This window comes from Bubalus bubalis, chromosome 3 (genome assembly GCF_019923935.1).
Source record: "Bubalus bubalis isolate 160015118507 breed Murrah chromosome 3, NDDB_SH_1, whole genome shotgun sequence".
In the NCBI taxonomy this organism is placed as follows: domain Eukaryota; kingdom Metazoa; phylum Chordata; class Mammalia; order Artiodactyla; family Bovidae; genus Bubalus; species Bubalus bubalis.
In genome coordinates this window covers 85,827,603-85,898,553 of record NC_059159.1, presented here as the reverse complement: position 1 = coordinate 85,898,553, position 70,951 = coordinate 85,827,603, and the positions used below count along the sequence as shown (strand labels likewise).

The 70,951-nt window shown below is 43.5% G+C and overlaps 7 protein-coding genes across 7 annotated transcripts in view; all 7 read right to left on the bottom strand.

Annotated features, from left to right (window-relative positions):
* The window catches only part of LOC112583884 (interferon beta-3), a 702-nt gene extending 101 nt beyond the window's left edge, over positions 1–601 (bottom strand). The window contains exon 1 of the mRNA XM_025281455.3: positions 1–601. This exon is cut by the window's left edge and continues 101 nt beyond it. Within this exon, the coding sequence (XP_025137240.2) occupies positions 41–601 (561 nt within the window). The 3' untranslated portion in view covers positions 1–40.
* A 3,083-nt stretch (positions 602–3,684) lies between these two features.
* On the bottom strand, positions 3,685–4,386 carry LOC123465588 (interferon beta-3-like). Its single transcript, XM_045165024.1, has one exon. It carries the CDS (start codon positions 4,384–4,386, stop codon positions 3,826–3,828), a length of 561 nt encoding a protein of 186 aa, XP_045020959.1. The 3' UTR covers positions 3,685–3,825.
* Positions 4,387–7,472: 3,086 nt separating this feature from the next.
* LOC112583883 (interferon beta-3) lies at positions 7,473–8,174 on the bottom strand. The gene has a single exon (XM_025281454.2). It carries the CDS (start codon positions 8,172–8,174, stop codon positions 7,614–7,616), a length of 561 nt encoding a protein of 186 aa, XP_025137239.1. The 3' UTR covers positions 7,473–7,613.
* A 3,193-nt stretch (positions 8,175–11,367) lies between these two features.
* On the bottom strand, positions 11,368–11,958 carry LOC102408434 (interferon beta-3). The gene has a single exon (XM_006039939.4). The coding sequence runs from the start codon at positions 11,956–11,958 to the stop codon at positions 11,398–11,400; it is 561 nt and encodes a 186-aa protein (XP_006040001.2). The 3' UTR covers positions 11,368–11,397.
* Positions 11,959–19,383: 7,425 nt separating this feature from the next.
* Positions 19,384–54,313, bottom strand: LOC112583885 (interferon beta-3-like). Its single transcript, XM_025281456.3, has 3 exons — positions 54,308–54,313; positions 50,271–50,473; positions 19,384–19,972 (listed from the first exon to the last, which is right to left on the bottom strand). The coding sequence occupies exons 1-3, from the start codon at positions 54,311–54,313 to the stop codon at positions 19,384–19,386; spliced, it is 798 nt and encodes a 265-aa protein (XP_025137241.3).
* Positions 54,314–55,948: 1,635 nt separating this feature from the next.
* LOC102411949 (interferon omega-1-like) lies at positions 55,949–56,852 on the bottom strand. Its single transcript, XM_044938402.2, has one exon. It carries the CDS (start codon positions 56,609–56,611, stop codon positions 55,949–55,951), a length of 663 nt encoding a protein of 220 aa, XP_044794337.2. The 5' UTR covers positions 56,612–56,852.
* Positions 56,853–61,913: 5,061 nt separating this feature from the next.
* On the bottom strand, positions 61,914–62,644 carry LOC112583548 (interferon alpha-H-like). The gene has a single exon (XM_025279289.3). The coding sequence runs from the start codon at positions 62,542–62,544 to the stop codon at positions 61,975–61,977; it is 570 nt and encodes a 189-aa protein (XP_025135074.3). The 5' UTR covers positions 62,545–62,644; the 3' UTR covers positions 61,914–61,974.
* Between the last annotated feature and the right edge of the window lie 8,307 nt (positions 62,645–70,951).

Genomic DNA, 70,951 nt, shown 5'->3' with positions numbered 1-70,951 from the left:
AGTCACATTGTCCCTTCCCAGAGCCACAGGTGGGAGATGTTCAGTCACGGAGGTAAGCTGTTAGTCTCGTCAGGGAAGAAAAGTTCGTGAGTATTTGCACTTGCACGACTGTCCAGGCACACCTGTTGTACTCCTTGGACTCCAGGTACTGCACGAGGTTGAAGTAGTACTTCTTCAGGTGAAGAACGGTTGTGTCCCCCATGGTGAAGTTTTGCTCCTGCATTATTTCCTTCTGGATTGGCTGCAGACGATTCATCTGCCCATAGAGTTCCACAAGGAGGTCCTCAATGATGGTCTCAGACCAGCCAGTGCTGGAGAAGTCTCTGGTGAGAATATTGACGATCTGCTGGAGCATCTCATAGATGACCAATATGGCATCTTCCTTCCGGAACTGCTGTGCTTGGTTCATCTCCTCAGGGACCTGGAAGTCCATCCTGGCCTCGAGGCAATGTTGAGGCGTTGAAGGTAACTGCCCCAGGAGTTTCTGACACACCGCAGCGCTCCGCCTTTGCTGGAATCGGAGCAAGCTGTAGCTCCCGGAAAGAGCTGTGGTGGAGAAACACAGCAGGAGAACCATCGGGAGGAGGCACCGGTAGGTCATGATGAAAACAGGCACGGGGCTGCCCGTTCTGCTAGTAGATGCTGACGCTGAGTCTTCAAGGGTTTGCAGAGTGAATGGCCTTCCTCCTTGAGTGTGGGCTACTTATATAGGATGGCCCTCGGAGGGGAATTTCCCACTTTCAGTTCTCCCTTTCGGTTTTCCTTTGTCATTTAAATTATTCGTTGCCTCTATAACTTTGGCAGAAAGTGAAGAGGAACTAAAGAGCCTCTTTATGCAAGAGGAGACTGGAGAAGTTGGCTTCAAGCTCAACATTCAGAGAACAAAGGTCATGGCATCATCCCTCCATGGCAAATATATGCGGAAACAGTTGCAGCAGTGTCCGACTTTATTTTGGGGGGCTCCAAAATCACTGCAGATGGTGATTGCAGCCATAAAATTAACAGACGCTTACTCCTTGGAAGGAAAGTTATGACCAACCTATCCCGCGGTGGCTAGGAGACGGTTGCTGTGGGATGATGGGAGAGCGTTCGGCACAACGTGGAGCACAGTGGCCGCGATGAGACGACCGGCTTTACCAGGATTGGGGGGTGGAGTGGGGGCCGGGATGGACGGTGGAATCCCGCGGTGGATCCGACACTCTTCGCTGTGGGACTATGGGAGGGAGTTCGGAACAAAACGAAACACAGTGGCCGCAATGACAGTATCGCCTACCGCGGGCGATTCCCGCGGTGTCGATGAGGCTATTTGCTGTTGAGGTCAAATATACACCTGGCGGTGGGGATGAGACCTTGGGTGATCTGAGCAGTTTGAAGAAAAGTGAACCACCGCGGTGGCGATGGGACTATTGGCGATGGGAAGGCAGGACAGCGATGTTGTGCACAAAGGGGAAACCGGCGGCGGCAGTGAGCCTCTAGGCGATGGGACCACGGGCGGACGTTGGGCATAAAGGGGAACCTGGTGGTGGCTTTGAGAAGAGTGGACGAAAGCGTTGCGGACAACGTGAAAGCCAGCATCGGCGACGAGACGCTGTCTCATCGTATAGACGTATCGGCACAGACGACGTCTACCGGGACTATGCGAGGGCGTTGCTCAGGTAGGGGAGCCTGGAGCTGGCCAGGAGACTATTCCCGATGGCACGATGGGACGGCGTTCTGCACAAAGTGAAACAGGGCGGTGGGATGAGCCCTTGGGCGATGTCCTTGGAGTTGAAGTGCAACACCGCTTTGCCGATGAGCCTGTCTATCGGCGCTGGGACCATGGGAGGTCGTTGGGCAAAAAGGGGAAGTCGGCGGCGGCTAGAAGTCTTGGTTTCCAGAGGATAGACTGCGTTGCGCACAAAACGAACGCCAGCACCCGCGTTGAGATAGACAGCTTGGAGACTACCAGCTTTGGGGCGATGCCTACGGGCGGTGAGACCTTGTCGGAACGTCGCAGACGGAAGAGAACCCGGCGGTGGCTAGCAGAGTATTGCCTATGGCACGATGGGAAGGCGTTGCGAACGGAGTGCATTTCAGCCCTGCAGTAGGGATGAGACCGGACAAACGGGGACCCTGAGATGGCGGTTTGAACTACCGATGTTTGCGCTGAGAAGTCGGAGGGCTTGCGGCGAGTGTAAAACAGCGGAGGCGATGAGAATATTGGCGATAGGACGCTGGGGCAGAGTCCTGCACCACGTGAAATGCGGCGGGGGTGGCGGGGGGGTGGGGGGGGGGGTGGGGGTGGGGGGGGTGGGGGGGTGGTGGGGGGTGGGGGGGGGGGGGGGTGGAGGGGTGTGGGGGTGGGGGGGTGTGGGGGTGGGGGGGGTGAGGCTGTTGCAGATAAGACGATTGGAAAGTGTTGCGGACAGACTGAAAGCCGACGAGGAGAGGAGAGGCTGTGGGGCAGCGGGGGCGGCGCGGCGCTCACTGTGGATGCGGCGGTGGCTGAGATTATTCTCAGTCGGACGATGGGCGCGCTTGGTGCTCAAAGTGAAGCACAGCGGAAGCTGGGAGACTATCGTCTATGGGGTGATGGGAGGGCGTTTCTCATACAGGGGAGCCCTGCTTGGCTTTGAGACGCTGAGTCCGCGTTGCGGACAAAGTGAAACGTGACGGTGGCGAAAAACTACTGGTGGTGGTGGGACGGTTGGACAGCTTTGCGACAAAGTTAAACCCGACGGAGGGATGAGACTACCCGACGATGGATGCGTGTGGTCCACACAGGGGAACCTGGACGTGGCGATAATAGAATATTTTCATAATAAAATATACGTATTTTAAATGAAATGTTTTCACGTTTCCAATTTTATAGTAAATTTATAGAAGGTGTTTTAAATCTTAAGCATAGAATATTAAAATATATTTTGTATATAACAGTAGCAATTTATTAAACTTTACTTCAGCTATATTTTCTGTGTACCAAAACAAGTATTTAATATCGTTTTACTTTCTATCTTTAAGGGATGTAAACTTAATATTTTCAAGATGACTTTTCACTTATTTTTACTTGCGTGAATTAGCATCTTTGACAGTTTCTAATGACCCCCAAGACAGTCTTAAGTAATTTTTGACTCATGTTCCTGAGACCTCTTTGTGAGGACTACGTTGTTGGAAGGAAGGGTTGGAGTGTACAAGCAACTGAGGACATTTAGAAGGTCCGAATTTTTCATTTGCTTTAGTAAGAATTTTATAAGTTAAGTGGAATTTGCCCAGATTTTGTTGGCACAAAGAAGGCTTACTTTGTAAGGCTCTCACATGTAGGGTGGTGTACATTTTCCCCGAATTGAAAAAAAGAAAAGGCAAACCCCCCCACATCATATAGAGGGGCCCTACAGCATGAGCTGTCTGGTACATTTAAAGAAGTGACCCAGAGAAGCGCAGGTAGACTGTATGGGTACATGGAGGGCATGCATAGAACTTGGACATTCCCCACGGCTTCCTTGTATTTTAAATTCCTCAAAGGCAGGGCCAGAAACTCGAGTACTCTGCAGGCTTGTTTTGCAAGGAATGTCTCCAAGGTGCTCTGCAATTTTTACTGTGTGTTGTCACCTAAATCAAGTTGAGATTGAAACTGCCACGTTGACTTTTGTTTCATAAATAATTTATTTCTCACATAAAAGTTGAAATAAATGAATAACGCATAAATCCATTTAAAAATAGCTTAGCCTTTAATGTCCATTGAAATCCAGTGCACTGCACTGTCAGTTACTTTAAGAGCCTCTGCTGGCTGAAGAGTCTCAGCTCAAAGTCACATTGTCCCTTCCCAGAGCCACAGGTGGGAGATGTTCAGTCACGGAGGTAAGCTGTTAGTCTCGTCAGGGAAGAAAAGTTCGTGAGTATTTGCACTTGCACGACTGTCCAGGCACACCTGTTGTACTCCTTGGACTCCAGGTACTGCACGAGGTTGAAGTAGTACTTCTTCAGGTGAAGAACGGTTGTGTCCCCCATGGTGAAGTTTTGCTCCTGCATTATTTCCTTCTGGATTGGCTGCAGACGATTCATCTGCCCATAGAGTTCCACAAGGAGGTCCTCAATGATGGTCTCAGACCAGCCAGTGCTGGAGAAGTCTCTGGTGAGAATATTGACGATCTGCTGGAGCATCTCATAGATGACCAATATGGCATCTTCCTTCCGGAACTGCTGTGCTTGGTTCATCTCCTCAGGGACCTGGAAGTCCATCCTGGCCTCGAGGCAATGTTGAGGCGTTGAAGGTAACTGCCCCAGGAGTTTCTGACACACCGCAGCGCTCCGCCTTTGCTGGAATCGGAGCAAGCTGTAGCTCCCGGAAAGAGCTGTGGTGGAGAAACACAGCAGGAGAACCATCGGGAGGAGGCACCGGTAGGTCATGATGAAAACAGGCACGGGGCTGCCCGTTCTGCTAGTAGATGCTGACGCTGAGTCTTCAAGGGTTTGCAGAGTGAATGGCCTTCCTCCTTGAGTGTGGGCTACTTATATAGGATGGCCCTCGGAGGGGAATTTCCCACTTTCAGTTCTCCCTTTCGGTTTTCCTTTGTCATTTAAATTATTCGTTGCCTCTATAACTTTGGCAGAAAGTGAAGAGGAACTAAAGAGCCTCTTTATGCAAGAGGAGACTGGAGAAGTTGGCTTCAAGCTCAACATTCAGAGAACAAAGGTCATGGCATCATCCCTCCATGGCAAATATATGCGGAAACAGTTGCAGCAGTGTCCGACTTTATTTTGGGGGGCTCCAAAATCACTGCAGATGGTGATTGCAGCCATAAAATTAACAGACGCTTACTCCTTGGAAGGAAAGTTATGACCAACCTATCCCGCGGTGGCTAGGAGACGGTTGCTGTGGGATGATGGGAGAGCGTTCGGCACAACGTGGAGCACAGTGGCCGCGATGAGACGACCGGCTTTACCAGGATTGGGGGGTGGAGTGGGGGCCGGGATGGACGGTGGAATCCCGCGGTGGATCCGACACTCTTCGCTGTGGGACTATGGGAGGGAGTTCGGAACAAAACGAAACACAGTGGCCGCAATGACAGTATCGCCTACCGCGGGCGATTCCCGCGGTGTCGATGAGGCTATTTGCTGTTGAGGTCAAATATACACCTGGCGGTGGGGATGAGACCTTGGGTGATCTGAGCAGTTTGAAGAAAAGTGAACCACCGCGGTGGCGATGGGACTATTGGCGATGGGAAGGCAGGACAGCGATGTTGTGCACAAAGGGGAAACCGGCGGCGGCAGTGAGCCTCTAGGCGATGGGACCACGGGCGGACGTTGGGCATAAAGGGGAACCTGGTGGTGGCTTTGAGAAGAGTGGACGAAAGCGTTGCGGACAACGTGAAAGCCAGCATCGGCGACGAGACGCTGTCTCATCGTATAGACGTATCGGCACAGACGACGTCTACCGGGACTATGCGAGGGCGTTGCTCAGGTAGGGGAGCCTGGAGCTGGCCAGGAGACTATTCCCGATGGCACGATGGGACGGCGTTCTGCACAAAGTGAAACAGGGCGGTGGGATGAGCCCTTGGGCGATGTCCTTGGAGTTGAAGTGCAACACCGCTTTGCCGATGAGCCTGTCTATCGGCGCTGGGACCATGGGAGGTCGTTGGGCAAAAAGGGGAAGTCGGCGGCGGCTAGAAGTCTTGGTTTCCAGAGGATAGACTGCGTTGCGCACAAAACGAACGCCAGCACCCGCGTTGAGATAGACAGCTTGGAGACTACCAGCTTTGGGGCGATGCCTACGGGCGGTGAGACCTTGTCGGAACGTCGCAGACGGAAGAGAACCCGGCGGTGGCTAGCAGAGTATTGCCTATGGCACGATGGGAAGGCGTTGCGAACGGAGTGCATTTCAGCCCTGCAGTAGGGATGAGACCGGACAAACGGGGACCCTGAGATGGCGGTTGAACTACCGATGTTTGCGCTGAGAAGTCGGAGGGCTTGCGGCGAGTGTAAAACAGCGGAGGCGATGAGAATATTGGCGATAGGACGCTGGGGCAGAGTCCTGCACCACGTGAAATGCGGCGGGGGTGGCGGGGGGGGTGGGGGGGGGTGGGGGTGGGGGGGGGGGGGGGGTGGTTGGGGGTGGGGGGGGGGGGGGGGTGGGGGGGTGTGGGGGTGGGGGGGTGTGGGGGTGGGGGGGGTGAGGCTGTTGCAGATAAGACGATTGGAAAGTGTTGCGGACAGACTGAAAGCCGACGAGGAGAGGAGAGGCTGTGGGGCAGCGGGGGCGGCGCGGCGCTCACTGTGGATGCGGCGGTGGCTGAGATTATTCTCAGTCGGACGATGGGCGCGCTTGGTGCTCAAAGTGAAGCACAGCGGAAGCTGGGAGACTATCGTCTATGGGGTGATGGGAGGGCGTTTCTCATACAGGGGAGCCCTGCTTGGCTTTGAGACGCTGAGTCCGCGTTGCGGACAAAGTGAAACGTGACGGTGGCGAAAAACTACTGGTGGTGGTGGGACGGTTGGACAGCTTTGCGACAAAGTTAAACCCGACGGAGGGATGAGACTACCCGACGATGGATGCGTGTGGTCCACACAGGGGAACCTGGACGTGGCGATAATAGAATATTTTCATAATAAAATATACGTATTTTAAATGAAATGTTTTCACGTTTCCAATTTTATAGTAAATTTATAGAAGGTGTTTTAAATCTTAAGCATAGAATATTAAAATATATTTTGTATATAACAGTAGCAATTTATTAAACTTTACTTCAGCTATATTTTCTGTGTACCAAAACAAGTATTTAATATCGTTTTACTTTCTATCTTTAAGGGATGTAAACTTAATATTTTCAAGATGACTTTTCACTTATTTTTACTTGCGTGAATTAGCATCTTTGACAGTTTCTAATGACCCCCAAGACAGTCTTAAGTAATTTTTGACTCATGTTCCTGAGACCTCTTTGTGAGGACTACGTTGTTGGAAGGAAGGGTTGGAGTGTACAAGCAACTGAGGACATTTAGAAGGTCCGAATTTTTCATTTGCTTTAGTAAGAATTTTATAAGTTAAGTGGAATTTGCCCAGATTTTGTTGGCATAAAAAGAAGGCTTACTTTGTAAGACTCTCACATGTAGGGTGGTGTACATTTTCCCCGAATTGAAAAAAAGAAAAGGCAACCCCCCCCCCACATCATATAGAGGGGCCCTACAGCATGAGCTGTCTGGTACATTTAAAGAAGTGACCCAGAGAAGCGCAGGTAGACTGTATGGGTACATGGAGGGCATGCATAGAACTTGGACATTCCCCACGGCTTCCTTGTATTTTAAATTCCTCAAAGGCAGGGCCAGAAACTCGAGTACTCTGCAGGCTTGTTTTGCAAGGAATGTCTCCAAGGTGCTCTGCAATTTTTACTGTGTGTTGTCACCTAAATCAAGTTGAGATTGAAACTGCCACGTTGACTTTTGTTTCATAAATAATTTATTTCTCACATAAAAGTTGAAATAAATGAATAACGCATAAATCCATTTAAAAATAGCTTAGCCTTTAATGTCCATTGAAATCCAGTGCACTGCACTGTCAGTTACTTTAAGAGCCTCTGCTGGCTGAAGAGTCTCAGCTCAAAGTCACATTGTCCCTTCCCAGAGCCACAGGTGGGAGATGTTCAGTCACGGAGGTAAGCTGTTAGTCTCGTCAGGAAAGAAAAGTTCGTGAGTATTTGCACTTGCACGACTGTCCAGGCACACCTGTTGTACTCCTTGGACTCCAGGTACTGCACGAGGTTGAAGTAGTACTTCTTCAGGTGAAGAACGGTTGTGTCCCCCATGGTGAAGTTTTGCTCCTGCATTATTTCCTTCTGGATTGGCTGCAGACGATTCATCTGCCCATAGAGTTCCACAAGGAGGTCCTCAATGATGGTCTCAGACCAGCCAGTGCTGGAGAAGTCTCTGGTGAGAATATTGACGATCTGCTGGAGCATCTCATAGATGACCAATATGGCATCTTCCTTCCGGAACTGCTGTGCTTGGTTCATCTCCTCAGGGACCTGGAAGTCCATCCTGGCCTCGAGGCAATGTTGAGGCGTTGAAGGTAACTGCCCCAGGAGTTTCTGACACACCGCAGCGCTCCGCCTTTGCTGGAATCGGAGCAAGCTGTAGCTCCCGGAAAGAGCTGTGGTGGAGAAACACAGCAGGAGAACCATCGGGAGGAGGCACCGGTAGGTCATGATGAAAACAGGCACGGGGCTGCCCGTTCTGCTAGTAGATGCTGACGCTGAGTCTTCAAGGGTTTGCAGAGTGAATGGCCTTCCTCCTTGAGTGTGGGCTACTTATATAGGATGGCCCTCGGAGGGGAATTTCCCACTTTCAGTTCTCCCTTTCGGTTTTCCTTTGTCATTTAAATTATTCGTTGCCTCTATAACTTTGGCAGAAAGTGAAGAGGAACTAAAGAGCCTCTTTATGCAAGAGGAGACTGGAGAAGTTGGCTTCAAGCTCAACATTCAGAGAACAAAGGTCATGGCATCATCCCTCCATGGCAAATATATGCGGAAACAGTTGCAGCAGTGTCCGACTTTATTTTGGGGGGCTCCAAAATCACTGCAGATGGTGATTGCAGCCATAAAATTAACAGACGCTTACTCCTTGGAAGGAAAGTTATGACCAACCTATCCCGCGGTGGCTAGGAGACGGTTGCTGTGGGATGATGGGAGAGCGTTCGGCACAACGTGGAGCACAGTGGCCGCGATGAGACGACCGGCTTTACCAGGATTGGGGGGTGGAGTGGGGGCCGGGATGGACGGTGGAATCCCGCGGTGGATCCGACACTCTTCGCTGTGGGACTATGGGAGGGAGTTCGGAACAAAACGAAACACAGTGGCCGCAATGACAGTATCGCCTACCGCGGGCGATTCCCGCGGTGTCGATGAGGCTATTTGCTGTTGAGGTCAAATATACACCTGGCGGTGGGGATGAGACCTTGGGTGATCTGAGCAGTTTGAAGAAAAGTGAACCACCGCGGTGGCGATGGGACTATTGGCGATGGGAAGGCAGGACAGCGATGTTGTGCACAAAGGGGAAACCGGCGGCGGCAGTGAGCCTCTAGGCGATGGGACCACGGGCGGACGTTGGGCATAAAGGGGAACCTGGTGGTGGCTTTGAGAAGAGTGGACGAAAGCGTTGCGGACAACGTGAAAGCCAGCATCGGCGACGAGACGCTGTCTCATCGTATAGACGTATCGGCACAGACGACGTCTACCGGGACTATGCGAGGGCGTTGCTCAGGTAGGGGAGCCTGGAGCTGGCCAGGAGACTATTCCCGATGGCACGATGGGACGGCGTTCTGCACAAAGTGAAACAGGGCGGTGGGATGAGCCCTTGGGCGATGTCCTTGGAGTTGAAGTGCAACACCGCTTTGCCGATGAGCCTGTCTATCGGCGCTGGGACCATGGGAGGTCGTTGGGCAAAAAGGGGAAGTCGGCGGCGGCTAGAAGTCTTGGTTTCCAGAGGATAGACTGCGTTGCGCACAAAACGAACGCCAGCACCCGCGTTGAGATAGACAGCTTGGAGACTACCAGCTTTGGGGCGATGCCTACGGGCGGTGAGACCTTGTCGGAACGTCGCAGACGGAAGAGAACCCGGCGGTGGCTAGCAGAGTATTGCCTATGGCACGATGGGAAGGCGTTGCGAACGGAGTGCATTTCAGCCCTGCAGTAGGGATGAGACCGGACAAACGGGGACCCTGAGATGGCGGTTGAACTACCGATGTTTGCGCTGAGAAGTCGGAGGGCTTGCGGCGAGTGTAAAACAGCGGAGGCGATGAGAATATTGGCGATAGGACGCTGGGGCAGAGTCCTGCACCACGTGAAATGCGGCGGGGGTGGCGGGGGGGTGGGGGGGGGGTGGGGGTGGGGGGGGTGGGAGGGTGGTTGGAGGTGGGGGGGTGGGGGCGTGGAGGGGTGTGGGGGTGGGGGGGTGTGGGGGTGGGGGGGGTGAGGCTGTTGCAGATAAGACGATTGGAAAGTGTTGCGGACAGACTGAAAGCCGACGAGGAGAGGAGAGGCTGTGGGGCAGCGGGGGCGGCGCGGCGCTCACTGTGGATGCGGCGGTGGCTGAGATTATTCTCAGTCGGACGATGGGCGCGCTTGGTGCTCAAAGTGAAGCACAGCGGAAGCTGGGAGACTATCGTCTATGGGGTGATGGGAGGGCGTTTCTCATACAGGGGAGCCCTGCTTGGCTTTGAGACGCTGAGTCCGCGTTGCGGACAAAGTGAAACGTGACGGTGGCGAAAAACTACTGGTGGTGGTGGGACGGTTGGACAGCTTTGCGACAAAGTTAAACCCGACGGAGGGATGAGACTACCCGACGATGGATGCGTGTGGTCCACACAGGGGAACCTGGACGTGGCGATAATAGAATATTTTCATAATAAATATACGTATTTTAAATGAAATGTTTTCACGTTTCCAATTTTATAGTAAATTTATAGAAGGTGTTTTAAATCTTAAGCATAGAATATTAAAATATATTTTGTATATAACAGTAGCAATTTATTAAACTTTACTTCAGCTATATTTTCTGTGTACCAAAACAAGTATTTAATATCATTTTACTTTCTATCTTTAAGGGATGTAAACTTAATATTTTCAAGATGACTTTTCACTTATTTTTACTTGCGTGAATTAGCATCTTTGACAGTTTCTAATGACCCCCAAGACAGTCTTAAGTAATTTTTGACTCATGTTCCTGAGACCTCTTTGTGAGGACTACGTTGTTGGAAGGAAGGGTTGGAGTGTACAAGCAACTGAGGACATTTAGAAGGTCCGAATTTTTCATTTGCTTTAGTAAGAATTTTATAAGTTAAGTGGAATTTGCCCAGATTTTGTTGGCATAAAAAGAAGGCTTACTTTGTAAGACTCTCACATGTAGGGTGGTGTACATTTTCCCCGAATTGAAAAAAAGAAAAGGCAAACCCCCCCACATCATATAGAGGGGCCCTACAGCATGAGCTGTCTGGTACATTTAAAGAAGTGACCCAGAGAAGCGCAGGTAGACTGTATGGGTACATGGAGGGCATGCATAGAACTTGGACATTCCCCACGGCTTCCTTGTATTTTAAATTCCTCAAAGGCAGGGCCAGAAACTCGAGTACTCTGCAGGCTTGTTTTGCAAGGAATGTCTCCAAGGTGCTCTGCAATTTTTACTGTGTGTTGTCACCTAAATCAAGTTGAGATTGAAACTGCCACGTTGACTTTTGTTTCATAAATAATTTATTTCTCACATAAAAGTTGAAATAAATGAATAACGCATAAATCTATTTAAAAATAGCTTAGCCTTTAATGTCCATTGAAATCCAGTGCACTGCACTGTCAGTTACTTTAAGAGCCTCTGCTGGCTGAAGAGTCTCAGCTCAAAGCCACATTGTCCCTTCCCAGAGCCACAGGTGGGAGATGTTCAGTCACGGAGGTAAGCTGTTAGTCTCGTCAGGAAAGAAAAGTTCGTGAGTATTTGCACTTGCACGACTGTCCAGGCACACCTGTTGTACTCCTTGGACTCCAGGTACTGCACGAGGTTGAAGTAGTACTTCTTCAGGTGAAGAACGGTTGTGTCCCCCATGGTGAAGTTTTGCTCCTGCATTATTTCCTTCTGGATTGGCTGCAGACGATTCATCTGCCCATAGAGTTCCACAAGGAGGTCCTCAATGATGGTCTCAGACCAGCCAGTGCTGGAGAAGTCTCTGGTGAGAATATTGACGATCTGCTGGAGCATCTCATAGATGACCAATATGGCATCTTCCTTCCGGAACTGCTGTGCTTGGTTCATCTCCTCAGGGACCTGGAAGTCCATCCTGGCCTCGAGGCAATGTTGAGGCGTTGAAGGTAACTGCCCCAGGAGTTTCTGACACACCGCAGCGCTCCGCCTTTGCTGGAATCGGAGCAAGCTGTAGCTCCCGGAAAGAGCTGTGGTGGAGAAACACAGCAGGAGAACCATCGGGAGGAGGCACCGGTAGGTCATGATGAAAACAGGCACGGGGCTGCCCGTTCTGCTAGTAGATGCTGACGCTGAGTCTTCAAGGGTTTGCAGAGTGAATGGCCTTCCTCCTTGAGTGTGGGCTACTTATATAGGATGGCCCTCGGAGGGGAATTTCCCACTTTCAGTTCTCCCTTTCGGTTTTCCTTTGTCATTTAAATTATTCGTTGCCTCTATAACTTTGGCAGAAAGTGAAGAGGAACTAAAGAGCCTCTTTATGCAAGAGGAGACTGGAAAAGTTGGCTTCAAGCTCAACATTCAGAGAACAAAGGTCATGGCATCATCCCTCCATGGCAAATATATGCGGAAACAGTTGCAGCAGTGTCCGACTTTATTTTGGGGGGCTCCAAAATCACTGCAGATGGTGATTGCAGCCATAAAATTAACAGACGCTTACTCCTTGGAAGGAAAGTTATGACCAACCTAGATAGCATATTCAAAAGCAGAGACATTCCTTTGCCAACAAAGGTCCCCGTAGTCAAGAATAGAGTTTTTCCAGTTGTTATGTATGGATGTGATTTGGATCCTAAAGAAAGCTGAGCGCCGAAGAATTGATGTCTTTGAACTGTGGTACTGAAGAAGAGCTTTGAGAGTCCCTTGGACTGCAAGAAGATCAAACCAGTCTAAAGGAGATGAACCCTGAATATGTATTGAAAGCACTGGTGCTGAAGCTGCAGCTCTAATACTTTGGCCACCTGCTGAGAAGAAACTGACCCTTTGAAAATGACCCTGATGCTGTGCACGATTGACAGCAGGAGGAGGAGGGGGCGACAGAGGATGAGATGGTTGCTTGGCATCACTAACTTAATGGACATGAGTTTGAGCAAACTTGTTAGATAGTGAAGGACAGGGAAGCCTGGCATGTTACAGTTCATGGGGTCATACACAGTCAGATATAACTAAGCACCTGAACAAAAATATATACACATATATAAATAACCACACCCTTGTACAATATATATTAAATAAGTACACACATTTGTTGCTACTTTAACATAAAAGGGTAAACAGGAAATGTTTACTTGAATTGCTATCTTATCCTGTATTATTTGTTTTCCTGCTCCATAAATGTTACGTCATCAGCAGGATAGCTAGAAGACTAATTAAGTGACTGGTAGTGTTATTAATAGACTAAGCATAGTAATGTGTCAAACATTTTATATAGTGTTTCATCAATTGCAATTAATTTTATCTCTTAACTCTTTGTGGATACAACAATTTGGTTTTGTTTTTGTTTTTTTTTGTCCTCCCACACAGCATGTGTGAGATAGTTTTTGAAGATCATTTTTAGGAAGACTGTCTTCAACTTTCCATTTCCAATATTTAGAAGATCAGGATGAGGCTCTTGGGCCTGGACCCAAATGGAAGACTCACTCATCACGTTTTCTTCAGTCATCCTCAAGTAGTTGCAAGGAATTGCCTGATTCTTCTTTTCTTGTCTCCCTCAGGTAGTAAGGAAACAGCCTGTAATGTGTCTACCCTGTGGATATTTTCCTGTAGGCAATGCCTTTGGGGATCAGCCTGAATATTTCTTTCAAACAGTCGATGATACTGTGAAATATGACTGGCATTCTTATCATTCTCCCCAAAACTGAAATTGGAGAAAAAGCATTTGAGTCAGATTGTATTTTAACGAAGTGTCTGCAAGCAAGAACAATACTTGTTCCCCTTGACTCCTACCAGAACTTCATTTGAACAAATAGTGAAAATGTGAAACGTGGTCTCATGCCATGTCAAGTACAAACTATCAGGTGCCATTGGCACTTGCCATCTACCTGCAAGGATTCAGTCACGTGTTCTTGCAGCTGCTGATTTTTAACACCCCTGGAAAGGAATCTAAGGTGGAAAGCAGAAGTGAGGCATGCTGTGTGCAGCGAGAACTGGCAGAACAAGTCTTCAGAAGGTTAGCTATCTTCAGGAGCCCATTTTAAGAACTCAGTTGTTCTATCTCCTCATTATCTAGAAAGCAGGAACATCCTTCATGGTGATGACTGCTTCTTGTGACTCCAAGAAGCCTCCACGACACTGGCAGAAAACTTCCACAAAAAACAGGCACATGAGTACATGTATTGCCCCTTCACCAAAATCACATATATCCCTCTGTGTGTCTTTGGAACAGCTTCTCAGAGCTATCTGATGCGCTGTCTCCTGGGCTGCAGTCCTCATTTTGCCCCCGAGACACTTAACTTTCAACTATCATGTTGTGCATTTTTGAAAGTCAGCACCCTGAACTTATCTCTTCATCCATTCATCACCCAGTTGTTTCCCAACTTGCTTGCAATGAGATTCCCATGAGGACAAATCCAGGCCATGGAACGTGAGAGGAAGTGCTCTCACCCTGTATAGTCCTGGCGCTTGGAAACATCCCCTGTGAGCCACCAGACTTCATCCCTTTACTGCCGAGTGTACTAGATCCAAGTACCACAGACAACCTTGGAGTCACATATTGATGATGGAAAAAGCCACAAAACAGAAGGGTACTCATGTCCCTGAATCACCCTTTGAATGCGAGCAAACCAGAAGACTCACCTGATACGGAAGGCCTGTATTGTGCTCTTCAGAGAAGGAAAGATAAGTTTCTATTATGATGAAAATCCGCACAATTTATTCTTTATCTCTATAGCACCTAGACTTAACTGAAAAAGATCTCTAAGAACAGAGGATCCTGGAAACCTGTCCATGAGAAAGTAACACTGACCTCTGAGTATAGAAAATACCAGCCCCTCAGACATCAAGAGACCTTTTAAACGATGATCAAAAGATCTTTATACAAGAAAAGACATTCTGTTCTGCTGTCCACACCTGTTCCTGAAAAGTCACGATTTTCATTTCAGTTTTCAGTGCCTGAGGAAGTATGAGTTGCAATTGCTTTGGAACAGGAAGCAAACAATAATGGAATTCATTAGCGAGTGTTACAAATATAGACATCTTTATTGTTGCCATTTCTTTGAGGATTCTTACATGAGGGAAAGGCACTTTTAATTTCCACTCTGACAGCCCCTCGGATAAAGTGGCTGTATTCCAGCTCCCTGAGGTAGAAATGGATGCCATGAAAATACTCTCGGGCAGGAAGTCCCAATGAGAACAGCAGATTGTCTCCTTCCATCTGCTCCAGTTGTTTCAGGCTCTGATCCTGGCTACAGAGTAGCACGGCTGTCCTCCGTGGTGAAGAGTTGGAAGCTCTGCTGGAGCCTCAGATAGTGGTTGCAGGGGCCCCGAGTCATCTGCACTGGAGTGATCATCTTTCTTTTCCAAGGAAATCTGAAGTCGGCTTTGTCCTTTATGCGCGACTGAGAGCGGATCCTTTGCAACTATTTCAAGTGTTTGAAGATTTTCTTGTTTTTTTTTTTTTTTTTTTTTTTTTTTTTTTCTGGCAGGGGCTACCAGGCAGGTTCCAAGGAAGAGAGCAGGCAGGGATGTAGCAGAGCATCACACCTTCCACCAGTAAGTGGATGTGGGCCATAGAGAATGTCAGTGATTTGCAGACTGCCGGGTGGTGGCGCGCGAGCACCGCGAAACCATGAACAAAGAGCGCTGAGATGGAATCGCAGACCGCGTGCTTCTCCAGGCGACCGCGGAGCGCGAACGCTGTGGTTCGATTGTTTTTGCTTTCGAATCGCAGTCTTGGGAGAGTTTGCAGTTTACTCTCGTGGGGCTGCTGGAGAGACAGAGCGCAAAGTTTCCACAGAGCTTTTTATAGGAGCACTGATTCAAGGGTGAGCATACCATTTAGCCCTCTGACGGAAAAGGGCTGGTTTCCTCTGTCCTGAGTAGGCAGCCAGAATTTTGCATATTCGGAAAGATCGCCTGAGTAGTGGGCTTTCTTTCCACACGTCAACCCGAACTGGTCATGTTTGAGGAAAAGAACCCCCAAGGCGGGGGTTCTGAGCGAGATGAGGCTGATTTTACAGATAGGGGCTCACTTCCGTCGCGATGCAGCCAAAGCTCAGAGAAATGCACCGGGCAGCGGTGATGTGATTATTGGCGATGCGAAGATGGACAGCGTTGTGCCCGAAGTGAAACTAGAGGGTGAGCAAGAGACTACTGGTTGCCGGCTCATATGGGCCGTTGCTGACAAAGTGAAAAACGGTTCCGGGATGAGACAATTACCCGTGCAGCGTTGATGGGGGTTGGAGGGTGGGGGAGCGTGGCGAACACGCTGGAATCCCGCGGTGGCTAGGAGACGGTTGCTGTGGGATGATGGGAGAGCGTTCGGCATAAAGTGGAACACAGTAGCCGCGATATGACTATTGGCTTTACCACTATTGGGGGTCGTAGTAGGGGCTGGGATGGATGGTCTAATCCCGGGGTGGATCCGAGACTATTCGCTGTGGGACTATGGGAGGGGGAGTTCGGAACAAAATGAAACAGTGGCCGCAATGACAGTATCGCCTATGGGGCGATTCCCCGCGGTGGCGATGAGACTATTTGCTATGGAACAATGGCAAGAGTTGAGGTCAATTTAAACCCGGCGGTGGGGATGAGATCTTGGGTGATCTGAGTATAGGGCAACTTTGAAGAAAAGTGAAGCACCATGGTGGAGATGGATTTTGGGCAATGGGAAGGCAGGACAGCATTGTTGTGCACAAAGGGGAAACTGGCGGGGCCTGTGAGCCTCTAGGCGATGGGACCACGGGCGGACGTTGGGCATAAAGGGGAAACTGGTGGTGGCTTTGAGAAGAGTGGACGAAAGCGTTGCGGACAAAGTGAAAGCCAGCATCGGCGATGAGACATTTGTCTACGGAGACTATGCGAGAGCGTTGCTCAGGTTGGGTAGCCTAGAGCTGGCCAGGAGACTATTCCCAATGGCACGATGGGAAGGCTTTCTGCACAAAGTGAAACAGGGCGGTGGGATGAGCCCTTGGGCGATGTCCTTGGAGTTGAAGTGCAACACCGCTTTGCCGATGAGCCTGTCTATCGGCGCTGGGACCATGGGAGGTCGTTGGGCAAAAAGGGGAAGTCGGCGGTGGCAAGGAGTCTTGGTTTTCAGAGGATAGATAGCGTTGCGGACAAAACGAAAGCCAGCATCGGCGTTGAGATAGACAGGTTGGAGACAATTGGCTTTGGGACGATGGCTACAGGCGATGAGACCTTGTCAGAACATTGCAGACAGAAGAGAACTCGGCGGTGGCTAGCAGAGTATTGCCTATAGCACGATGGGAAGGCGTTGCGAACAGAGTGCATTTCAGCCCTGCAGTGGGGATGAGATTGGACAAAGGAGGACCCTGAGATGGCGATGAAACTATCGTTGTTTGCGCTGAGAGGTCGGAGGGCTTGCGGCAAGTGTAAAACAGCGGAGGCGATGAGAATATTGGCGAGAGGACGCTGGGACAGAGTCCTGCACCACGTGAAATCCGGCGGGGGTGGGGTTGGGTGAGGCTGTTGCAGATAAGACAGTTGGAATGTGTTACCGACAGAGTGAAAGCCGTCGTCGCGATGAGACAAGAGGCTGTCGGGCACTGGGGGCGCCGTTGCGCTCACTTTAGATGCTGCGGTGGCTAAGATTATTCGCTGTCGTAAAATGGGCGGGCTTGGTGCTCAACGTAAAGCACAGCGGAAGCGATGAGACTATTGGCTAGGGGGTGTGATAGGAGGGCGTTTCTCATACAGGGGAACCCAGCTTGGCTTTGGGATGATGAGTCCGCGTTTCGGACAAAGTGAAAAGTGACGGTGGCGAAAAACTACTGGTGGTGGGACGATTGGACAGCTTTGCGACAAAGTTAAACCCGGCGGAGAGATGAGACTACCGGACGACGGATGCGTGTGGTCCACACAGCGGAACCTGGAAGTGGCGACGAGACTATTCGCTGTGGCAAGACGGAAAGGCGTTGGGCACAAAATGAAACACGGTGGCAGCGCTGAGGTTTTTGGCTTTGAGTTGATGGGACGGCTTTGCGGACAAAGTGAAAGCGGGCGTAGGTGATGAGACAATGGGCTTGGGGCGGTGGCACCGCGGTGTGGACCAAGTTAAACCCGTCGGTGGAGGTGAGACTGTGAGAGACTGGACGATGGGAGGACCTTGAGCACAAAGCGGAGCCAGGTGGAGTCAGTGAGACGATAGGCTTGGAGCCATTTTGGACAACGTGAGAAACAGCCAAGGCGATGAGACTGGCTATGGGACCCTGGGAGTGCGTTGCAGACAGAGAACTCAGCGGTGGCCAGGGGACAAATAACCATGGGACGGTTTGGGGGACTTTCTGGGGGTGAGACAGAACGCGGCCACCACCTGGGTCGGGGAGCAAAGAACTGTGCGCCCCTGGAATGCTCTGGAATTTTCAGGGTCTTTCAAGGATTCGGCCTTGAAGTGGGGGGAGTAAGTGTTGAATAGCTGAAAACTAGGAATATTTTAGAAAGCACAGCACTTGATTTTTTTGAATTAATTTTATATTGAATTATATACTTATTTTAAATGAAATATCTCACGTTTCCAATTTTATAATAAATTTATAGAAAATTTTAAATATTAAGCATAGAATATTAAAATATATTTTGTATATAACAGTAGCATTTTATTAAACTTTACTTCAGCTATATTTTCTGTGTACCAAAACAAGTATTTAATATCGTTTTACTTTCTATCTTTAATGGATGTAAACTTAATATTTTCAAGATGACTTTTCACTTATTTTTACTTGCGTGAATTAGCATGTTTGACAGTTTCTAATGACCCCCAAGACAGTCTTAAGTAATTTTTGACTCATGTTCCTGAGACCTCTTTGTGAGGACTGCGTTGTTGGAAAGAAGGGTTGGAGTGTACAAGCAACTGAGGACATTTAGAAGGTCCGAATTTTTCATTTACTTTAGTAAGAATTTTATAAGTTAAGTGGAATTTGCCCAAATTTTGTTGGCATAAAGAAGGCTTACTTTGTAAGACTCTCAAATATATGGTGGTGTACATTGTCCGTTAATTGAAAAGAAAAAAGAAAAAAACACCACATCATATAGAGGGGCCCTCCGGCATGAGCTATCTGGTACATTTAAAGAAGTGAACAAGACAAGCGCAGGTAGACTATATGGATACATGGAGAGCAGGCATATAACTTGGACATTCCACACGGCTTCCTTGTATTTTAAATTCCTCAAAGGCAGGGCCAGAAACTCGACTACTCTGCAGGCTTGTTTTGCAATGAATGTCTCCAAGGTGCTCTGCAATTTTTAATGTGTGTTGTCACCTAAATCAAGTTGAGATTGAAACTGCCATGTTGACTTTTGTTTAATAAATAATTTATTTCCCATATAAAAGTTTTAAGAAATAGATAATGCATAAATCAATTTAAAAATAGCTTAGTCTTTAACTGTCCATTGAAATCCAGTGCACTGCACTGTCAGTTACTTCAAGAGCCTCTGCTGGCTGAAGAGTCTCAGCTCAAAGTCACGTTGTCCCTTCCCAGAGCCACAGGTGGAAGATGTTCAGTCACGGAGGTAAGTTCTTAGGCTCTTCAGGAAAGAAAAGTTCCTGAGCAATTGCATTTGCACGACTGTCCAGGCACACCTGTTGTACTCCTTGGACTTCAGGTAGTACATGAGGTTGAGGTAGTATTTCTTCAGGCGAAGAACAGTTGTGTCTCCCATAGTGAAGTTTTTCTTCTGCATTATTTCCTTCTGGATTGGCTGCAGACGATTCATCTGCCCATAGAGTTCCACAAGGAGGTCCTCAATGATGGTCTCAGACCAGCCAGTGCTGGAGAAGTCTCTGATGAGAATATTGACGATCTGCTGGAGCATCTCATAGATGACCAATATGGCATCTTCCTTCCGGAACTGCTGTGCTTGGTTCATTTCCTCAGGGACCTGGAAGTCCATCCTGGCCTCGAGGCAATGTTGAGGCGTTGCAGGTAACTGCCCCAGGAGTTTCTGAGACACCACAGTGCTCCACCTTTGCTGGAATCGGAGCAAGCTGTAGCTCCCGGAAAGAGCTGTGGTGGAGAAACACAGCAGGAGAACCATCGGGAGGAGGCACCGGTAGGTCAGGATGAAATCAGGCACAGGGCTACCTGTTCTGCTAGTAGATGCTGACGCTGAGTCTTCAAGGGTTTGCAGAGTGAATGGCCTTCCTCCTTGAGTGTGGGCTACTTATACAGGATGGCTCTCCTTCTTGAGAGGAATTTCCCACTTTAAGTTCTCCTTTTTAGTTTTCCCGTGTCATTTAAAGGATTAGTTACCTCTAAAACTCTTTTTCTTTTAAGCTCCTTACTTTTCATACATTCTGAAAGAATTTCTAATGTTTCTGTAGATTTTCAGTGAATTGCTAAATGCTAAAAAAAATAGCCTAATCAATTTGAATTATAGCAGAGTTCTTTCATTGGGAAAAGATCTTTGTCTTTGTTTTTTCATATTATTAGGTTCTGTGAAAGGATCTTTATTTCTAAGAGTTTATGATTTTAGAAAAAAATTTATTTTTTTGTATTTAAAATAGAATGGTATAAGCTAAGTTGATCTGAAATATTTTGTAGGCCTCAACGATAAGCAGCAAGATATTGCATAACTTTATCAACCAAAATTTATTGCTTTATTTGACAATCTCAAACTATTCCAAATATAACTAAAAAGTAAAGATGAAGGAATATCTCTATGCAGGCAAATGAATGTTACGCAGACCGTGCATAAAAGTCCATGATTTCTCTTATAGGGATCCTTTGTGACAATTGCTGAGGCCCAATGCATATTTATTTTGTACATACTTCAAATAATCTAAATATCTGATTTTGCACACTAGGGTAAGGATGCAGCAAGCAGGAAAATTCTTTGCTCCTCACTTTGTACCTTTAGAACTGCTTGTACATAAACTTTTCCTCATAATGAAAGAATATTCTGAGATAGGATTCTTAGGTATTTTCACAATTTAGTTTGAAAGAACTGAATAAATGTTACTGTAATTTTTACCCTTTCTTTTATCACATTTAAATTTTTTCTATAAGGAATTTATTTTTTGGTATTATAAGAAAATAAAAAGCACCTAGTTATATTCAAAAGCAGGGCATAAAATTGTAGATACAATGCAACTATGTAAGAGTATATAGGAAAAAAATAAACTAAAGGAAATATACTAACATTTTAATAGTAATTATGTTTGACTTGTGAAGCTAAATGGTGATTTTTATCCTTTATGTGATTTTCCAATATGCTACCAGAGAATGTATTCAGCACTGCTCAGAAGAAATATAATTTCTTAAAAATTTTAAGAAATTTTAAATTTCTTAATTTAAAATTTTCTAGTAGCCACATCAAAAGACGAAAAAGAAACAAGCGAGGTTAATTTTTTTTTTTTAATTTTATTTTATTTTTAAACTTTACATAACTGTATTAGTTTTGCCAAATATCAAAATGAATCCGCCACAGGTATACATGTGTTCCCCATCCTGAACCCTCCTCCCTCCTCCCTCCCCATTCCATCCCTCTGGGTCATCCCAGTGCACCAGCCCCAAGCATCCAGTATCGTGCATCGAACCTGGACTGGCAACTTGTTTCATACGTGATATTTTACATGTTTCAATGCCATTCTCCCAAATCTTCCCACCCTCTCCCTCTCTCACAGAGTCCATAAGACTGTTCTATACATCAGTGTCTCTTTTGCTGTCTCGTACACAGGGTTATTGTTACCATCTTTCTAAATTCCATATATATGCGTTAGTATACTGTATTGGTGTTTTTCTTTCTGGCTTACTTCACTCTGTATAATAGGCTCCAGTTTCATCCACCTCATTAGAACTGATTCAAATGTATTCTTTTTAATGGCTGAATAATACTCCATTGTGTATATGTACCACAGCTTTCTTATCCATTTGTCTGCTGATGGACATCTAGGTTGCTTCCATGTCCTGGCTATTATAAACAGTGCTGCGATGAACATTGGGGTACACGTGTCTCTTTCCCTTCTGGTTTCCTCAGTGTGTATGCCCAGCAGTGGGATTGCTGGATCATAAGGCAGGTCTATTTCCAGTTTTTTAAGGACTCTCCACACTGTTCTCCATAGTGGCTGTACTAGTTTGCATTCCCACCAACAGTGTAAGAGGGTTCCCTTTTCTCCACACCCTCTCCAGCATTTATTACTTGTAGACTTTTGGATCGCAGCCATTCCGACTGGTGTGAAATGGTACCTCATAGTGATTTTGATTTGCATTTCTCTGATAATGAGTGATGTTGAGCATCTTTTCATGTGTTTGTTAGCCATCTGTATGTCTTCTTTGGAGAAATGTCTATTTAGTTCTTTGGCCCATTTTTTGATTGGGTCATTTATTTTTCTGGAGTTGAGCTGTAGGAGTTGCTTGTATATTCTCGAGATTAGTTGTTTGTCAGTTGCTTCATTTGCTATTATCTTCTCCCATTCTGAAGGCTGTCTTTTCAGCTTGCTAATAGTTTCCTTTGATGTGCAGAAGCTTTTAAGGTTAATTAGGTCCCATTTGTTTATTTTTGCTTTTATTTCCAATATTCTGGGAGGTGGGTCATAGAGGATCCTGCTGTGATGTATGTCAGAGAGTGTTTTGCCTATGTTCTCCTCTAGGAGTTTTATAGTTTCTGGTCTTACGTTGAGGTTAATTTTAACAGTGTATTTTATTGAGCATGAAATATCCAAATGTTATCATTTCAACACATACCAATATAAAATTAATAATGAGATAGCTACATTCATCTTTTTCATAGTTCCTTCAAAATACAGTACATACTTTTACAGTCATAGTACAGCTGAGATTGGACTAGTCAAGTGGTCAGTTGGCTTCTTATGGTTGATGTCATGGTGGCCAGCACAGCTCAAGATGGAGGGAGCAGCTTGATCAGAGAGCCAGGAGAATTCCTGAGTTTGCAGGGACCACACAGAAGGAGCTTCAAGTTGTTGACGAGTTATGTGCTAAGAATCAAGGGGATCAATGGTGGAAAATCAGCTCAGGATGTATTCGGGACAGTCTTGAATGCAAGAGTGTGGCTTTGTACTTAATTCGAAAAGTCTTCAGGCAGAGAGGGTGCTAGGTTGTGCCCTGAACAGAAGAATGGGCACAGACGTTGTTGGGAACTGAAGCCGGGAGAAATCCTGCCCAGGTGTTCTCATGGCTGTAGAGACTGGAAATAAAGACCAGAGTGAGGAACTGGAAGAAGGGGATGGGTACAGAATTGTAAACAAGAATACTTTTTTCTTCTTTCTTCCCTTGTCCTCCTCCCATGTCCTGCTATTGTGTTTATGAACTGCTTCCTAATCAGGCTCTTTCAATTGCCTTTATGGAGGTTATACCACCTTTCAACTGCCTTCATGGAGTTTATATTGATTTTTGTCAGTATAATTAATTTTGCTATGAAAATCCTTGTTTGTGTCCTTTGGTGCACATTTTTATAGCCTTCTGTTGGGTATATGGCCTAGGATGAAGTAACTGGGTAATAGAATGTGCATATGTTCAGATTTAGTAGATAATAACAAACATATTTTCCAAATGTTTGCACCAATTTATAGTCTCACTGGAGAAGGCAATGGCACCCCACTCCAGTACTCTTGCCTGGAAACTCCCATGGACGGAGGAGCCTGGTAGGCTGCAGTCCGTGGGGTCGAGAAGAGTCAGACACAACCGAAGCAACTCAGCAGCAGCAGCAGCAGCAGCATAGTCTCACTATCAGAGAATGGGATGTTAGTTGCATTACTTTCTTTTCAACACTTGATGTTGCCTGTCTTCTTAATTTTAGCCATTCTAGTGAAGCATAGTGATATCTTATTACAGTTTTAACTCATATTGCCTAATTGTTTCTAAGGTTCAACACAAGTTTCATATGCTTATTGACCATTTTGGATATTTTCTTTGTGAGAGGCCTGTTCAAATACCTTGCTGACTGTCTCAGGTAATTTTTTTCTATCTAAAGATATAATTGTGTACATACAAAATACAAAACAATATATAAACTATTAGAATTTTAAAATAAATTTAGTGAAAGTGAAGTCACTCAGTCGTGCCCAACTCATTGTGACCCCTTGGATAGTAGCCTGCACCAAGCTCCTCTGCCCATGGGATTTTCAAGGCAAGAGTACTGGAGTGGGTTGCCATTTCCTTCTCCAGGAAATAAATTTCACAAGTCACCAAAAAGAAGTTCAATTTTAAAATCAATCACCTCTTTTTACCTAGCAATAAAAAATTGGAAATTGACATTTTGAAATGATACCAACTGATAAGAACATAAAAAGCCTATTACTGAGAAATTGTCACAGCCTGGAGGTGCCTAAGGAAACATGGAAATTAATAAAATCTGCCATTCTAAATACATCCCAGAACAGAAAAACAATATTGGGTAGAAACTAAGGCGATTTGGGAATTCCCTTGAGTTTCGGTGGCTGGAACTCCATGCTTTCACTGCAGGGCACCCAGGTTGGATCTCTGGTTGGAATCTATTTAATAAGATCCCACAGTCCTCATAGCCTTAAAATAAATAAATAAATAAAAATGAAGTTACTCCAACCAGCGGGGATGAATGGGTAGGTGGTGGAAAAAGGAAGTCTGAATAAAGTATAGATTTCAGGTTTTTTTTAAAGTAGCTTTGACAGGTCACTTTATCTTCACCTTTAACCTCAGCTGAAATTCCAATACTTTGGCCACTTGATGCAAAGAGCTGACTCATTGGAAAAACCCTGATGCTGGGAAAGATTGAAGGCAGGAGGAGAAGGGGACAACAGAGGATGAGATGGTTGGATGGCATCACGGACTCGATGGACATGAGTTTGAGCAAGCTCCAGGAGTTGGTGATGGACAGGGAAGCCTGTGTGCTGCAGTCCATGGGATCACAAAGAATAGGACATGAGTGAGCAACTGAACTGACAAGTCTATCATTTCATTTTTGTTTCATATTAGATGGCCAGAAGCCAGTGAAAAATATAACAGTTTTTCCTCTTACATTGAGACAGTATGCTTTAAATCTTGATCATTAATGAGGATTAAGCAACTTCTCTTTTTGTAAGGGAGCAAGGGGCATGTAAGCATGTGATGAGGTGGAAGGGAGATATTTATTCATATCTTCCCTCAGTGAGGAGGGAAATCAGAACGTGCAATAGGAGACTGCCAAGGCCACCTTCTCCTGAGAAACACACAGTTATTTAGTGAACAAATTTTACTTAGCAAACATTTCTTAACCATGTCAAAGAAAAACAAATATTTCCATTTTCTTGAACTATTTTTAAACTGTCAATAAATTTTTGCTGCTAGTTTGATTATGTGTCTTGCACATTCTTTCTGAGGTTTATTCCAATATATTTATGCTTTATTATTGTTGCAAGTATTAATGAAAATTTTTCATGACATTTGCTACTTTTTAAATAGCAACTTTAAATAGAAAGTAGAGATAGTAAACTTTGCTATTAAGTTTTCCTTGCATTTTCATACACACACACATATGAAAATAACTAATTTTGTTTTTTTCTCTGGCCAGTTTTACAAACACTAAACATTTTGGATTGATTTTTCAAATTTTTAGATAAACAAATACATTAACTGTAAATAAAAAAGTTAAAGGACCTAAAATATCAACTGTAATGACTATATGGAGCAACTGCTGTTTGGTGTGTTAATTTGTACAACTACTTTCAAAAACATTATCTAGGAAAGCTGAAAATATGCATGGCCTGTGACCCAGTAAATCCACTCTTAATTAACCTAAAAAGAATCATGTAAATCTGCATCAGGATATAAGTAAAGAATATTCAGACCAACAATATTCATAATAGTTGCAAACTAGAAACAACCCAAATATTCCTTAAAATTGCATGAATAAATATGTTACCTATGCTTACACTATGGTTGTTAATAAAATGTAAGAAACACAACTAAATGCACAAACATAGTAGTGAGTAAAAGAACCTCAACTCAAAAAAAACCCACATACCATTTATACAAATTTAAAAATAGGCCAAACTAGACTGGAGACATTTTGCTCAGCAACCTAGAGAGCTCCTGTGAAGCTTCAGGACCACAATGGAGAGTCTGTCTCCAGCTTGAGGGAAGAGCGTGTCTTCCCACCTTGCAGCTGTGGCCTCGCCCTCGCCCTCTCTCAGCACCTGAGGCTGAAGCTGCCCAGGCTGGGGTTGCCCTGTGCTCACAGCCAATAGCTGATGGGCCCAGAGCCGCTCCTCAGGCCTCCCACCTGGTGTGGAGAGGGACAATATGCAGAGAGATCTAAGTGCCTCTGGTTGCAGCCTCTTCTCTCTTCCCTTTGGGCTTCCCTGGTGGCTCAGCTGGTAAAGAATCCACTTGCAATGCAGGAGACCTGGGTTCGATCCCTGGGTGGGGAAGATTCCCTGGAGAAGGGAACAGCTACCCCCTCCAGTATTCTGGCCTGGAGAATTCCATGGACTATATAGTCCATGGGGTCACAAAGAGTAGGACACAACTGAGCGACTTTCACTTTCACTTTCTGTTTTCCCTTTACTCACGCTCTATACGTCTTTCATATGCCTTGGACTAGACTCATTGCCCAGTGTTTGTCCTTCTCGCTTCAGGATCAAGCTGGGACTAGGTACTTTGCTGGGGACTCTCTCTGCCTAGTTCTTCTAACTCCTCCAGAACATAACCAACCAGAGGATCCTACACTCTGCATCCCATCACCCTCAGAATGCTCCCATCAGAGGGTCGATGGTCTAGGAACAGGCAAGAGTAGCCCAGGCATTGTCTTCATTGTTTGCTGCCAGACCTGCTGCTGCTGGACACTCAGACTGGCCCTTTCACAACATGCCCGTCTGCATCAAGCCTGCATTTACTTTTTCCTTCAGATTCCAGGCCGTCCTATGAGCTGAACTCATTTAATTCTCATAGTCATTGTCAGGACTGCATTGAGTCGGGCCAACCTAAGGTTGAGAAGAGAGTTAAAAGGACAACACATTGGCTGCAGCTGCTGAACAAGCCTCCGTGGGCCCCTGCCCTACCCTGCTGACATGAGGGCAGGTTGCACTGTGTGGGTTCTGGGTGAGTTTCCTGTCTCTGAGGCAGTTTCCAAATCTTCTTTAAAGTGAAACAGCCCAAAGCAAAGCCCTCTACATACTTAAAACTGACAAGTGACTTGAATTTTGTTACATCATCAGAGATTGTGTAATGAACCCCAAAAGGCAAAAATAGCAATGAAGTTGATGCAACAAGTGAAAAGGAAACTAAATGCAAGCTGCCAAATGGGATTTCAGGATCCAGCCTGGGAATCCCCTCTGGCCTGGCCTTCTGGCTGAGTTGAGTGCACAGAGCAGAGGATCCTCCTGACTGCCTGCCAGATGCCTGTGTCTTCCTGGCTGAAACCCTGAGCTCCTAAAGTCCAGGAAAAACAAAGAATCCAGTGAGGGTGGGGGTGAGTCCTTGTAGACAGCTGGCCTGTGTGCCAGGTAGGAATGTTTCCGTCTAGAACTCTGGGTATTGTTGCAACAGGCTTGGCCTCATCATCCCAGTGAATGGCTGTTTCCCCTCTCACTGTGCAGTGGGTAACTGGCATGAAGCTGTGTCTGAATAGCTCTCTGGGAACTGCCTCATCTTCCTGACCACAGACCCCAGAACATCGGAAAATAATCTTCTAACCAGATTCAAATAGAAGAGCTAATACGTAAGGAGCACTTAGGAAGTATCTGGTACCATTCTGAGCACGTTCTATAAATTAAAGCACAGAAACTTGGAGGACCATTGGGAAGTTGGGGGGCTCTGCAGGATTGCCTGAAGGAGAGGTATCAGCAAGTTCTGAGGACTTTGGGCAATGGGGCATCGCAGCACTGTTTATAATAGCCAGGACATGGAAGCAACCTAGATGTCCATCAGCAGATGAATGGTTAAGAAAGCTATGGTACGTATACACAATGGAGTATTACTCAGCCATTAAAAAGAATACATTTGAATCAGTTCTAATGAGGTGGATGAAACTGGAGCCTATTATACAGAGTGAAGTGAGCCAGAAAGAAAAACACCAATACAGTATACTAACGCATATATATGGAATTTAGAAAGATGGTAACAATAACCCTGTGTACGAGACAGCAAAAGAGACACTGATGTATAGAACAGTCTTATGGACTCTGTGGGAGAGGGAGAGGGTGGGAAGATTTGGGAGAATGGCATTGAAACATGTAAAATATCATGTATGAAACGAGTTGCCAGTCCAGGTTCGATGCACGATACTGGATGCTTGGGGCTGGTGCACTGGGATGACCCAGAGGGATGGTATGGGGAGGGAGGAGGGAGGAGTGTTCAGGATGGGGAACACATGTATACCTGTGGCGGATTCATTTTGATATGTGGCAAAACTAATACAATTATGTAAAGTTTAAAAAAAAAAAAAAACAATTTCCAGGGGGAAAAAAAACAAAACAAAACATTGAGTATTGAAACTTTGATTTTCTGTGTTTTGTCATTTTTTCCCCTTTTCTTTTCTACTCTTTTTTTTATGAAGCCTATTAAAAATATGCATTTATTGCCATGAGTGCCTAGGTGGGGGACTCCAAATCATGTGTGCCACTGAGATATCTACACAGCAGTATAACACTTTTCTCCCACCTCCTGTGTTGTTCCTGGAGAGGAGAGTCTAGTTAAAGTCAGAGAAGGGAGAAACATTCGTACAATATATGGTGGATTTTCCAGGTCAGAAGGAAATATTCAATATAAACGACTTTGATTTTTCTTATTTTTACTTATTGACCCTTTTCTCCCTTTAAAAATTTTAATTATGTATATACCTTAAAAATATCAACTGAATTGTTCTAAAGTTCACTGAAGACATTGTTGGAGAACAGTATCACTGAGATGATCTGTTATAAGCAAAGTACGGTGTACCTATAACCTTCTGGCCACTCATTTAGGTGCTGGTTTCCCTAAAATTTTTGAGTTTGCCTGTGTATGTGATTCTCATTCTTCTCTACCAACTACAGTTGCCTCAGTCATTGTGCAATACAATCTCATCTCCTTATGTATTCACTGAGAGGTGATAGATCCTACCACATATTCAGGGAGAATGAGGCTGCAATGACTTTCGAACCTTGTAATGATACATCTTTATTGAATCTGTAAGATACAGATTATTTTTAATATTAATGGTAGCAACCTTAAATTATATACAACCTCTCAGGGAAGTCTTTTACAAACACTTCATTTAATCTCTACAACTTCCTTTTGAGATAATTACTATAATTATTTATATGATTGCAAATAAGGAGGGTTTACCTAGTGGCTCAGATGGTAAATAATCTGCCTGCAATGCAAGAGACCCGAGTTCAATCCCTGAGTTGGGAAGAGCCCCTGGAGAAGGAAATGGATGCCCACTCCAGTATTCTTGCCTGGAGAATTCCATGGACCAAGGAGCCTGTCAGGAGACAGACAGTACATGGGATTGCAAAGAGTTGGACACAACTGATCGACTTACTTGCAAATAAGGCAACTGAAAACTCAGAGAGGTTACTTAATTTGCTAAATCATGATTAATTATATAAGTAGTATTTTACCACTACACTGTTCTGTGTCCTTGTTACTTCTCATTAATCTTAAGCATCTCCTTTAGCTATACTCTGTACAACTGGAATTAAGTAATTTATCTAATTATGTAACATCTGATTGCCCTGATAGACTATAAGGCAGTAATGCCACATCTGGAGTGTCCAGCAAGTTGTTGTTGTTCAGTCACTAAGTCATGTCCAACTCTTTGGGACCCCATGGACTGTAGCCTACCAGGCTCCTCTGTCCACGGGAATTTCCAGGCAGGAATACTGGAGTAGGTTGCCATTTCCTTCTCCAGGGGATCTTCTGAATCAGGGATCAAAGCCATGTCTCCTGCATTGGCAGGAGGATTCTTTATCACTGAGCCTCCAGGGAAGTCCTCGCTCTGTCCCAGAGCCAGTTCTAAGAGTGAGTAGATGTAGGATTGAAGACTGTGTCAGAAAATGATAATCTTCTGAAAACAAAGATAGTAAGAGTAAATTTTAAATGGATGCTTTATCCTTCAGGATAACTTCTAAAAATATTATCTCGATGGGAACAGGTCCAGTGAAAGTGACCAAAGGTCCAGTTTAAGTGAAAGAGAAAACTGCTCAGTTGTGTCTTGCTGTTTGTGACCCCATGGACTATCTATACAGTCCATGGAATTCTCCAGGCTAGAATACTGGAGTGGGTAGCCTTTCCCTTCTCCAGGGGATCTTTCCAGCCCAGGGATCAAACCCAAGTCTTGCGCATTGCGGGCAGATTCTTTACCGGCTGAGCCACCAGGGAAGCCCAAGAATACTGGAATGGGTATCCTATCCCTTCTCCAGCAGGTGTTCCCGACCTCGGAATCAAACCAGGATCTCCTACATTGCAGGCAGATTCTGTAGAGCTCAACAAAACACCATCTAAAAGACAAGACTGGAAGTAAGCGAGTATAAGGGGAACTGTATCCTCTTCAATTGTATTGTTGTAATGATTGTAATGTCTTTAGAATGGGTGAATGGCACTTTTGTGACAAAGAAGAATGGGAATTGGAAAGTAAGAACTTGCTAAGTATTTCTCTAAGATAGGAAGCACATTGTCAGAGGAGAGGGCTGGATCCAGTGCTTGAGACAGTGGACACAGGGGCAAGACTGCCTGGGTTGATGACCCAGCTTCAGTCTGCATTGGCTCTATGACTTTCAGCACCTCAGTTTTCTCCCCAGTTATATGGAAATGATAATCATATCTATTCCACTGGCTTGTTGTGATGATTGGATGGCCTAGTGTATTTCTAACAACGCCTGGACAAATAAGCAGGCATTATTTAGCTGTTCCCATGTGGGGCAAAATTCACACATCCAGCTATGGGCACTGGATAGAATTTCCCTGAGATGACCTCTTCCCTTCCTTTCTCAGCTCACTTCTGATCTCATCTCTTATGTGAACCTGGCGCCCTGTCCAAATGACTAACATCTAGAAGTTTCCAGATAACAGCTGACCTCTCACACATCAATAAAGTGGCTGTCCAGTCTGTACCCCAGTCTCTTTTCAATGTGAGTTAATAGGACTACATCCTCAGAATCTGATAACCTCCATAGAGAGTGAAAAATGTAAGCAGACAAGTAAATAGATTCTTAGATTTAGCAAAGCTGACAACTAGCCTTTTAGGTTAACACTCTACCTAGGAGTCTGCTGCCCTGCTCTGGCTCTGTCTGCAGCTAAACAAGCTCACCTGCTGTTGGGGGACGTTCAGCTTTAAGGGATCCAGTATGTTATTCTTCCCCTTTGTGTGCCGTTTCTCAAGGATTCTCTATTCCTTATCAGTTCCTGGAAAACAGGAGCGAGCAGAGCTGCATGCAGTTCTCACGACTGAGATCATGAGAGAGGGCACCTACTTGGACTCCCTTCAGTGACTCCCTGCAGTGACCTTAATTAAATGTAATCTATTAGGTTATGCCCCTCTTATTCAAGATATTGAATGCTTTCTGGCCTTTGAAGATTGTTATTTGCTTGGCTTTGTTTTTGCTCAATTTTTTTTACTGCCTAAAGCTGCCTTGTATGAAGATATATAAACATGCATTTCTGCAAATAAAGCACCCTTGTTTCACTTGAGACTTGGGTCCCCTGCATCCCTCTTCTCATTGACTCCAGTCCCCAGGTCCTGGTCTACAAAGTCCATGACAACATGGGGTGGTCTAAAATCTGTCGCACTGTAGAGCGCTTCATCCCTGATTTGTAGTTAAGTGACATTTTGTCACTTGCACAGAGAAGACTTATCACTTTTTTCCCCCAACATCAGTGTTTACTTTCATTTGCCTTTGTGCATTCAGGTCAGTTGGTCAGCTGTCTCCCACTCTTTGTGACCCCATAAACTGCAGCACGCCAGGCCTCCCTGTCCATCAGCAATTCCCGGAGTCCACCCAAACCCATGTCCATCGAGTCGATGATGCCATCCAACCATCTTATCCTCTGTTGTCCCCTTCTCCTCCTATCCTCAATCTTAGCCAGCATCAGAATCTTTTCCAGTGAGTCAGCTCTTCACATCAGGTGGCCAAAGTATTGGAGTTTCAGCTTCAACATCAGTGCTTCCAATGAACACCAAGGACTGATCTCCTTTAGGAGGGACTGGTTGGATCTCCTTGTAGTCCAAGGGACTCTCAAGAGTCTTCTCCAACACCACGGGTCAAAAGCATCAATTCTTCGGCACTCAGCTTTCTTTATAGTCCAACTCTCACATGCATACACGACCACTGGAAAAACCATGGCCTTGACTAGATGGACCTTTGTTGGCAAAGTAATGTCTCTGCTTTTTAATATGCTGTCTAGGTACGTCATAACTTTCCTTCCATGGCGTAAACGTCTTTTAATTTCATGGCTGCAATCACCATCTGCAGTGATTTTGCAGCCCAGAAAAATAAAGACTGACACTGTTTCCACTGATTCCCCATCTATCTGCCATGAAGTGATGGGACCAGATGCCATGATCTTAGTTTTCTGAATGTTGAGCTTTAAGCCAACTTTTTCACTCTCTGCTTTCACTTTCATCAACAGGCTCTTTAGTTCTTCATTTTCTGCCATAAGGGTGGTGTCATCTGCATATCTGAGGTTATTGATATTTCTCCGGGCAATCTTGATTCCAGCTTGTGCTTCTTCCAGCCCAGCATTTCTCATGATGTACTCTGCATATAAGTTAAATTAGCAGGGTGACAATATACAGCCTTGATGTACTCCTTTTCCTGTTTGGAACCAGCCTGTTGTTCCATGTCCAGTTCTAACTGTTGCTTCCTGACCTGCATGCAGGTTTCTCAAGAGGCAGATCAAGTGGTCTGGTATGCCCATCTCTTTCAGAATTTTCTACAGTTTATTGTGATCCACACAGTCAAAGGCTTAAGCATAGTCAATAAAGCAGAAATAGATATTTTTCTGGAACTCTCTTGCTTTTTCGATGATCCATCGGATGTTGGCAATTTGATCACAAGTTAATTTTACTTTCTATGGCACTCCACTCCAGTACTCTTGCCTGGAAACTCCCGTGGACAGAGGAGCCTGGTGGGCTGCAGTCCATGGGGTCGTGAAGAGTCGGACACGACTGAGCAACTTCACTTTCACTTTTCACTTTCATGCATTGGAGAAGAAAATGGCAACCCACTCCAGTGTTCTTGTCTGGAGAATCCCAGGGACGGTGGAGCCTGGTGGGCTGCCGTCTATGGGGTCACACAGAGTCGGACACGACTGAAGCGATTTAGCAGCAGCAGCAGCAATGTTCAATGAGGGAGGAAAGATTTGATATCTTGAAAAATAACAGAGGAAATATATTACCTCTTCTTTTCACTACATTTTCTCTTCCCTTTTTTTTCAACAAACCTCAAGTGGAAATAGAAAAGATTGCAGGATCCTTACGACCACTTTTACAAATTGAAACTACAAATGCCAAGCAAGAGGTAACAATATGAAAATTATATAAATGTAGCAAATAAAAAATTGGCTGCTTAACCATTGGAAAGATCCCCTGGAGAAGGAAATGACAATCCACTCCACTACTGTTGCTGGAAGAACCCTATGGACAGAGGAGCCTGGCAGACTGCAGTCCATGGGATCCCAAGGAGTCGGACACGACTTAGTGACTGAAAATCAACAACAACCATTGCATGGACACAGCTAGGACATTGGTGCTGGCTAAGACAAAGAGGTTCCCAAAAAGCAGCAAGACATTCTAACCACTTGAACATCTGGACAGGGGAGGTGGCTACACTCTACTCTTCTTGAGGGTAACATTGGAGGTTTAGTAATCTTGATATAGCCTGAGTTCAGCATAATGATTGGCACAGAGTAAGTGCTCAGAAATTTTCTCAATTGAAGAGGGTAAATGAAACCAAATTTGACAAAATATAAATTCTGCAGCAGAGCCATAGGTGAGATCCATGCATATAAAGCTCAGGTATCTTTCACACCTAATCAGCTCTTCCAAGAGGGTATCTAGAGGCAGGAGAAAGAAGACCTTTTAAAAGAAGCCTAGCAAAGTTTCCTTCAAAGTTGATCTTATCAGGAAGTAAGATCCATATTAATTCAGTTCAGTCGCTCAGTCGTGTCCAGCTCTGTGACCCCATGAATCGCACACCCGGCCTCCCTGTCTATCACCAACTCCTGGAGTTCACCCAAACTCATGTGCATCAAGTTGGTGATGCCATCCAGCCATCTCATCCTCTGTCATCCCCTTCTCCTCCTGCCCCCAATCCTTCCCAGCATCAGGGTCTTTTCCAATGGGTCAACTCTTCACATGAGGTGGCCAAAGTATTGGAGTTTCAGCCTCAGCATCAGTCCTCCAGTAAACACCCAGGGCTGGTCTCCTTTAGGATGGACTGGTTGGATCTCCTTGCAGTCCAAGGGACTCACAAGAGTCTTCTCCAACACCACAGTTCAAAAACATCAATTCTTCGGTGCTCAGCTTTCTTCACAGTCCAACTCTCACATCCATACATGACCACTGGAAAAGCCTTGACTAGACGGACTTTGTTGGCAAAGTAATATCTTTGCTTTTGAATATGCTATCTAGGTTGGTCATAACTTTTCTTCCAAGGAGTAAGTGTTTTTTAATTTCATAGCTGCAATCACCATCTGCAGTGATTTTGAAGCCCCCCAAAATAAAGTCTGACACTGTTTCCACTGTTTCCCCATCTATCTGCCATGAAGTGATGGGACCGGATGCCATGATCTTAGTTTTCTGAATGTTGAGCTTTAAGCCAACTTTTTCACTCTCCTCTTTCGGTTTCATCAAGAGGCTTTTGAGTTCCTCTTCACTTTCTGCCACAAGGGTGATGTCATCTGCGTATCTGAGGTTATTGATATTTCTCCCAGCAATCTTGATTCCAGCTTGTGCTTCCTCCAGCCCAGCGTTTCTCATGATGTACTCTGCATATAAGTTAAATAAGCAGGGTGACAATAGACAGCCTTGACCTACTCCTTTTCTTATTTGGAACCAGTCTGTTGTTCCATGTCCAGTTCTAACTGTTGCTTCCTGACCTGCATACAGATTTCTCAGGAGGCAGGTCAGGTGGTCTGCTATTCCCATCTCTTTCAGATTTTCCAGTTTATTGTGATCTATGCAGTCAAAGGCTTTGGCATAGTCAATAAAGCAGAAATAGATATTTTTCTGGAACTGTCTTGCTTTTTCGATGATCCAGTGGATGTTGGCAATTTGATCTCTGGTTCCTCTGCCTTTTCAAAAACCAGCCTGTACATCTGGAAGTTCATGGTTCACATATTGCTGAAGATTGGCTTGGAGAATTTTGAGCATTATTTTACTAGCGTGTGAGATGAGTGCAATTGTGTGGTAGCTTGAGCATTCTTTGGCATTGCCTTTCTTTGGGATTGGAATGAAAACTGACCTTTTCCAGTTCTGTGGCCACTACTGAGTTTTCCAAATTTGCTGGCAGATTGAGTGCAGTACTTTGACAGCATCATCTTTCAGGATTTGAATAGCTCAACTGGAATTCCATCACCTCTACTAGCTTTGTTCGTAGTGATACTTTCTAAGGTCACATGATTTCACATTCCAGGATGTCTGGCTCTAGGTGAGTGATCACCCCATCATGATTATCTGGGTCATGAAGATCTTTTTTGTACAGTTCTTCTGTGTATTCTTGACACCTCTTCTTAATATCGTCTGCTTCTGTTAGGTCCATACCATTTCTGTCCTTTATTGGACCCGTCTTTGCATGAAATGTTCCCTTGGTATCTCTAATTTTCTTGAAGAGATCTCTAGTCTTTCCCATTCTGTTGTTTTCCTCTATTTCTTTCATTGATCGCTGAGGAAGGCTTTCTTATCACTCTTGCTATTCTTTGGAACTCTGCATTCAGATGGGAATATCTTTCCTTTTCTCCTTTGCTTTTCGAACTATCACTAATTCAAAGTTGTTAAAATGATAAGCATTCCATTGAATTAGACCCTGGATGCCTGCCTGATGGGAGAGGAAGACTCTGCCCTGGGAAGGATGGGCCCCACACTGACTGTGAAGAGGTACTTCAGGGAATCCATGTCTACCTGAAAGAGAAGGAATACAGTGACTGCACCTGGGAAATCGCCAGATTGGAAATCACGCGGCACTTTCTCTGTGTTAACAAACTCCTAAGAAAACTCAGAAGTAAGAAGGAACCTATCTTTTTGTCTTTCATACTGTTCATGGGGTTCTCAAGGCAAGAATATTAAAGTGATTTGCCATTCCCTTCTCCAGTGGACCATGTTTTGTCAGAACTCTCCACCATGACCTGTCCGTCTTGGGTGGGCCTACACAGCATGGCTCATAGTTTCACTGAGTTAGTGAGGCTATGGTCCATGTGATAAGATTGGTTAGTTTTCTGTGATTGTGGTTTTCTGTCTGCCCTCTTTTGGAGAAGGATAAGAGGTTTATGGAAGCTTCCTGATGGGAGAGACTGACTGAGGGGGAAGCTGGGTCTTGTTCTGAAACTTGTTCTGAAACTCCAATCCTTTGGCCACCTGATGCAAAGAGCTGACTCATTAGAAAAGACCCTGATGCTGGGAAAGATTGAAGGTGGGAGGAGAAGAGGATGACAGAGGATGAGATGGTTGGATGGCATCACCGACTCAATGGATATGAGTTTGAGTGGGCTCCAGGAATTGGTGATGGACAGAGAGGCCTGGTGTGCTGCAGTCCATGGGGTTGCAAAGAGTCGGACACGACTGAGTGACTGAACTGAACTGAAGAAGGAACTTGATTCTCAGTGACTCGTGTCCTAGCTCAGACTCTTCATTGTTCAGTCATTTCCAAAGCTGTGATTTCTGCCTCAGCTATGAAGTAGTTTGAGTCACACTTGGTATCTGCAGTAATATGGAAAACATTGATATCCAACTCTTCTCAGAGTTGGAGGAAATTTAACTGATGTCCTGTGACTGAATCTCATTGTAGAAAAAATGTATATTTGTATGTATGTTATTTACTTATTTGCATTAATTTATTCATGTTTATGGTATGTGCATTTATTGGTTGTATTTTTAATATAAAGTTATGCCACATTTTAAAAATAAAACTGTTATATTTTTACTTTTTAAATTTATTTTAAGATATTTTTCTGCTTCCTCTTTTTGAAACCTTTCCCAAAGTCCTTCTGCTGCAAACTACTTTTATAGAAGGGTGTTGTGCAGTTCATTCCTTTACTTGTTGGCCTTGGGGAGAGAGTCTTGAGTATGAGAGGCAGAGGCCCTGAACTTACAACGCTTACACTGGAGCAAAGGCCACCGCTGTGAAAAAAGTAGTTACAAAGTAATTAGATATTTACATTCAGGATCTGAGCCTCGCAGGAGAAGTAAAAGATGCTTATGGCTGTGAGTATCCTCAGTAGCTCATCAGTTCCTGGGTGCCAAAGAATTGATGCTTTTGAACTGTGGTGCTGGAGAAGACTCTTGAGAGCCCTTTGGACTTCAGGGGAATCAAACCAGTCCATCCTAAAGGATTCAGTCCTGAATATTCATTGGAAGGACTGATGCTAAAGCTGAAGCCACAATACTATGGTTATCTGATGAGAAGAGCTGACTCATTGGAAAAGACCTTGATGATGGGAAAGATTGAAGGCAGGAGAAGGGGATGACAGAGGATGAGATGGTTGGATGGCATCACCAACTCAATGGACATGAGTTTGAGCAAACTCCAGGAGATAGTGAAGGACAGGGAAGCCTGGCAGTGCTGTAGTCCATGGGGTTGCAAAGAGTTGGACATGACTTAATGGCTGCATAACAGTTTCTGGAGGGCTTCCTTGGTGCCTCAGTGGTAGAGAATCCACCTGCCAATGCAGGAGATACAAGTTTGATCCCTGATCCTGGAAGATCCCTTAGAGAAGGAAATGGCAACCCCCTCTAGTATTCTTGCCTGGAAAACCCCCACGGACAGAGGAGTCTGGTGGGCTATAGTTCATGGGGTCACATAGTTCAAACAGGACTTAGCAACTGAACAGCGACAAAAATTTCTGGAACGAGCCCACAGAGTTGGGCAGTATTGATGCATAGAAATATGACATGTAATGGCCCTGGAGATATGGAAAAGGGCCCACTGGTAAACTTTGTGAAAGATGTTAGATTTTCTCTTAAGAGCCAAGGAAGTTATTCTACAATTTAAATGTTAAAGTGACTTTAACCAGAGCAGGTGCAAGGAAATTCATTAAACCAGCAGTTGTTTAAGTGTGGTCTGTAGAGCCCTGTGGATCCCCAAGACACTTTAAAGGGATTCATGAAGTCAAAATGATTGTTATGTCTTCATATAATGATATCAAGACCTTATTTGCTTTTTCACCACATTAACAACTTCTACGGGTGGTGCAAAAACAGTAGTGGGTAAGACTGCAGGTGCCTGAGTGTTGATCAAAGCCACGGCACCTAAATGTCCTGGTAATTCTCATAGTTTTCACCATAATCTTCTTGAAGTAGAAGTTCCAGTTTCACTTAAGAATACCTTTAGAGAAACAGTAAGATTATGAATTTTATGGAATCTTAATTTTTGAGTATGCATTTAAAAACTATTCTCTGTGATAGATTTTTAATGGGCTGTGTGACAAGCACTTCTGCTGCGTGCATGATGATTGTTCTGGGGAGAAGCACATAGATTGATGACTGTATGAGCTGTGAGCTAAATTAGCCACTCTTTTCACAAACTCCATTTTTACTCCAAACCATGACAGACAAACTATGGCTATTCAGAATTTGGTACCTGACAGATATTTTCTTGAGATATTTATAAAATGAAACTGTCACTTCAAGGAGGACATTTGTTGCCAGTGATAACAGTTGGGCTTTCAATATAAAATTAGAATTTTAAAAAATCTACCACTGTGATCCTGACAATCTCCCAAAACTTAAAGACTTTTATGATGACAGCAATGAAGATATTAACAAATAAGTTACTTGAGTCTATATATTGAAATAGATGTAGATTTTCTAAGATCTGAATATCTCTGCACCAGTGTTTTAAAAATGACTCATGTATATACTACAAAATCATGCATAGGTTAAAGAGACCTATTCAAGGGGCAAGTCAGATTGATATGTTGTTATGTAACTGAATTTTAAAAGTACACTTTTTGGGTTTTTGACTCCACATTGCAACTAATCCTTGAGAAACTGCCACTTATCAAAGTCTATTTTTGTAAATGATGCATTTCATATACATACATACATACATACATGTATATGTATATATACATGGACGGAGGAGCCTGGTAGGTTACAGTCCATGGGGTTGCAAAGAGTTGGACACCACTAAGTGTCTTCACTTATATACGTATATATACTTTCTGGTGTCGAATCATCTTTATATTTCTAAGGTACTCTTAATCATGATGAATTAGTTTATTAATCTGATTTTGAATTCTGTCACACTGGAATGTGTATAGATTTGGGGAAATTCTGACTGTAATTGAATCACATTTCTGCTACTTCATAGCACCTATGGTCTGTTGTTCTTGCACATAGTAGGTACTCAGTAAATGAGGGTATCAAAGGACACGCTGAAGAGAACCAGTTATTGTTTAATGGCTTGATAGGGTTGTTCAGAAGATAGAAATACTTCCTGTAAAGTGTTTAGCACAGTCCCAGGTGCAGAGGGAATATTTCATGAATGTTACCTTTTCCTATTTCTTTTAATGTTATTTGAATTCTCTTATTGACTTGAACGAGTGTGTGCGTGCTTGCTCAGTTGCTCAGTAGTGTCCTACTCTTTGCAACCCCATGGACTGTAGTTTGCCAGGCTCCTCTGTCCATGGAATTGTCCAGGCAAGAATACTGAAATGGATTGCCATGTCCTCCTCCAGGGGATTTTCCCGACCCAGGGATGGACCTGGCGTCTCCTGGATCTCCTGTATTGGCAGACTAGTTCTTTACTAATGAGTCACCTGGGAAGCCCTTTAATGAGTGAGGCCAATCTATTTTCAATTCATGTTTCCTAAAGCTGTCAATTTGGGCTTCCCAGATGGCGCTAGTGGCAATGACTAGCTAGACTGGCAGGTTATAGTCCATGGGATCGCAAAAGAGTCAGACACAACTGAAGAAACTTAGCCTCCACACACTCAAGGCTGTGAATTTACCTCAGTATGCAACTTTGCTTCTGCAAATTTGAAGAATAGTGATTGAATTTCCGTTACTTACTAAATTTCTCATTTCATTTTTAAATTCTGACTTGACCATAATTTATCAGGATGATTTAAAATCTCTAAATGATTGCTTTTGTGCTAAGTTGCTTCAGTTGTGTCCAACTCTTTGCGACCTTATGGGCCGCCAGGCTCCTTTGTCCAAGGGATTCTCCAGGCAAGAATACTGGAGTGGGTTGCTGTGCCCTCCTCCAGGGGATCTTCCCGACCTAGGGATGGAATTCAGGTCTTTTATGTCTATCTTCATTGGTAGGCAGGTTCTTTACCACTAGCGCCACCTATTTTAATATTAATTGCAGGCATTGTGATGTGAGCATGTATGTTTGCTCTGGAGGAATTATAGATATTTTCTGGGTAGTCTAATAAATGATAATTTTCATGGATGATTTACAAATATTTGATAGAAGTTATATTTCCTATTCTAGGTTATAGTGGCCCTATATATAAACCTCTGGTTTATAGTCTTTTACATCATATTTCAGTCCTTCTTTTCTCTATTATTTTTCTATATATTTTTTACCACCTTATTGCACTGTACTAAAATTTCAGTGCTACCATATTTCTGTTTGCATTACTACATATTGCTACATTTTTTTCCACTAAATCTCTTATAATATTTGAAATTTAGTTCCATGCTTTTAAAATTTAATTATAGATCCAATTGCATTTCTATGTATATTGGCCTTTTTTCTCAAATTTAGCATGTTTTTATTGAATTGTCCTGGATGTTAATGACATTAATATTGATATTAATTATTTATCAAGATCTCATTGACGTTAACATTGTCACCTCTAATTATATCCTTCATTATATTTTCTTGCTCTGTATTTGCCCATCTTTTTTGTTATTGTAGTTTTAGTATTAATAAGTATTTAGTATTATTTGAATTTAGGCTTTTCTTCCTCTTCAAGGTAATAGTGGGGTTTATGTTTAAAGCCATCAACAGAGTTTTTCATTCATAAGTAGCTTGTATTTATTATCTTGAGTGCTGTATATTTGGGTCTTAAGTACATTGATTTCTGCTTTACTGTTACTATTACTTTTACATTTTTTTAAAGCTACTGAATTAATTTATTTTATTATTTATTTGGCTGTGCTGGGTCTTTGTTGCTGTGCGGGCTTTCTCTAGTTGTGGTGCCTGGGCTTCTCATTGCAGCAGCTTCTCTAATTGTGGAGCATGGGCTCCAGGTACACAGGCTTCAGTAGTTGCGGCTCATGAGCTGAGTTGCTGCGACTCCCAGACTCTGGAGCACAGGCTCAGTAGTTGTGGTTTACGTGCTTCGTTGCTCTGAGGCATGTGAGATCTTCTTGGACCAGAGATCAAACTGGTGTCCCTTGCATTACAAGGCAGATTCTTAACCACTGGACCACCAGGGAAGCCCTTTTACATATTTTTTTTGACACTTGTCATACTCCTTTCAATTCTCCATTGCCATTGATTTAAACCCAGTATACTTTTGAAAGCCATTTAGAGTTTCTCTTAAGTTTTGAATGAAAAATTGCAAAATTAAAACTGCAAAAATTAAACTACTGGGGGAGTTCCCTGGTGGTCCAAAATGACTGCAGATGGTGATTGCAGCCATGAAATTAAAAGATGCTTACTCCTTGGAAGGAAAGTTATGACCAACCTAGGTAGCATATTCAAAAGCAGAGCCATTATTTGCCAACAAAGGTCCGTCTAGTCAAGGCTATGGTTTTTCCAGTGGTCATGTATGGATGTGAGAGTTGGACCGTGAAGAAAGCTGAGCACCAAAGAATTGATGCTTTTGAACTGTGGTGCTGGAGAAGACTCTTGAGAGTCTCTTGGACTGCAAGGAGATCCAACCAGTCCATCCTAAAGGAGATCAGTCCTTGGTGTTCATTGGAAGGACTGATGTTGAAGCTGAAACTCCAATACTTTGGCTACCTGATGCAAAGAGCTGACTCATTGGAAAAGACCCTGATGCTGGGAGGGGTTGGGGGCAGGAGGAGAAGGGGATGACAGAGGATGAGATGGCTGGATGGCATCACTGACTCGATGGACATGGGTTTGGGTGGACTCCGGGAGTTGGTGATGGACAGGGAGGCCTGGTGTGCTGTGATTCATGGGGTCGCAAAGAGTTGGACACGACTGAGCGATTGAACTGAACTGAACTGGTGGTCCAGTGGTTAGGACTTCCACTACTGTGGGCCTGGGTTCAATCCCTAGTCATGAAGCTAAAATCCTACAACCTGCATGGCACAGCCAAAAATAAATAGATACATTTTTAAAAGTAATTTTAACCAATTTTACTGTTTCCTTCTAGTTCTTATTGGGGCTCTTGCTTTTAGCCAATATAGTAAGTGTTCATAGGAGACATGATAGGAATAGATATGCACATGAATTTATGTTCAAGTATAAACAGACAAGAGGTTCTAAAAGATTAGTGAAAATAAATTGACGGTTTATTTAAGAAAATCAGATCAGATCTGATAAGTCGCTCAGTCGTGTCCGACTCTTTGCCATCCCATGAATCGCAGCATGCCAGGCCTCCCTGTCCATCACCAGCTCCCAGAGTTCACTCAGACTCATGTCCATCGAGTCAGTGATGCCATCCAGCCATCTCATCCTCTGTCGTCCCCTTCTCCTCTTGCCCCCAATCCCTCCCAGCATCAGTCTTTTCCAAAGAGTCAACTCTTCTCATGAGGTGGCCAAAGTACTGGAATTTCAGCTTTAGCATCATTCCTTCCAAAGAAATCCCAGGGCTGATCTCCTTCAGAATGGACTGGTTGGATCTCCTTGCAGTTCAAGGGACTCTCAAGAGTCTTCTCCAACACCACAGTTCAAAAGCATGTTAATTTTCAATGTGCTTAGCATGATGGTCGTAGAAGGCAATGGCACCCCACTCCAGTACTCTTGCCTGGAAAATCCAGTGGATGGAGGAGCCTGGAAGGCTGCAGTCCATGGTGTCGCTGAGGGTCAGACACGACTGAATGACTTCACTTTCAGTTTTCACTTTCATGCTTTGGAGAAGGAAAGGGCAACCCACTCCAGTGTTCTTGCCTGGAGAATCCCAGGGACGGGGGAGCCTGCTGAGCTGCTGTCTATGGGGTCGCACAGAGTTGGACATGACTGAAGTGACTTAGCAGTAGTAAGTCATGATGGTAAGTTGAATGCAGTAGGCAAAATTACTGCCATGTATTTCAAATGTGATGAATGGAAAAATTTTGGAGTCCTGTGGTCAGTAAGGGCATAATCAACTTAAATTAAACAATTCTCATTGTCAGGTGAAGCATATGAGGATATAGCAAGGAGTCTGGTATTCTTATCTAGTTTGTAAACTTGCTCTGAAGACAGTTCTCATCTCATCCTGGGAATCAAAATCTTTTTGAATGATGATGATACTGTCATCTATCATTAATGATTACAGCTTCTGACCTGTTTTTCAAGACATACTGAATCTGCATCCAGGCATGAATACAGTTAAGGAAACAACTAGAAGATCTACCAGAGTGTCACATAAACTACTCTTTTTTGATGGCTACCCTGTGAACTTTAACCAAGAAAGCAGGTGGATCAAGTTAGGTCTGAGGGAGAGCATAAGGGCAGGGCACCATGCTCTCCATCTGTTCCTGGAAGCCTTTCATGGCCTCTCTTTAGGGATCCATTATCCAGCATTGAACTGGAGCAAGCTAAAGCAGGGAGAGGAAGATTTAGGCAAACCTCCTCCCTGTGCTCCAGGCCCTCAGCTTTGGAGTCTTACTTGACTAGTGAGTAATACATTCCTGAACAAAAGATATGAAATTGGAGTTTTACTGCCACCTATGGGATGATGCTGTGAAAGTGCTGCACACAATATGCCAGCAAATTTGGAAAACTCAGCAGTGGCCACAGGACTGGAAAAGGTCAGTTTTCATTCCAATCCCAAAGAAAGGCAATGCCAAAGAATGCTCAAACTACCGCACAATTGCACTCATCTCACATGCTAGTAAAGTAATGCTCAAAATTCTCCAAGCCAGGCTTCAGCAATATGTGAACCGTGAACTTCCTGATGTTCAAGCTGGTTTTAGAAAAGGCAGAGGAACCAGAGATCAAATTGCCAACATCCTCTGGATCATGGAAAAAGCAAGAGAGTTCCAGAGAAACATCTATTTCTGCTTTATTGACTATGCCAAAGCCTTTGTGTGGATCATAATAAACTGTGGAAAATTCTGAAAGAGATGGGAATACCAGACCACCTGATCTGCCTCTTGAGAAATTTGTATGCAGCTCAGGAAGCAACAGTGAGAACTGAACATGGAACAACAGACTGGTTTCAAATAAGAAAAGGAGTACATCAAGGCTGTATATTGTCACCCTGTTTATTTAACTTATATGCAGAGTACATCATGAGAAACGCTGGACTGGGAGAAACGCTGGACTGGAAGAAACACAAGCTGGAATCAAGATTGCCGGGAGAAATATCAATAACCTCAGATATGCAGATGACACCACCCTTATGGCAGAAAGTGAAGAGGAACTCAAAAGCCTCTTGATGAAAGTGAAAGTGGAGAGTGAAAAAGTTGGCTTAAAGCTCAACATTCAGAAAACCAAGATCATGGCATCCGGTCCCACCACTTCATGGGAAATAGATGGGGAAACAGTGGAAACAGTGTCAGACTTTATTTTTTTGGGCTCCAAAATCACTACAGATGGTGACTGCAGCCATGAAATTAAAAGACACTTACTCCTTGGAAGGAAAGTTATGACCAACCTAGATAGCATATTCAAAAGCAGAGATATTACTTTGCCAACAAAGGTTCGTTTAGTCAAGGCTATGGTTTTTCCTGTGGTCATGTATGGATGTGAGAGTTGGACTTTGAAGAAGGCTGAGCGCCGAAGAATTGATGCTTTTGAACTGTGGTGTTGGAGAAGACTCTTGAGAGTCCCTTGGACTGCAAGGAGATCCAACCAGTCCATTTTGAAGGAGATCAGCCCTGGGATTTCTTTGGAAGGAATGATGCTAAAGCTGAAACTCCAGTACTTTGGCCACCTCATGCGAAGAGTTGACTCATTGGAAAAGACTCTGATGCTGGGAGGGATTGGGGGCAGGAGGAGAAGAGGAAGACAGAGGATGAGATGGCTGGATGGCATCACTGACTCGATGGACGTGAGTCTGAGTGAACTCTGGGAGTTGGTGATGGGTAGGGAGGCCTGGCGTGCTGCGATTCATGGGGTCGCACAGAGTCGGACACGACTGAGCGACTGATCTGATCTCTGGTGGGATGTAGTCAAATACTGGCTTAGAGACTGGCCATATTGGTTTTGAACTTCAGCTGGGAAGAAGACAGGAAATTAGAAATCAAAGAACATTTTGATGTCCTACTAATTTAAAAGCAAAAAAAACAAATGAAACAAATGTAGAAATAAAGCAAAAAATATTCTTATTCATAGTAGTGATCCTAGTAATGCGAAAAGTAGGCTTTTGGATGCACATATTCATCTTACTCCAAAGTAGGTTTACACATATAACTGGCATATTTGTATAATTTAAACCAAAAAAGAGACACATATTTAATTAACAATTTATTTGTAAATGTTATCCCTGAGCTGACTTACATTGTGTCTAGCACCATGTAAAGACAAGCTGTAATAACTGACTCTTGGGAGGAAGGCATTGGATTTTTGTTTTTTGCTTTCTCAAAGGATCCTTGAATTCTGTAATGCAAATTTACTCACCCACCTCTATGATCAATTACCTGCAAGTTCTGCACATTAATAATTTCTTTCTTTTTAAACATACAATTTAAAAAAAATTTTAATTAATATTTTGGCTGCTCTGGCTCATAATGCTGTGCTTGGACTTTATCCAATTGCAGCAAGGGGTACTATTCTTTGTTGTGATAAGGAAGTTTCTCACTGTGGTGGCTTCTCTTGTGACTCATGGGCTGTAGGGCATGGGCTCAATAGTTATGGGACACAGACTTAGTTGCCTCAGGGCCTGTGGGATCTTCCAGACCAGGGATCCAGTCCATATCCCCTGCACTGGGAGGTGAATTCTTAACCACTGTACCACTAGGGAAGTCTGATAATTTCTTTCTTAGAAAGAATTCCTTGAAAGCATATGCTCACTGGATACTTTTTTCTCTCTGTAGACTCACAGGACCTATGTCATGATGACAAGCACCACAGTTTTAAGAGCCAGAAGAAAATTCACTGTGGAAAGAAAAAAAATACACAGTGATATGAGTAGCTCATGATGAGGCTAGAAATGTAATTATTCCAGCCAAATTCAACGACCTTCCTGTAATCATTCCAAATCTCTGGACTACAGAAAGCCAGGTATCAGCTCCATCTCTTTGAGCTGTTTCCAGACCCCTTTCAAGGAAGTTGGACCTGACTATACCTGCTGACATTCCTTCCCCAAGAGGTTGCCCCACAGCCCTCTCCTGAGATGACCATCTTAGCCTAGCCCAGGCTGAGTTCCTGTCCCTTTGTAGAACTCTGAGGCAGAAAAGATAGGAGTATGATGAGTGAGCAGTCTGCCCTTTCTTCCATAGTTCTGCTGACCCGGAATTCAGATTCGTGTCAGGATTTGAGCAGACTTCTGCTTCTGGAATGTGGTGACCTGTCTTCTGGGATATGGTGACCTGTTGCATCTGAAGGGTACTGAGGGGGATGGCAGTGATACTTCTAGCTTGGAAGATGGTAGGATGATGAAACCTTTCACCTACTCAGTGATATCAAGGGGAGAAACATAACTAGGCTTTCATTTTGTCATGCCTGAGTCCCATTCATGAGTTCTATTAAGCTGGAAGAATCAGGCACAACAACACCCTTGTCAAGGATCTTCGGTAGGTCTAAATTTCATATTGTTACTGAGTCCATGCTTGCTCTGCTCACCACACAACAGGCCAGCGAATCCGAGGGAGGAAGTGTTGAGGCAAGGAAGAGACTTAAATCGGGGAGCCGGCAGCCAGAGAAGATGGGAGGCTAGCGCCTCAAAATAAACATCTTGTTTAGGGCCTAGAAGCCAGGTTCTTTTATGGAACAGAGATGCACGGGAAGAAACAGAGTAAAAAGACTTTTAACTCTGCAGACTTGCAAATATCCCCTAGAATAACAAGCCCCAGGCAGGGGAATGTGTTAGTTTTACTTCCTTACAGTCAGTCCTTCACAGATGGGTGGGGTCAGGTTATCTCCCTGAGGCAGGCCATTATGGATGTTTATAATAACAAAAATGGGTTAAAGTCTCAGAAGCAGATCCAGTGCAAATTTAAAATTAATTCTTCCCAGTTATAATATCTGTCCTCATCTGGACTCCAAGGCTGCAGTCACATTAACAAAATGCCTGTGTTGAAAGCTGTTGCCCACATCATCTACAGTATAGGAGACTTGCTTGTGTTTCCCACCATAGAAGGGCAGCAGATCAAGTGGAAAGACGCTGGATTTGAAGTCAGAAAGACCTGGATTCAATTCTGAGTACTATTTTGAACCATTTGAGCTATAAGGAAAATTACTGAAGTTGAGTCTGTATTTTCTCATCAGTAACAATTTCCTACTCATTTCTGGTTGTCTCTAAGGTTCTACTGGTCCTGTTTGATGGGCTCAGAGACAGATGAATTTTAGAAATGAAAGTACACAGAACCCTGGGACAAGAATACTGGCAAAAATTACCATCTACCTTGTCCAGTTCCTAAAGCCTCCATCCTGTGGAAAACTAAAGCAGGGACACTGGTTACAGCAACACTGTAGAGCTCCTAAAGGGTTCGGATTTCTACTTCCATTTTTCATCTTACTGTAAATTCATCTGATTGTAAAGTGTATGTCAACACTTCTATAATGTAGATGTATCACTTTTATTATGTACACTTTCCAATAAAGACAAAAAGCTTTAGAAATAGTAAGTAATTTGTCTGGGGCAACAGTTACCAAGTGATGAAGTCAAGATTCAAACTCAAGGTAGTCCATCCTGACTAACCCCTTCTACCCTATACATTGCCCGGGGAGCAGAGATGAATGGATAAGATCTTAGCCTACAGCTTACAAGTAATTAATAATAGGCCAGAAGCATTCTGCCAGGGCCTTGCTGAGAGGTAGAATGGTATGGAAGAGCTGTAGGGTAATCAGCATGGCTACAAGCCAGCAGAGACTGATTTGTAAGGGCCCCACCTAAGAGTTGGACGTGACCGAGTGACTAGGCACACGCACACACATACTCCCAACCCAGAAGCAGGTGTGTTTCAACTTTAACCTATGCCCTTGGGAACCCACAGGGCCAACAATGTTGTAAACGCCTGTGCATTCTTCTCTCATTCTCACATTCCTTGCCTGGTTTTAATTTGTGGAATCAGATCTGCAGTCAGAATTTCTTGGATAAAATGTACACCAGCAAGAAAATTAGCTCTTTCTTCTAAAAACAGCATTAGTGCACATAGTTTAAAAATGAACAGGGTTCTTCTTTAGGAAGCTTGAAACTTCTTCCCACCAGCCACAAAATGACTCCTGTTCCTAGTCTCTTTACAGTGAGGAATGGTCATGTGAATGAAGTCTTGCCAGTTGAACATGGTTAGAAGTCATGTTTTCCTTGCACAGGTCTGGCCCTTGAAAACACAGCCATGTACTCCATCAGGCTTTTCCCCTTTACAACGGAGAGGAATAAACCCAAGCAACAGAGACATTTAAAATCACATATTGTTGATAGCAAGAGCATTGTACGGAAGTGTCCCTGATTCACTGTTTGGAAGAGAACCATCTGATCAGGAATGCTTACACTGAGGTGTTAACACGGATGGAAGATAAACCTCTATTGTGTTCAAAATGCAGTTATAATGTTTTTCTGTTTGAGCAGCTAATATTAATTACCTTAACAGACCAAAGTCTGTAACAAAATAATGAAGAAAGTTTGTCATGAAAAGTGACATCTCAGCTTCTAGTAAGAAATAGAATATTTCCTGCCATATTAGTAAAGAAGGATGTTACAATCATCAGTGATTGCAGCCCTTCCCATGAGCTAGTGAGCCCTGAGGGAACTCCGGAAGGAGAACACATGCCATCTAGCAGCCTTCATACTGTAGCCACTCCCTACAGTGAGCCCTGAGGAAAAGAAGATCAGGATGTGTAAACACAAGAAATTGGCCCCAGACAGCTAAGGTGCATAGCAAAGGAATGATTCCAGTCAGCCCAGACTCTTGCATCTTCCATACATAGAAAACTGCTGAATTCCTTTACTTGGCATATCTAATTTTAGTTCTCGATAATCTTGGTGTTCAGACTACCTTCCCTTTGTTGCAAAACTTCTAGGTAACCTGGGTCTTCCCCATGCCTCCTCGGGGCAGTCCTCTCAGGATGACGTAAGATGTCTCCCAGGCTTGAAGTCCTAAAAATTCCCATTGAATAAAACATAACTCTCAGTTTTTAGGACATGAATAGTTTTAAAGTTGACACAAGAGACAGCATATACCTTCCAAAAAAACAAAAAAGATAAATGATTTATTATAACCAGGTTATTTAAAGAAGCATAGGTTTAAAAAAAAAAGCATAAGTCATTTACATTTCTGAAACTTTCTTTTTTGGGAACCCTATGTATTTTAAATATAAAGCCTTGAATTTCAGATTTTTCATAGGTGATACAGAAAATACAATGCAGATTGCTTGCTTGGATTTGATGAACAGTAGTATTAACATAATTGATTAGAGAATTATGAAAATCATTTTATTATTTTCTGAATTTTCTGTGAAATTTATTCATTGGGGAAAGCACACTTCACTCATCCTTTGGACAATCTCCAAGGCAAGGCAGCTATAGTCCTCCTCTTCTAAATAGCTGCTGACTCCTTGGAGGCACTTTTGGGACAACTTTCCCAAGTAAGGACAAGCTAGAAGATTGTCTATTTTCATCTTCTGCTACAGCTCCAGACTGGCTAGAGAGTAATTTAACAAGCAGGTCTTACTCCAAACTATACTGTAGTTTTCTGAGTGGAACAGGTTTAAGATCTGGAACAGATTGAGAATCCAACGCTAGAAACTGGTGGCTTGTGTCTTCTAGATGTTGATATCTCCTACGTTGTAGTGAAGAAAAAGAAAATGAAAGCCAGTCCTGTCATGCTTGCGTGATTGATCTCATATCTCAAAACTGAGGATTTCCTGCTTTTCACAGCTTTGAGCCTAGGAGAGGCTGAAGCAAGGTATCCCTAGCACCATTAGCAAATAGATCGTGCCATTCAGCTCAGTGATTCAACGGACCACGGAGAAATGGCACGTGCTGCTGCGGTTCAAGTGAGCCCAAAGCTCCTTTGGCTGCGCCCCAGCGGCCGGGAGGGGGCACCCGAATTCGCCGTAACGCACCGACAGCACCGCCCACCCAGCGGGACCCGCCTCCAGGTTCAGCGCCGCGAACTCTAGCGCGGGATCCACCGGGAGAACCCAGGGGTCCCCGTCGGCAGGAGCCTCGGCCCCGGGCGAGGCGCCGCCGGGGCCCAGGGAGCGCGTGGGGCCGACGGAGCCGTGAGGAAATTTCCTTTTCGGGCCCTACTGCCAGGGGCAGCTTTGCCGCGGCTTTCGCTCAGAGCCTTTGATTTCTGCACCTGTTCTTGCGTGCATCCTCCCCTTCCTGGGAAAAGATTTTAGCCAGAGCGGTTTACACCGTGCCTGTTGGTGCTGCGATTGATGGCTTGAAATCAGAGCATGTCGTGGTATGTTTTCAGATTCAAGGTTGTTTCTGGGGGAAAAGACTAATTCAGGGAAAGGGGAAAGGCATCTACAATCTGGACAGGTATCTACGAAGTAACGGGATCCCCCAGTCCTGCGAGTGGAATGACTTAGGGACACGGCTGATGCGCGGCTCAAACTTACTGGAGCCTGAGGCAAAAGGTAAGCTTTGTTTTTATATGTTTCCTTTTATGATTTTTAATGGTTTATTTTTCCTACAGTTTTAAATTGGTGGAGAAATATTGAAACTATGATTGAAAATATCATTAATTATTAATAACCATGTAATTATTATAAACTATTAATTAACATTAAAATTCACAGCACCATTTGAAATATTGAAACTATTATTTAAAATACTATTAATTATTAACATTAAAATTTTAAATATTGAAGTAATTATTTATTAATAGCTGCATAATTATTATACACTATCAATTATTAATATTAAATTCACAGCACCTTTTAAAATTTACATGTTTTATTTATACCCAAACCAGAATTCATTATAATTTTTCTTCATTCTAATAAAAGGAAACTAGTCAGTTTTCAAAATATGCTTCTTTAATTATCTTGTTTTCATGATTAAGAATTGTTATTTTGACATTTTTTGTGGTTTTAAAGAATTTTTAATTAACTTCAGCTCGCTGGAATTTCATTTGCAGCATCCCACTGTGACTAGTATTTTCTATAAAATTTTCAAGGCCACTTCTGATTTTGCTTAAGATTGCACTAAACCAAATTTATGAGTCACTTGGGAAGATCCAAACACAAAACTGATTTTATATTACAAATTACTGATGTTGCATCTTGCTTGCGTGTGTGTGTGTGTGTGTGTGTGTTAGTCGCCCAGTCATGTCTGACTCTTTGCGAGACCATGTATTGTAGCTTGCCAGGCTCCTCTGCCCATGGAATTCTCCAGGCAAGAATATTGGAATGGATTGCTAGTCCCTTCTTTAGAGGATATTCCCAACCCAGGGATTGAACCCAGGTCTCCTATATTGCAGGGAGATTCTTTACCACCTGACCACCAAAGAAGCTCTACATCTTGCTTAAAACTACTTAAAATGAATTTCTGCAGAACTTAAATCATTAAAATATGTAAGAGCCAAGTCAGTGGCTGCTTTTTGCATATCAGATGTATTTACATGAAAATAAAGTTCCTTTGTTAAATACTCAAAATGTGAATGCACTTAGTTTAGGTTTTTATATTCATATCTAAATTTCAAAGTTGAAATCAGGATGTCTATAATCTAACTTTAAAAATATGCTTATAGCCCAAAATAATTGATACTTTCATCCAGTTATTCCTGCATTTCCAATTTCTAATTCCTGTTTTTCCATATATTTTCAAGTTCAGAAAGTGCGTGCATATCTATCCCAAGCATTTTACATTTATTAACGTACTTTCAGGGCTTCCCAGGTGGCTCAGTGGTAAAGAATCCACCTGACAATGTAGGAGCCACAGGAAACAGGGGTTTAGTTCCTGGATTGGGAAGATTCCTTGGAGGAGGAAATGGTAACATACTGCAGTATTCTTGGTGGGATAATCCCATGGACAGAGGAGCATAGTGGGTAAATCCAAAGGGTCGCAAAGAATTCAAGCAAGAGTTCACCACCACTAAACCTGTATGCAGGTCAGGAAGCAATGGTTAGAACTGGACATGGAATAACAGACTGGTTCCAAATAGGAAAAGGAGTATATCAAGGCTGTATATTGTCACCTTGTTTATTTAACTTATATGCAGAGTACATCATGAGAAACGCTGGACTGGAAGAAGCACAAGCTGGAATCAAGATTGCTGGGAGAAATATCAATAACCTCAGGTATGCAGATGACACCACCCTTATGGCAGAGAGTAAAGAGGAACTAAAAAGCCTCTTGATGAAAGTGAAAGAGCAGAGTGAAAAAGTTGGCTTAAAGCTGAACATTCAGAAAACTAAGATCATGGCATCTGGTCCCATCACTTCATGGGAAATAGATGGGGAAACAGTGGAAACAGTGTCAGACTTTACTTTTGGGGTCTCCAAAATCACCACAGACGGAGATTGCAGCCATGAAATTAAAAGACGCTTACTCCTTGGAAGGAAAGTTATGACCAACCTAGATAGCACATTCAAAAGCAGAGACATTACTTTGCCAACAAAGGTCCATCTAGTCAAGGCTATGGTTTTTCCAGTGGTCATGTATGGATATGAGAGTTGGACTGTGGAAGAAAGCTGAGCGCCCGAAGAACTGATGTTTTTGAACTGTGGTGTTGGAGAAGACTTGAGAGTCCCTTGGACTGCAAGGAGATCCAACCAGTCCATTCTGAAGGAGATCAGCCCTGGGTGTTCTTTGGAAGAACTGATGCTAAAGCTGAAACTCCAGTACTTTGGCCACCTCATGCGAAGAGTTGGCTGCTTGTAAAAGACTGATGCTGGGAGGGATTGGGGGCAGGAAGAAGAGGAGATGACAGAGGATGAGATGGCTGGATGGCATCACCGACTCGATGGACATGAGTTTGAGTGAACTCCGGGAGTTGGTGATGGACAGGGAGGGCTGGCGTGCTGCGATTCATGGGGTCACAAAGAGTCAGACACGACTGAGCGAATGAACTGAACTGAACTGAACTGAAGCATGCGTGCAACATACTTTCAAACTCACTGTGTTTCATTTGTTGTAAGCAAAATGGTAGGCCTCCTATGAGTAAGCTGTTTTGTTTTTGTTTTGTTTATTTATTTATTTGGCTGTGGTGGGTCTTAGTTACTGCATGCACGGTCTTCCAACATCCTTGCAGTGTGATCTTTAGTTTTGCTTGTGGGACCTAGTTCCTGACGAGGATGAAACCCGGGCCCCCTGCACTGGGAGCTCGGAGTCTAAGCTACTGGACCACCAGGGAATTCCCTGAACAAGCTGTTTTATTTCTAGATGGGTTTATGGAGGGTTTTAGTAGAGCTTTATTAACTTTTACCATTTGGTTTAAAATAGCATCCTGCCAAATTAAACTGCATGAAAATGTATAATCTTTTTGTGCCAAAATGCTTTAAATTTCAGCACAACGTACATTGTCACTTGATACTATATCTTTTAATATTTGGCAGACATCTTTACTTTATGTGTGAAGTGCCACGATTACACATTACCTTGATACCCATCAGATGTCTATTTATGTTATTAATATGGATTTTAGAATGGGAAAACTGAAAAAATACATTTATCTTCTGTACAGTACTAAAAAAGCTTATCATATGTCAAGTCACAAAAGCAATATGTTGATGATTGAACTAAAACTATGAGTTGAATAAGGCACAAATTTAGCATAATGATTCTTGAGGGAAATAATGAATTGTTCATTATTGCATGCACTTCTCTGTCTTTCCACTCTGACAAGTCCCCCACAAAGTAATATTATTTACAAAAATGAGAAATTGCTATTTTAGCCAAATAATGATTTAAATAGTAAAATATTTAAAATAATCATGTTTCTGTCATTTCCTACATTCTTCAAAATAATTCTCAGAAAACATATTGCAAAAACAGAAAAAGATATGCACAGAGATAGTAAGCTACACTTTCCTCAAAGTTCCACCTATTTCTCTCCTCTGCTTCACAAACAAGTTTGCAAAATCGTTGTCTGTACACAGTACCCTTAATTCCCCTTCTTCACTTACTCGCATCTGGTTTCTGCCCCATTAATTCTACTAAACAAGATCCTGCTACGGTCACTGGTGGCGTATGTTTCAGGTCTTCTGGGACAGGTCAGTCCTCACCCACCCTGCAAGCCCCACCGTGTCTTTGAAACACACTCCTTTCCTTCAATAGTCTCTCCCCTGTTCATCCTTGTGTCCTTCTCACTGCACTGCCCCCTGCCTCAGTGCCTGTTGCAGACTCGCATCTGCCTGACCCTTAAATCCTAAGGGGCCTCTTCTCATTGTCTATTCTATTTATAAGCGACCACATCCATCCCCATTTCCTTATTACCAGACACACAACGCTGCTGCTGCTGCTGCTAAGTCATTTCAGTTGTGTCCAACTGTGTGACCCCATAGACGGCAGCCCACCAGGCTCCTCTGTCCCTGGGATTCTCCAAGCAAGAACACTGGAGTAGGTTGCCATTTCCTTCTCCAATGCATGCATGCATGCTAAGGCGCTTCAGTTGTGTCCGACTCTGTGCGACCCCATGGACAGCAGCCCGCAGGCTTCTCTGTCCATGGGATTCTCCAGGCAAGAACAGTGGAGTGGGTTGCCATTTCCCTCTCCGAGACACACAATAAAGAATTTCAAATCAGTACTTATACCTGTGGCATTTGTTTATTGTAGACCCACTTGGCCAAAAGCCAATCAGGCTTCTACAATTACATACCTCCCAGGTACCACAGAAAAGGTATCCCTCTTTTTTCCCTGAAAATTACCTGTAAAAATTACCTGTAAGTATCTTCTGATGTGAGAACCCAGTTTTCCATTACTTCTTTTTGTATTTTTTAATATAATTGAAAATTTTAAAAAATACATTATTTTTATGTATCGTTCTCTATGAGACTGAAAGTTTCGACATAGAAGGTACTGAATTAGATTTATTTACCAGTGTTTCTTAAAGGCAATTCCACAATCTGCCACTTTGATACTCAATTAATACATGTGACATGAACTGAATGAATGAATGAGTAGATAAGTGTTACCATCAATTACTCACTTTTGTTTAGAATACTGAAGATTGAATTTAGGTGTTAAGAATAAACAGACTCAGTGTCTGGATTTCTACACAGAGACCACTGCACAAATATGTTTCCAGTGAGGCAGCGTCATCTGTGGCGATTTCTTTGCTCAAAACACAGGATTTTCTACTTAAATACTCATTGCTGGATTAGTTCGTTTTTGTGTGTATTCAGTCATTCAGTAAAAATATGTTTGGAAATGCCATCCACTAAAAGAGAGCAGAATAAATTTGATCTCACACACAAAAAGAGAAAACTAAAAGAGTTTGATAAGAATTTGATAAATAAAAAATCATATTTAATGAAATGCAAAGCTGAACATATTTCCTAAATCTTAATACAATGTGAAGGCAAACATCCTTATATGAAAATATAAATATGACAAGAACAAGTATAAATAAATAATAAATCAGGGAAATAATCGCTTAAGGACTGATGACCCAAGAGCTAAGTTTTTAACATCCTTGCTTATAACTACAAAATATATGCTTAAGTAATTCAGTAAATTTCGTGGCTAAAGCAGAAATTAGAAACTTCTGAAATGACCACAGGTGAATGTGCAAGGCTGATGTGACATCTTAGTCAGTGAGAGTCATTTCAAGGTGAGTTCAGATCTCCACTCATCTTTCTTAACCTTTCTTGCAAGCTGGTTGATGACGAGAGGGCTCTCATCATCTCCACTCTGACAATTTCCCAGGCGCAGTCGCTGTATTCCTTCTCTTGCAGGTAGACATGGAGTCCCTGGAAGTACCCCTTCACAGCCAGTGTGGGGCCCATCATTCCCAGGGCAGAGTCTTCCTCTCCCATCACCTGCCCCAGGCAGGCATCCAGGTCGTCCAGCTGCTGATGGAGTCCAGTGCGGAGCTGCTCCAGGAGGGTGGTGTCCCAGGCAGCAGAAGAGCGCTCTGTGTGGAAGAGGTTGAAGCTCTGTTGGAGCATCTCGTGGAGCACAGAGATGTCCTGGGCCTCCTGGAGCTGGCTGCCCTCCACCATCTCCTGGGGGAAAGCGAAGTCTTTTCTGTCCTGCAGACAGAAGCGAGGGGAGAGTCTCCTCATTTGGCCCAGGAGCCTGAGGTTCTGCCTGCCAACCAGCATGTGGTTCTGAGACAGGTCACAGCCCAGGGATCCTCCCGGGCCGTAGCTGACCAGCACCAGGGCCATCAGTAGAGAGAGCAGGAAGGCCATGGGGAAGATGAGGCTGCTGCTGGGCTGGCTGGGACAGCGTCTGGAGGAACCTTGAGGTAGGTTCTCTGATGCCATGCTTTCTAAGGGAGGCCATTAAATAGGGAACATGGTAGTTTTCGTTTTCTAATCATTTCTATACACTTTTACTTCCTTTTTTGATTTTCCTTTATGTATTCTCAATATGACCAAATAAAATGTTATCAATCTAAACTATTAATTTTGTGTATTTCCCAATAACTTCCTATGTGCCCATCCAAATGGATATTTATCAATCAAATGAGAAAGGTCTTTTTCTTAATTCAGGAGTGATGTATGTTTGTAATTACACACATTATTGCTTTTTGTCTCTCATGCATAAATGTTGCTCTGTTCTTGTCCATGGACTCATCTGTAGCCTTGATCTTAGGCTCCACTTTTCCCTCTTTACATAGGAAGCCAGGCTCCCTTATCACTATATTTCTGTGTTTATAAAGTATTTACCAGTTCACTCTGGTAATTAAGCTCTTTGAAATAAATGATGATTTATCTTTAGTGTTCGATTTAGAGAAGATTTTGATTATTGTGAGTCCATGAGCTCCTCCCATGTTTCTCTTCCTTCTAGAACACATTCCTGCAGGTCCATGTGGTTGTGCTTCAGGGAACCATGAAGTCAGGACTATTACAGACATCACGCTTTCTTTCCACCATTTTCATGCTGGAAACCTATTGTCCTTCACTGGCTGGGCCAATACCCCCACCAGAATCCTGGTTCTTCTCAGGGAATATGGTGCTGCTGCTGCTGCTGCTAAGTCGCTTCAGTCGTGTCTGACTCTGTGTGACCCCATAGACGGCAGCCCACCAGGCTCCCCCGTCCCTGGGATTCTCCAGGCAAGAACACTGGAGTGGGCTGCCATTTCCTTCTCCAATGCATGAAAGTGAAAAGTGAAAGTGAAGTTGCTCAGTCGTGTCCGACTCTTAGCGACCCCATGGACTGCAGCCCACCAGGCCCTTCAGTCCATGGGATTTTCCAGGCAAGAGTACTGGAGTGGGGTGCCATTGCCTTCTCCGCAGGAAACATGGTGAGGAGACTCTAATTCCAGGATAATTGTATTTCCCCAGGTATACCTCACTCACATGGGAGAGATCACATGGAGCCACCCCCTGTCCTCTGGAGTGACTGAGTCCCTTTGCTCACCTGCTGGGTTCCCTCCCTGCAGACAGGCTCACCACAGCCTGAGAACGCGAAAAATCTTTCTGTGGAGGGCTTGTTTACTTGTTGGGAAAATAGATTGTCTTCCTAAACCCCCACCTTCTCCTCTGGAATGTTTGTGTGAAGGACCCGAGTTCCCAGTGGTGACCCCTCTTCTCCTGCCCCATATCCTCAAGTGTCCTAAGTGTCAGTATTGGTCACATGCTGAGAGTAAGGTGTGTTTGTGCAAGTAGAGAGAGGAATTATCCAACTACAATTGTTTTACCTTTAGTAGAGAGATAATTTTTATTTTACCAAGTATAGATTTATCATTCAACTCTCTTAATTTTTTGAACACATGTGATGTTCAGAGTTTCTGAATTGGCGGAATGAGATTCAGCGGTATTGCTGTCTCTCATCAGAACTTTATGTCACAGAACCTAGTGAGCTTCAGTTGTTCATTCTGTCAGTTGATTCCACTGGGCTTTGTTCCTCTGTCTCTGTCTTCCTCTGAGAATGCAGGGCAGTGAGACTCACACTACTCAGTCAGGGGGAAATAGCCTTCTTTCTTTGCTTGTGGGTGATTCTTCAGTTGAAGTTGTTTTAATTTATATTGACATACTGGACAAGATTAGTCTCACTGCCCCTGCTCTAGTCCTAATTCATGATGAGGTGAGAACAATAAAAGGAAGTAAAGAAAGCCAGAGGGGCTGTATCTCTATCATTTTCAAGACTTTAGATTTTTTTGTTTTTCTTTGCAACTTTCCTAGAAAGTAAAATTCGAGATGAGAAAACAAATGTAGGCAAAAAGAAAGCAAATGTAAATCTGAACGTCATGAATATGAAAAAAGGGAAGTGGCTTTCCCCTGACACAATGACGTTTTCTGAGTTAGCAAACTTCAGTGCAGCACAGCTGGGGACATGCTGAGACACAGGGGAAGGATGGGGCCAGTATGAACAACAGAAAGGCTGGGACACAGCTGCGTCTGCCAGAAACTCAATGAAGGAAAAGTTCTGGGTCAGTTGACTGCCCTTTGCTTTGCAGGATTAGTTACCTCATTTTTCTTTCATTTAATCCATGTAAGATCAGTTTTAGGAGAGAATGAAGTCACACCCATCAGCTCATATGAAATTGATAAGCGGAACCTTAGTTGGTATAACACTAACTCTGTGGCAGAATCGTGGAGACCAGCCTTTTTGAGCATCGGTCCTGGTGATAAATCCACTCAACAATGAGAAGATGCTTTGTGAAAGCTAGAATTAAATAAAAGGGAATCAGATAATTCCAAAGATCCTTTTGTTAATCTGGGTAATTGTAATCATAATATTAAAAAGTAGTAACTGAATTTTGTTTGCTACTAATGGACTTGCCATTTTAAGCTCTTTAAAATATTAACTCAGTTCTCTCATTAACCCTATTTGGATCACAGCATTTATACAACTGGAGAGAAATATCAATCTGGAGCATTGAACTATTCCCAATGTACCAAATACAAAGGTACACCTAAGGAGCTTTACAATGATTTGTCTGAACAAGCCCATTAAAAAGAGTGAAGGGTTCAAATGAACATGATAATGGGAAACCAACAAAATAAATTGAAGGAGGAGAATGAGATGACAAAAGCCCTTAAATCCCTTGCAAATGCTAAATGGCTTTGTAGGGCAATAAGGGAGGTGGTCTTAAGTCTAGAGAAATCTCTTTAAGGTCTAATCAAAATAGACAAAATTGCTATTAAGTAGTTAGAGGGGAATAGATTTTTCTGCTAATTGAAAAATAAAAATAAATGAGGGACTTTCCTACAGGTCAGGATCTGGCCCTTCTCACTGTGACCTGGATTCAGTCCCTGGTATGAAAAATGAGGTCCTGCAAGCCATGAGGTGGTAAATCTAAGATTTTATGAGTGATTTCTTCAATGAGATATAGTAAAATAACTTTATTAACCCTATAAGAGCTGAGCCCTGGGATCTTTGTATTTTAAATTCTGGACTTTTCTCGTAAGTTTAAGAACAAAGGAAGAGCATCAATTTCTGGCCACATGAACTCTGACTTTTCTCCTTCGAGATGACAGCTAAAATGTCACTTGGCATCTTGTTCCCAACAAGTAAACAAGTGGGAATGAAGTCACTACCCATTGTGTTCCCTGGTCTCCAGCAGGCTCTGATAGAAGTTCAGGATGGAGATCAGGAAAGAGGCACTCTGTGCTCTGGGAAACTAACACAACAGACCAGCAGAGAGTTAGACAATTTTCCTGAGAAAAAGTTATGAACCCAGTTTTTGCAACTTCTCATAGGTAGAAGAGCACTAAAATCATTCATGGAGATATCTGTTTCTACTGACTCTCAGCCACTTTCTTACCAAGTGATGGCATGTAACCCCTTTAGCACAATCACATTTATATACTGACCCCCTCTAAAACCTTGAAGCAGTTCCTCAGAGCTGAGTAGAGTCTGTCCTCTTGGCTAGAATCCTCAGTAAGTCCACCCAAAAAACTGAACTCCCGGCAGTCAGGTTGCCAGTATTTTTCAGTTGCCAAGAATCCTTTGTGGTGCTCCCTCCCTTTTAAGGTTGAGGTCATAGGACTCAATTTTAAGTCCTTTTCTCATTTTATACTCTTTTCCCATTTGATCAGTTTTTCTGTTCCATGCTTTATATTTAATGGAATTGCTTGTAAATTTCCATCTCCAATATCCTATGGACATTTGCACTGATATGTTTACTAATAAGAGGGTAACAGGCAGGAAGGCCAGGGGTCTCCAAACGGAGGAAATAGCCTGCACGTGTCAGACATTTTTCTCTCTCTTAAGCGGCAGGAGGAAACAAACTAGCGATATTTTTTCCTTCTCTATACAAATTTAAAAGGAGGTTTCTCTTAAAATACTGTGTTGCCATAATGACATCTGGTTTCACCTGAAGTTAACTATTCTCAAACTTAGAGATAACCAATGCCTTTTTCTTATGGAAATGTTTGTCTTAAGCTATGCTAATGTACTATACATTTACCCCAAACTCTGTCTTCAAGTCGGTTCTGCCTCTTGGCTCAGAACCTACTTGACAAACCAGTATGTTATACTCAGATATTGTTCCCCTAATCTATGCAAATAAAACTATTTGTATGGTGATCTGCCCTTCTTCAAGATTTAAGTTAATCATTTTATGGCCCAGGATGAACCATTTGGTGCCAAGATTATCCCCAAATGCATCTTATGGGTGAGGGGCCTGGTGCCATTCTGAGTTTTAAGACATTCCTTTCATTAACAGACTGCTAGTGACTATATAACATCCAGCTGAAGACTAGCAGGGGGGTGCTCTTTCTGCCCCCTTCTGATGCCTATGTCAGAAGCTTTCTCTATCTCCTTTATACTTTAATAAAACTTTATTACACAAAAGCTCTGCGTGATCAAGCCGCATCTCTGGCCCCGGATTGAATTCTCCTCCAGGGGCCAAGAATCCCAGCGTCTTTGCGTGATTCAACAACAACGTTTCACTAATTACTCCTATAGTAGTTAACTTTTTATATCTCTCACAGCTTTGTCCATATTCTACTGGCAGTATTCCAATTTTCTCCTTTTATTGTAGAATTCAACCTAACTGATATTCATTTCTGCTACTAATTAGTACTATTTTTTAAATAGTTAACATTTTAATATGAATTAACTAATTATTGATTTGATATATAATTTCCTTTTAAAAAAAATCAAAGTTACAAAAATGATTGAATTAGTTATGTTTATATCTAGGTCTTGAGGGCAACACAGAACCTGGCTAAAGGAAGTGTATTTTTCATTCGAATCTGCGTATCAAAAAAATGGGTCAAGGACTTGTAAAATAAATTCTTTAATCAAGTTGTGCATTCAGCTTTTTGTAGCTTTTTTAAAGAAAAAAGCAAAGGATGTTTTTTAATAGTAATAATTTAATGAATAAGAAAAATTATAAGCTGACTAAATACAAAATATGTATTTTCCCTTAAGTATATATACATAATATTATATGAACAAAATAATTTAAGTAAATATAAATAGATAAATAAATATTAAAGTAGATAAATGTCCATGTAGATAAATAAGTAGATAGATCAGCTTGAGTATCTGTGAGGGAGTAGTTCCTGTAGAGTAGAACATGATATCCTTTAATATTCCTGAAAACCTTTGACAAATTGAATCAATTCAGGGCATGATGACAGCAGAAATGAGAGTCTTCCACATGGCAGCGCAGGAGGAAGTGTGGTCTGTTGGTCCGTGAGAATGATTTCCATGTTGACCCAGGTGTGTGTCAGTCCTTTCTCCTGAATCTCTCCTGCAAGTTTGTTGAGGAAGAGAAGGCTCTCATGACTTGTGCTCTGACAACCTCCCAGGCACAAGGGCTGTGTCTCTTCTCTCGCAGATAGAGAGTGAGTCTGTGGAAGTATTTCCTCACAGCCAGGCTGGAGTCCTCCTTGAGCAGGGGAGCCCCTCGCAGCCCCTCCTCCTGCCTCAGACAGGCTTGCAGGTCAGTGAGCTGCTGATCCAGTGCAGCGCGGAGCTTGTCCAAGAGGCTCTCGTCCCATGTGGTGGCCAAGCCCTCTGTGCTGAAGAGCTGGAAGGTGTGCTGGGTCACCTCGTGGAGCACAGAGATGGCTTCAGCCTTCTGCAACTGGCTGCCACCCAGCTCCTCCTGGGGGAATGCGAAGTCATTTCTGTCCTGCAGGCAGGAGGAAGGGGAGACCCTCCTCAGTTGTTGCAGGAGTGTCAGGACCCTCCTGTTGGCCAGGCTGTGGGTGTGAGGCAGGTGGCAGCCCAGAGAGCAGATGGCGTTGCAGCTGAGCAGCAGCAGGACCAGGAGGAAGGACAAGGCTGGGGCCATCAGGGACCTTGCAGATGCTTGTGGCCTGGGGCGGTGGGTGACTCAGTGAACCTGCTCTCTAGATTCTCTGAAGACCTTCCTTCAGGCCTGTGTCTTAAATAGGAGCCAATGGTTTCCACTTTCTGAAAGTTCCCTCTTATTTTCTACTTTTGTTTTTGCTTTTCAGTTTGCACTCTCCAGTGGGTTAGGGCAGCACTACCCAATCATTTTTTTTTTTCATGTTTCTCTTCTTTCTTCTGCCCACAGAGCCTTTTAGATATTTTTTCCTAATTGCCCTGCACTGTGAAATTTTGATAACACAGATATACTGTGTATGTATTTATGTACTCTATGAATATCTTTTCTCTGTACATAAAAAAAGAGGTGTAAATCTTACTCTTTGTATTCAGTGTAGTTTAGAATTACATAAAAATTTAAGCTATAATTTAAATTTAAAAGCTACTGAATTTTTTTTTCTTTATAAACTCAGTTTTCAGAGTGATTTTTAATGTCATATGTTTACTTTTATAAGTAGATATGTATCCAATTACATATTGAAATAAAATTTACATAAATACTTTTAATAATACCAAGATATAGACTACTTAAAAGTCATTCAAAGCTGCTCAAATCATTGAATAACTTAAAAATAGTTCTTTAATATTCAAAGTATTTATCATTGAATTTTCTTCATGTCAGAAAATAATTTTTAGTTTTACTGCCTGCTAGATATTCATCTGGATATTATCAACATTTTTTCTCTTTAATACTTTGACATATTGAACCATCTTTGTAGAATTTTGTAAGAAATGATAATATTTTTTGTATTTTATTTACAAATAAATTTTCCATTTTTATTTAATTTCTGGACCCCAAATCACACTGACCTTCAAACATAAGCAACATGCATGAGACGGACAATGGTTTCTCAGAAGTACAGAAAGGGAAATTCTCACAATATGACTTTGAGATCAAGCAAATGATGGAAAGTCCTCCAGTTACCTTAGGTTGTACCACTGATCTTGTATACAATTTGTTTATATTCCATAAACTCTATCTCACTGCTTCTCTTATGTATGATACACAAGAAAGGCCAAAGACAGAAATAAATACTAAGGGTTAGATTTTCTTGTATCAGGTTGAGCTTTGACGTGTAATAATTAATCATTGTAATGACAAGATTTGTTCATATTCCAGAAAACTAATGTCTGCATGCGTGGAAGTAGCATTATCCCCAGTGAGAAACCATGATTTAGGAATCACCATCCATGTGAATCTTTCTCTCTGTTCCTTTGCATTAAATTTCAGATTTCCCAAATGACCTTCAAGTTCCAATCCAAGTCTATTGTTTTCAAATAAAAGGAAATCATCTTTGTAATTAATTCAGAATGGGGTAAATGTTGATTATTTCATGGGAAGATTTAACTTTTGGCTTTGCTCCTGAATTCTTTTGATTTTGCAGTGGATTTTATGTTGTCTTGTCCCCTTATGTTCCAAACTTCAAATAAGAGGTAAGTGACCATCTTTGGCAAATCAGCTCTGTAGTGACTGAACTCTGTCTTCTTCTCTGTGGTATCCTCTGTACCAGGCCCAGTGTAATCGCTCAACAAGTTGTTTTGTGGTTATTTACTTATTTATTCACTTCTGGATGCACTGGGTCTTCACTGCTTGCCTGGACTTTCGTCGGTTGTGGCCAGTGGGGATCGCTGTTCCTCGCAGTACCCAGTTTACTTGCTGTGCGGTCCTCCTCAGGCTCTAGCATGCAGGCTTCAGGACTTGCAGCGTGTGGGCTCTAGAGCAGGGTCTCAGTAACAGTGGAGCACTGTCTTAGTTGTTCCGTGGCAGGTGGACACTTCCTGTACCAGGGATTGAATCTGTCTCTCCTGAGGAAAGATTCTTCTTCACTGCACCATCAGGGAACTCCTCAACAAGTAATTGTAGCTGAAGCAGTTTCTCAGATTTCCTCCTACTACTGGAAGGCATTTACAAGTGACCCAGCTATTTTTCTTCATCTGGACCTTATTTCCTGGAATTATAATAGACAGCATCTGGTATTTCCACTCTATTCCTGCTGGTACCAGTCATACTGAGTTTGTTGCTAAAACCACTAGGAGTCTCCTTCCTTGAAGGCACATGTGGTCTGGGGGTTCAAGTAGCAAGTGCAACACATTTTGCAGCCTTTACCCAGCACTATGTTAAACTCCAGAGAAGGCAATGGCACCCCACTCCAGTATTCTTGCCTGGAAAATCCCACGGACAGAGGAGCCTGGTAGGCTGCAGTCCATAGGGTCACTAAGAGTCAGACACGACTAGGTGACTTCACTTTCACTTTTCCCTTTCATGCATTGGAGAAGGAAATGGCAACCCACTCCAGTGTTCTTGCCTGGAGAATCCCAGGGACGGGGGAGCCTGGTAGGCTACCGTCTCTGGGGTCACACAGAGTCAGACACGACTGAAGTGACTTAGCATAGCATAGCATATGTTAAACTCAGGATGATGCCTCACCCCTAATTGTCCTCAACTAGGTCATGATTCCAGAAGACATCTACTTCTACTGCATTGACTGGGCTAAAGCCTTTGACCTTAGAATCACAACAAACTGTGGAAAATGCTTCAAGAGAGAGGAATACCAGGCCACCTTACCTGCCTCGTGAGAAACCTGTATGCAGGTCAAGAAGCAACAGTTAGAACCGGACATGGAACAATGGACTGGTTCCAAAGTGGGAAAAGAGTACACCAAGACTGTATACTGTCACCCTGCTTATTTAACTTATATCCAGAGTACATCATGTGAGATGCTGGGCTGGATGAAGCAGAAACTGGAATCAAGATTGCCAGGAGAAATATCAATAACCAGATATGCAGATGACACCACCCTTAAGGCAAGAAAGGGAAGAGGAGCTAAAGAGCCTCTTGATGAAAGTGAAAGAGGAGAGTGAAAAAGCTGGCTGAAAACTTAAAACATTCAAAAAATTAAGAACATGATTCCTGTACCATTGCTTCATGGCAAATAGATGGGGAAACAAAAGAAAGAGTGACAGATTTTATTTTCTTGGGCTCCAAAATCATTGCAGATGGTAACTGCAGACATGAAACTAAAAGACACTCGCTCTTTGGAGGAAAAGCCATGACCAATCTGCTGCTGCTGCTGCTAAGTCGCTTCAGTTGTGTCCGACTCTGTGCGACCCCAGAGACAGCAGCCCACCAGGCTCTACCGTCCCTGGGATTCTCCAGGCAAGAACACTGGAGTGGGTTGCCATTTCCTTCTCCAATGCATGAAAGTGAAAAGTGAAAGGGAAGTCGCTCAGTCGTGTCCGACTCTTAGCAACCCCATGGACTGCAGCCCACTAGGCTCCTCCGTCCATGGGATTTTCCAGGCGAGAGTACTGGAGTGGGGTGCCATTGCCTTCTCCGCTAGACAGCATATTAAAAAGCAGAGCTGTTACTTGGGCCTAAAGTTCTGTATGGTCAAAGCTATGGTTTTTCTAGTAGTCATGTATGGATGTGAGAGCTGGACCAGAAAGCTGAGTGCCAAAGAATTGATGCTTTTGAACTGTGGTGTTGGAGAAGACTCTTGAGAATCCCTTGGATCCCAAGGAGAACAAACCAGTCCATCCTGAAGGAAATTAGTCCTCAATATGCAATAGAAGGACTGATGCTGAAATTCCAATTCTTTGGCCACCTGTTGTGAAGAACTGACTCATTGGAAAAGACCCTGATGCTGGGAATGATTGAAGGCAGGGGGAGAAGGGGACGACAGAGGATGTGATGGTTGGATGGCATCACTGACTCAATGGACATGAGTTTAAGCAAGCTCTGGGAGTTGGTGATAGACAGGGAAGCCTGGTATGCTGCAGTTCAGGGGTCGTAGAGAGTCACCAGTGACTGAACGACTGAACTGAACTGAGGTCCTGACAGAAAAGAACATGCTGGGTGTTGTACACAGAGCCATGTATCTGAACTCAAACTCTCCCTGATGCTCATAGCTCACAGCAATGAGCAGGCAGTTTACCACAATACTCTCTGGTGGATGTTTACCAACATGGCAATTACTACTACACAGGTCAGGAAGCAACAGTTAGAACTGGACATGGAACAACAGACTAGTTCCAAATAGGAAAAGGAGTTCATCAAGGCTGTATATTGTCACCCTGTTTATTTAACTTACATGCAGAGTACATCATGAGAAACGCTGGACTGGAAGAAACACAAACTGGAATCAAGATTGCCAGGAGAAATATCAATAACCTCAGATATGCAGATGACACCACCCTTATGGCAGAAAGTGAAGAGGAACTCAAAAGCCTCTTGATGAAAGTGAAAGTGGAGAGTGAAAAAGTTGGCTTAAAGCTCAACATTCAGAAAATGAAGATTGTGGCATCCGGTCCCACCACTTCATGGGAAATAGATGGGGAAACAGTGGAAACAGGGTCAGACTTTATTTTTCTGGGCTCCAAAATCACTACAGATGGTGACTGCAGCCATGAAATTAAAAGATGCTTACTCCTTGGAAGGAAAGTTATGACCAACCTAGATAGCATATTCAAAAGCAGAGACATTACTTTGCCAACAAAGGTTCATCTAGTCAAGGCTATGGTTTTTCCTGTGGTCACGTATGGATGTGAGAGTTGGACTGTGAAGAAGGTTGAGCGCCGAAGAACTGATGGTTTTGAACTGTGGTGTTGGAGAAGACTCTTGAGAGTCCTTTGGACTGCAAGGAGATCCAACCAGTCTATTCTGAAGGGCATCAGCCCTGGGATTTCTTTGGAAGGAATGATGCTAAAGCTGAAACTCCAGTACTTTGGCCACCTCATGAGGAGTTGACTCATTGGAAAAGACTCTGATGCTGGGAGGGATTGGGGGCAGGAGGAGAAGGAGACGACAGAGGATGAGATGGCTGGATGGCATCACTGACTCAATGGACATGAGTCTGGGTGAACTCTGGGAGTTGGTGATGGACAGGGAGGCTTGCGATTCATGGGGTCACAAAGAGTCGGACATGACTGAGCGACTGATCTGATCTGATCTGATCTGACCTGAGATACTTCAGAGACTCCTCACAAGGAATGATGAATGATCATTTCCATGCTCTTATTTTATTCCATTGCATGGCTGGTGAGCTTCATTTTAGTTTCGCTTCCAGTTTTTGACATGTAATAATTAAAGCCTTACAACAGGTTGAAAATCTAGAGTTTGGATCTGAATCCCTGGTCTCCTTATTTTGCCTACTAACCTGCTCATTCTTTTTTGCTCAGTGTGTGTGACTATTTTCTTCCTTCTACATGCCAAGCATGTAGACTTTAAAGACCTTTATGTTCTGAATGGTTAGGACCCCACCAAAGTCATATCATGAGGTCGTAAACCCCAAAGTAATGATATCAGGTGACAGACCTTTTGGGAAGTGATTAGGGTGTGAGGATGGAGGCCTCACAGAAGGAAATAGTGCCCTTATAAAAGAGGTGGATAAAAACTAGTCCCTCTCCTGCCCTATGATGATATGAGAGAACTCTGCAATGTAAGACCTGAAGCAGGCTCTGACCACGACTGGACCAAGCTGACACACAGTTCTTGGATATCCAGACTCGAGAACTAACTTTGAGTAATACATTTCTGGTCTTTGCAAACTACCCAGTCTATGCTATTTTGTTGAAGAAGCTTGAATCGTAAGATATTACATGCCCTGTTTTATCCTCAGAATACCTCCAGAGTCTGTAAAATTTCTGAAGGGAGAGAAATTATCTTACTGAACGCCGTTTTCTCAAAGTCTAGTCTGGGCTGAAACATTTCTTGAGCTCAATCAATATTCAAGTAACATCAATTCACAAGGGTGGTAATGATAGGAGAAACAATAAACCCAATATCTATTAGATATATATGATGTGAGAACACAATAATTTAGAGATTCTTCATGTTTCTCCAAGGGAAGATATGATGAAATATTGTGTGAGATACTTTTTAAAGATCATTTGCAGAAATATTTTATTCAAGTTTGCATTTTCAATATTTGGAAGGTATGGTGAGTGGAGGACTCAGTGTCCACTTTTCGTTCAGTGATTCTCAAGTGCTTGCAAGGGGCTGCCTGATCACTCTTTCCTTGTCTCCCTCAGGCAGTAAGGAAACACTTTGTCTACACTTGTAGATGTTTTCCTCATTGGCCTATGCCTTTGGGACTCAACCTGAATGCTTCTTTCAAATAGTCTATGATCCTGTGAACTCTGAGTGACAGCTCTGTCGTCTTCCCCAAGCTGAAACTGTGAAATAAGAGTTTAAATCAGACTGTGTGCAAGCAAGAACATTGGTTTTCCCCTTGCACACCCACCCAGAGCTCCATTAGGACAAATAGTGCAAAAATGAAAACATGGTCTTGTGCACTGAACTTGTCTCCTTCTGTCTTAATCATCCAATTATTTCCAAATTTCCTTGCAATGAGACTCCCATGAGGATAAGTCCGGGCCGGGTAATATGAGCAGAAGTGCTATTACCCCTGTGTAGCCCTGGCCCTTGGAAACATCCCATGTGATCCACTAATCTTTTCCCTTTGCCTTCAAGGAGAATAGACTCAAGTACTACAGACAAAATTCAAGTCATGTGTTAATGATGGAAAAATTGCAAAACAAAGGGACCCATTTCCCTGACTCACTTTTTGGAGAAGAGCAAACTAGAATATTCACTTGATCAAGAAGGCCTGCATTGTGCTCTTCAAAGAAGGAAAGAACGGTTTTCTTTAGAATCAAATTCCTGACCTGAGTTTCTGTTTACCTGTTACAGAGGCTAAACATTAGGTTAACTGACAAATACCTTTAACAATATACTCTCCTAAAAACTTCCATAAAAAAGTAAACTTCAGATGTTGAAAATAGTGAATACCCCCAAATACATAAAGATCTTTTACATTATGTTATAAAATTGTTTATTTTAGAAAAGAGACTTTGTTTTTCTGTCTAAATGTTTTTGTAAAACTAGGATTTTTATTCCAGATATTTTTCAGCTTGTAAGCAAACGGAAGTCCAGATCACTTTGGAGAGTTAAGAAAACAATCTGATTGAGTAGAGAGTTGTCACAAGTATAATTTTCATTGTATCTGTTGACGTTTCTTGAGGATTCTTACATGAGGGAAAGGCACTTTTCAGTTTCCACTCTGACAACCTCCCAGGCACAGGGGCCGTATTCCTTTTCCTTCAGGTAGGGATGGATTCCTTGGAAATACTTCCGGACAGCAATTCCCAAATCGGGACAACCCAGAGTCACTTCTTCCAGCTGTTCCAGGCTCTGACCCAGGCTGGAGTAGTTTGTCGAGGAGGGCGCTGTTCCAAGTAGCACAGCTACTCCCCGTGGTGAAGAGGTCGAAGATCTGCTGGAGCGCCTGTTGGTGATAACAGGTGCCTTGAGTCATCTGGATTGGGGTGATATTCTCTCTTCTCCAAGGAAACTTGAAGTCGTGTCTGTGGTCTAGGCATGACTGAGAGGGGATTGTTTTCATCTGTCTCAAATGTATGAAGATATTTTTGTTGTCAAGAGGACAAGCAGGAATGGAGCAGAGCATCACTCCTGCCACTAGCAAATAGATCTTGGCCATAGGGAGTTTCCACAGTTTATTGGAAAACTATTTATAAACTGGAAAATTCTGAAAGAGATGGGAATACCCGACCACCTGACCTGCCTCTTGAGAAACCTGTATGCAGGTCAGGAAGCAACAGTTAGATCTGGACATGGAACAACAGACTGGTTCCAAATAGGAAAAGGAGTACATCAAGGCTGTATATTGTCACCCTGCTTATTTAACTTATATGCAGAGTACATCAGGAGAAATGCTGTGCTGGAGGAAGCACAAGCTGGAATCAAGGTTGCTGGGAGAAATACCAGTAACCTCAGATATGCAGATGACACTGCCCTTATGGCAGAAAGTGAAGAAAAACTAAAGAGCCTCTTGATGAAAGTGAAAGAGGAGAGTGAAAAAGTTGGCTTAAAGCTCAACATTCAGAAAACTAAGATTATGGCATCCTGTCCCATCACTTCATGGGAAATAGATGGGGAAACAGTGGAAACAGTGTCAGACTTTATTTTTTTGGGCTCCAAAATCACTGCAGATGGTGATTGCAGCCGTGAAATTAAAAGACTCTTACTCCTTGGAAGTAAAGTTATGACGAACCTAGACAGCATATTAAAAAACAGAGGCATTTCTTTGCCAACAAAGGTCCGTCTAGTCAAGGCTGTTGTTTTTCCAGTAGTCATGTAAGGATGTGAGAATTGGACTATAAAGAAAGTTGAGCACCGAAGAATTGATGCTTTTGAACTGTGGTGTTGGAGAAGACTCTTGAGAGCCCCTTGGACTGCAAGGAGATCCAACCAGTTCATCCTAAAGGAGATCAGTCCTGGGTGTTCATTGGAAGGACTGATTTTGAAGCGAAACTCCAATAATTTGGCCACC

Coding starts and splice junctions, on each gene's coding strand:
- LOC123465588 (XM_045165024.1), bottom strand. CDS start 4,386: ATGACCTACCGGTGCCTCCTCCCGATGGTTCTCCTGCTGTGTTTCTCC.
- LOC112583883 (XM_025281454.2), bottom strand. CDS start 8,174: ATGACCTACCGGTGCCTCCTCCCGATGGTTCTCCTGCTGTGTTTCTCC.
- LOC102408434 (XM_006039939.4), bottom strand. CDS start 11,958: ATGACCTACCGGTGCCTCCTCCCGATGGTTCTCCTGCTGTGTTTCTCC.
- LOC112583885 (XM_025281456.3), bottom strand. Junction 19,973..50,270: donor GTGCGTTACGGCGAATTCGG/GTGCCCCCTCCC, acceptor ATCTACTAGCAG/AACAGGTAGCCCTGTGCCTG.
- LOC102411949 (XM_044938402.2), bottom strand. CDS start 56,611: ATGGCATCAGAGAACCTACCTCAAGGTTCCTCCAGACGCTGTCCCAGC.
- LOC112583548 (XM_025279289.3), bottom strand. CDS start 62,544: ATGGCCCCAGCCTTGTCCTTCCTCCTGGTCCTGCTGCTGCTCAGCTGC.